This window comes from Prunus avium, chromosome 7 (assembly GCF_965620075.1).
Source record: "Prunus avium chromosome 7, drPruAviu1.hap1.1, whole genome shotgun sequence".
NCBI lineage: Eukaryota > Viridiplantae > Streptophyta > Magnoliopsida > Rosales > Rosaceae > Prunus > Prunus avium.
This window is the reverse complement of record NC_142290.1, coordinates 20554199-20625530: the sequence shown is the minus strand read 5'-3', so window position 1 is coordinate 20625530 and position 71332 is coordinate 20554199. Positions and strand designations below refer to the sequence as shown.

At 37.8% G+C, this 71332-nt stretch overlaps 7 protein-coding genes and 1 pseudogene across 8 annotated transcripts; all 8 read right to left on the bottom strand.

Moving 5' to 3' along the window:
* Positions 1 to 1340: 1340 nt before the first annotated feature.
* On the bottom strand, positions 1341 to 4187 carry LOC110744522 (receptor-like protein EIX2). Its single transcript, XM_021944513.2, has one exon. It carries the CDS (start codon positions 4149 to 4151, stop codon positions 1464 to 1466), a length of 2688 nt encoding a protein of 895 aa, XP_021800205.2. The 5' UTR covers positions 4152 to 4187; the 3' UTR covers positions 1341 to 1463.
* Positions 4188 to 5998: 1811 nt separating this feature from the next.
* On the bottom strand, positions 5999 to 11368 carry LOC110744521 (microtubule-associated protein 70-2-like). The gene is made up of 9 exons (XM_088244234.1): positions 11230 to 11368; positions 10817 to 10902; positions 9291 to 9356; positions 9021 to 9191; positions 8528 to 8698; positions 8253 to 8408; positions 8005 to 8151; positions 7300 to 7371; positions 5999 to 7192 (listed from the first exon to the last, which is right to left on the bottom strand). Exons 1-9 carry the CDS (start codon positions 11285 to 11287, stop codon positions 6683 to 6685), a joined length of 1437 nt encoding a protein of 478 aa, XP_088100360.1. The 5' UTR covers positions 11288 to 11368; the 3' UTR covers positions 5999 to 6682.
* Positions 11369 to 14851: 3483 nt separating this feature from the next.
* Positions 14852 to 17578, bottom strand: LOC110744524 (receptor-like protein EIX2). 2 transcript variants are annotated; one of them, XM_021944517.2, is made up of 2 exons: positions 15995 to 17578; positions 14852 to 15526 (listed from the first exon to the last, which is right to left on the bottom strand). In XM_021944517.2, the coding sequence occupies exons 1-2, from the start codon at positions 17409 to 17411 to the stop codon at positions 15033 to 15035; spliced, it is 1911 nt and encodes a 636-aa protein (XP_021800209.2). In that variant the 5' UTR covers positions 17412 to 17578; the 3' UTR covers positions 14852 to 15032. The 2 variants fall into 2 exon arrangements, with proteins under 2 accessions (XP_021800209.2, XP_021800207.2); XM_021944515.2 differs by having other exon boundaries at positions 14852 to 17577.
* A 1174-nt stretch (positions 17579 to 18752) lies between these two features.
* On the bottom strand, positions 18753 to 20303 carry LOC110745458 (microtubule-associated protein 70-1-like). The gene is made up of 4 exons (XM_088244231.1): positions 20194 to 20303; positions 19553 to 20086; positions 19276 to 19463; positions 18753 to 19023 (listed from the first exon to the last, which is right to left on the bottom strand). The coding sequence occupies exons 1-4, from the start codon at positions 20257 to 20259 to the stop codon at positions 19002 to 19004; spliced, it is 810 nt and encodes a 269-aa protein (XP_088100357.1). The 5' UTR covers positions 20260 to 20303; the 3' UTR covers positions 18753 to 19001.
* An 18792-nt stretch (positions 20304 to 39095) lies between these two features.
* Positions 39096 to 48265, bottom strand: LOC110764193 (receptor-like protein EIX2; annotated as a pseudogene).
* A 3241-nt stretch (positions 48266 to 51506) lies between these two features.
* On the bottom strand, positions 51507 to 54412 carry LOC110764189 (receptor-like protein EIX2). The gene has a single exon (XM_021967102.2). It carries the CDS (start codon positions 54313 to 54315, stop codon positions 51625 to 51627), a length of 2691 nt encoding a protein of 896 aa, XP_021822794.2. The 5' UTR covers positions 54316 to 54412; the 3' UTR covers positions 51507 to 51624.
* A 1879-nt stretch (positions 54413 to 56291) lies between these two features.
* On the bottom strand, positions 56292 to 62064 carry LOC110764195 (microtubule-associated protein 70-1). Its single transcript, XM_088244240.1, is given in 11 exon segments — positions 56292 to 56576; positions 56829 to 57016; positions 57106 to 57639; positions 57747 to 57814; positions 58452 to 58602; positions 58704 to 58859; positions 58979 to 59149; positions 59453 to 59623; positions 59723 to 59788; positions 61240 to 61325; positions 61652 to 62064. Coding segments are annotated over 11 exon segments (1833 nt in total). The 5' UTR covers positions 61872 to 62064; the 3' UTR covers positions 56292 to 56554.
* Positions 62065 to 68480: 6416 nt separating this feature from the next.
* LOC110764196 (uncharacterized) lies at positions 68481 to 70982 on the bottom strand. Its single transcript, XM_021967108.2, has 6 exons — positions 70903 to 70982; positions 70363 to 70425; positions 70185 to 70266; positions 69872 to 69956; positions 69281 to 69433; positions 68481 to 68682 (listed from the first exon to the last, which is right to left on the bottom strand). The coding sequence occupies exons 5-6, from the start codon at positions 69401 to 69403 to the stop codon at positions 68623 to 68625; spliced, it is 183 nt and encodes a 60-aa protein (XP_021822800.1). The 5' UTR covers positions 69404 to 69433; positions 69872 to 69956; positions 70185 to 70266; positions 70363 to 70425; positions 70903 to 70982; the 3' UTR covers positions 68481 to 68622.
* Positions 70983 to 71332: the final 350 nt, after the last annotated feature.

Below are 71332 nucleotides of genomic sequence, written 5' to 3'. Positions count from 1 at the left end.
AAGATCAACTTTGGTTGATGGGTTTGGACCGTAAATTGGTTATTGAATTGTTGATCATGTGTTTAATTAAAACTATTGATTTCGTGTGAACTCACAAAACTAATTACTTTAAATAATCTAATCTACTAAAGAAATTCAAACTATTAATCCAAAAGGGAATTATACTTAAAATCCAGTAATATAGAAGGTTTCAGATTAACATAGAAGACTACCAAATCTCATCAAACAGCATTGCCGTATTTAAAAAATTCCTGCCTAACTCAAATGAAATGCATATACTAAATTGTTTGCCGTATTTAAAATAAGTACAATATATTTTTTGCATGGAAATAGATCGCTCTTTAATTTTGAGAAGTGGAAGGGTATTTTTTTAAGCAAATGTTCTCCAAAATAACTGTTGCATCTAATAGAAGGTGTAAAACATTGTTAGAAAGAAAAAAAAAAACAGACTTTAGAAAGAGTTGGCAAATAAAAGTCTGACAAAATCTGTCTCATTCATATATTCTAGTATATTGATAATTCCACCATTAAGATTCCTTTCTTTGATCATGCAACAACAATCAATCTAGCTACTATCAAAACTTGCTAATAACATCGCTACAGCCAATTCCAAAGCCTAGCATGATTTATTTCCCTCAAACACCACCCTTACGGGGGACAAGGGAGACCATCTGAAACCAGAACACAAACCAAGGATGGAGGTGGCCGATCAGCCCATCTTTGCAAATCCACCGCACCCAAACCAATCCTTGCCACTTCATGAGCAGCTCGATTCAAATTCCCAGGGGTCCAAAACCACTCAACGGACTCAAAGTTGGACTCCATCCTGCGAGTCTGATTGATTAGGGCTAGAATAGTCCAATCTCTGCAGAAGGGGGGATAGGGTTGATCGGAGTAATGCGACCATCATGTGCAGGGGAGAGCCAGCTGTCAGACCAGATACACGTATATATTCTCACCATTTAGGATCTGTATTCGACCTCTATCAATGATTGCCCTTTTTCCTTCCAGAAGACTTGTCCAAACCCATGAAGGTCTGGCTCCACCAACGGCATTAGTGAAATCATCATCCGTAAAATAACGCCCTTTTAGCACTTGGCCCAGAGAGCATTAGTTAAGGTTCATAATTTCCTCCTCTATTTGTTTTTGTGCGGTGAGTGTTATTGGGGCTTTGGGTTGTGAGGTTGCCAAACACTTTGTAAACATCCTAATTTCTTGATAGTGGACGTGTTTGCATATGCTGCTCTAGGACATACCTCAGTTATACTTGTTGTGAGGAACTTCGTTAAATCTTTTACTTTCTGACTCAAATGGATTGAAGCAATTGTTTCGTTAAGGCACAATACACAAAAGTATAAATTCATATTACAATAACCAACTTACAAAATTGTAAAGGACAATACTAAACTTTGCTTTATTTGCTTGCATACATATTCCTTCACATGTGCAGCTTCATCTATGCTCTACGATCTTTTCTGCAGATAAGTACCAATGGCTGAGACAAAATCAAAGACAGCATCTTTCACTTTGTCAAGGAAGTGAAAATAGGCATGTCTCCAAGACCTCTTCATGGCCAAAGTCCCAAAAACTCCCCAGAACCCTGCACAGAAACCTATCACCATGCTGATGATGAATTGTAGCTTTTCAAGTTTACTGTCATCATCCTCTCCTCCATCTCCACTTGGAACTTGAGGTGCTCCTTCATTGTCTTGGCAACCAGTTGGTAATGGACACCCGCTAAGACCTGCATTGCCCTCATAAATTGACGGGTCAACAAAGGTCTTAAACTGGTTACCCGTTGGAATTTTCCCGGACAAGTTATTGTATGACAGGTTCAGATGATTCAAAAATGTTAAAGAAACCATGCTCTGTGGAATTGAACCTGAAAGTTTGTTCATTGATAGATCAAGACTTTCTATCCACCCCAAGTTTCCGATATCTGCTGGGATATTTCCTGTCAAATGATTCATGGACAAATTTAAGGTGCCCAACTTTATTAGGCTTGTTATCCCCACAGGCATCTCTCCTGACAGGTTATTGTCCGAGAGATCAACACTATTAACAAGGTAAAGGATGGAGTCATATACAAGCACTCTTCCTTTTGACACCACCTCCAATCTTCCCAAATAACCGTAGGATTCTGTATCCATGTCTTTGACCTCAAATTTAAAGCCATTCAAATTACCTATGCAATGGGGAATATTTCCGGAAAGATTGTTGTGTGAGAAGTCCAATATATGGAGAGTGGAAAGGCCACATAATTGTAAAGGGATGCTTCCAATAAATGAGTTGGACCTCAAGCTTAAAATCTTTAAAGAGAGCATGCTTTCACCAATGAAAGCTGGAATCGGTCCAAAAAACTTGTTATCACCAAGATCAAGAATCTTTAGGTTAGTGCAGTTTTTCAAGGACGGAACTTCACCTGAAAAGTTGTTGCTGGAGAGGAACAAGACTCTGAGTGAAGTAAAAGAGCCTAAGGATCTTGGGATTGTACCAGAGAGACTGTTGTTTGACATGTCTACAATATACAACGATGGTATATTGTTCCAAAAATGAGGAATCTCACCAAACAAGAGGTTATTTGACATCAACATGAAATGTAATTGGCTTAAATTACCAATGGATAGGGGAATGCTTCCACTCAAAGAGTTCCTAGAAATGTCTAGACGTGTCAAATTGGGCATCACTTGACCAATGTTATGAGGAATTGGCCCGGAAAATAGATTATCTCTAAGATACAGCCATGTAATGTTTGAGGACCAGAGTGGGAGTGGACCTTCAAAGCGGTTTGAAGTAAAATCAACACTGGAATCATAGCTGAATCTTAATGAATTGGGCACCCTGCCGCTTAGTTGATTATGAGCGACATTTAGAATATCAAATTGCAAATCCAACTGACAAAACCAATCTGGTATGGTGTCTGAAATCCTAGCATTATTGAGTACCACCGTGGTCAACTCAGTTTGATTTCTAAGCCATGTAGGAAATTTGGGACCCAGTTGGCATGATCTAATGTCCAAGTATCTTAATTTGAAAGGAGGTATCCAATCAGAACTTATGTTGAAAACCAAGGAAATGTTTGGGGGATCATTTGCAATTGATACTTCTCTCAGGCCTCCAAGTTTCGAGAAATGAGCTTCTGTAATGGCACCTTCCCATGTGTTGTAAGAGATATCTAGCGAAACCAAGGATGAGAGCTCCCCAAGACATTCTGGGATGATCCCACTCAATGAGTTAGCCGTCAATATGAGGTATCTCAAGCTTTTAAGATATCCCAAAGAATCAGGCAGTTTTCCTGTCAGACTGTTATATGCCAAATCCAACATCTGTAGTTCAGTGAGATTGAACAGCCAAGGAGGTATTGTGGATTTGAAATCGTTGTCAGAGAGATCAAGAACCAAAAGGGATGTGAAATTGATAGAAGGAAGAGTGAGAGGAAGGATGGAAAGTCCACAAAGGGGCAAATGCAATTCAACAAGTGAAGGGAGCATATTAACAGTGGGAAGCCAATAGGGTGTAGCCTTGGTAAGGTCCACTCCTTCCAAGTTAAGGTACTTTAAGGAAGAAAGAGTTGCAAGCCACTGAAGGTCAGTCTCAATTGGGTTAGGAAAAAGGAAATTACTAAGATCAAGATAAAGCAACCTTGAGAGGTTTCCAAGAGTGGGGGGAATGACTCCAACAAAATATGCACGAGAGAGATTGAGGTATTTCAGTTTCTCTAGTGATCCAATGAAACTTGGAAGTTGGACACCTTCAAAGTAATTCATGCTCAAATCCAAGTAATCCAAATCTTTCAAAACAAGCAAAGAAGGATTGATCTCACCACCAAATGCATGCTTTATTGATCCGTAACCATCTAACCCATCTGAATAGCGATTGCGAAGATCAAGCATGTTGACACGTCCAGTTATGTTGTTGCAGCCTACACCACTCCATTTGCAGCAATCTTCTCCCACCCAAGACGAAAGCCGGTCGAAAGGATCTGTGAGGCCTTGTTTGAGCTTGAGAAGGGCTTTCCTCTCTATATCTATGCATCTCACATTATGATCATCACTGCAGAAACCGAATTTAATGGTTTCAAGGGATAAAATTCCTGACAGTATAATTAGTGAGACAAGTTGGATGGAAGCACTGGCACTGCTGTGACCCATGATTCTTATGCAATGGGATGATCAGTAGGACTAAAGATATGAGTCTGCAAGAAAAGAGTATAGAGATGCCCTCTATATATAAGAGTAAATGAGAATTCAGATGGTTGAGCTTTTGTACCCTTCGTATTGTTCAAAATTATGCGTCATCATAGACATGTTACCAAGAATGAAAAATTTCCATAATCCGGTCCCTACCTACAAGTCTGATAAAGATAAAATACTGACAATGACAGTACTACTACGATTATGCATGCAAAGACTTCCAAGTCAAGTTGTGGGGTAAATAGTTCAACCCACTTAAGCCAGATAATGACTTTGAAGTTTAAGAAGTCAAGTTGAGTTGTGGGGTAAATAGTTCAACCCACTTAACTTAAGCCAGATAATGACTTTGAGGTTTAAGAAGTCAAGTTGAGTTGTGGGGTAAATAGTAAATAGTTCAACGCACTTAACTTAAGCTAGATAATGACTTTGAAGTTTAAGAAGTCAAGTTGAGTTGTGGGGTAAATAGTAAATAGTTCAACGCACTTAACTTAAGCTAGATAATGACTTTGAAGTTTAAGAAGTCAAGTTGAATTGTGGGGTAAATAGTTCAACCCACTTAAGCCAGATAATGACTTTGAAGTTTAAAGTAGCAATTTCAGTCCATAAAAATATGGAGTACAAGTCAGACAAATAATATCCCAAAGAATACTTACGTCACATATTTTTCAAATAAACTATTAGAGGTAGTCATAGAGGAGATAGAGGACTTATTTACACTAACACCCCTTTAGATTTTCGGTTTTTTCACAAAACTCCTTGAGGTTTTAGAAATTACACGAACACCCCTTGAGGTTTTAAATTTTTTCCACAAAACTCATTTTCATTTATTTTTCATCTAAAATTTGATGATTTTATTCAAAAAAATTCTCCAAATGACAGTTGTCCTTTGAGATTAGATTGCATATACTTCATTGAGAGCATCCACAATGGACTCCATAAACCATATCATTAGACAAATTTTAGGGAGGAATTGGAAAATACAACTCCAAACATGCTCCATATCCACCTCCTAAAATAGCGAGACCTCTAAAAGCCCCTAAATCTAAGGAGAGAAAAAGGACTTCTAGTGGCTCTCTATAATTTCATGCTGCTTTATTTAATGAGTATTTCAAACTTTTAATTAATGCTAACTATTTTTTATATTATTTTTTAATAGATATGGACCAATTAAAAAAGAATGATAACATTTATGACCCCCTAAACTAGAGAGCATGATTGGAGTTTAAATTTTATAGAGAACTCCTAAGATAACTTTTATATGTTTTTAGCTAAAATTTAACTGAAAAATAGAGAGCATGATTGTGGATGCTCTAAGGTTAATTTTGTCATTTGCATAAATTGTTTTTCAATAAAATCATTAATTTTTGGACAAACAATCAACGAAAAGGGTTTTGTGAAAACAAACTGAAACCTCAGGGGTATTCATGTAATTTTTGAGACCTGAGAGGATTTTGTGAAAACACAAGAAACCTCAGAAGGTATTAGTGTAAATAACTCGTCATAGATATGAAACAAGAGGTCCTGCTATATATATATATTAAAAAACTCTCAAATCCTACGAATTTCATGAGGACATTATCAAAAATGAAAATTGTTTATAATTTACAAATCAAGCAGTATGCATAAGCCAATGGTGTTTATTTAATATTATAAGATCACAATATACCACATGCACTAATCTCTACCACCCTTCTCTCTTCTCTCTCTCTCTCTCTCCAACAACAACCCACCACCCTATCAACCTCCAACCCGAGACCAATCCCTGGACAACCTGGATGAGTCCATTGAGTTTAATTGTCGGACCAGATTAGTAGTGGCCCTCGATAGTCCGGTGTACACCACTTAAAACATAAGAATACCAACTGATCTGACTAAATATTTGCTAAAAGCAAATGAGAGACACCATCAGATTAATTCAAATAAAAGACTGTTGAATTATAAATTCCTGCTGGTTTAAGTTTTATTTTACAGGTGTAATATTTTGGTTGGATGAGTCTTATATGACTCAGATTTAAGACAAGTGTACAGCTTACATCGCTGGATCAATTGTAAGGCTGAGATCACATTCTCATCATTGTAAAAGGGATAGTTTCAGTTAGAAATGAATGCACTGTGCACTGCCATGTCTTGTGCATAGCAACGAATTTGAGCATTACTGAGTTGCCATTCTTTCTCTGCATTTTTCTGTTTTTCCTTCGTTTCATCTGTTTTGTGTGAGCTGATGCATTGTGTGTGCAAGTTCTGATTGAAATCTCAACAAAGACTTCAAATTTTGTTTTCGATGACGTACGGTATATGCTTTGAACGATGAGGAAGAATATTTCATACAAGGGTTAGATAGCAAATCCTAGTAAGGCAGCTTATCTCTAGGAAATTATATCAAGAGACTGGGACAAAAGGAAAGCATGAGTTAACCACAATGTGTCTGTGTCAGCTGCATGTGGGATGCTTGACTTGTGAGGAATTTAGGTACGTGGAAATGAATGGGGTCAGGTCATGTAAAGGGAAAGCCAAGTAAATTTCAAAGATACGACCTCTTTCTGTAACATATCATACAGCACTCCAGAAACATAATCTTCATGCTCTGTCCTGGATTGTTCAGCCAAAGATCCATTTGCCCTCTCCTCATGTCTACCAATTGTCTCATCCATCTGAGTCTGATCACTGGCACCGTTTGTGTTATCTTTCCCAGTTGCATCTGGGACTAGCTTATCTCTGTCTAGCAATCTACTACCACCATCAAACGATCTAGATGAACTCTTGGCTTGTTTCAATATTGCAGTAGCAGTGTTGGAACGGTTGAAACCAGATTGTAAATTCGATTTTGTCCTAGATAGATAGCCATTAGAGGACGCTCTAGAGAAGTTCTCAGCTCCACCAAGAGACTGACGCCTTGAAGGCCCATTGCTGATGATTCTTGCATCTGAGGATGGGCGGGATTTTCCATTCGATGCTTTAAACTTTTCCTCCAAAACCTTGAATCTTAGTTGGTATTTTTCCTAAGAAATCAATTAATGCTCAACTGTTAAGAAGAGGCTTAAACACATAATAGGAAACAGTTACCCTTACTTGTCAGAGCAGACTAAATTCAAAACAGTTAGCATACCTTTAATTGTGCTTCTGCCTTTGCAGTACGCTCAGCTACTGCCAGTTTGTCTCGAAGTTGTTGCATTTCTCCCTACAAAAATCATGTCAAATATTTCATTTTAAATCTCAAATAAAATTAACTGTTCCTTTCCTGCTCTGTTTTCACTTCCACCGCCGCTTCTTAAGGCAAAATAAACCATCTTAGAACAACAGCACGCACAAGCGCGCGCACATCCCATTTTCTAGCAACTACTCAAAAGCATTATATGTGGTCTATGCAATAAAGAACCATTTTCCAGATGGGATATCTGTTTTAAGGTCCTGGATACAGGGTAGTCTGTATCACTATCCTATATGCATCTTGATAGTAGGCCAACAATAATCATTGCAGGTCACCTATGGTACTAGATCATAATTCCATATGTTAAACCTCTTGGGTTAACATAGATGATCATTAAATACTTTTAGAACGATTTAAAGTAGAAAAAAAAAAAACCAATTCATGCTTTCTTTTTGGGCTGACGAGGCATCTGGTCCACATTTTAATTGATAATAACTAGGTCCATGTAGTTGCCTTATCCAGCATGAAGCGCCTAAGCCCCATTCAATTGCCAACCTCTTGTGTTAAGGATGCAACTAGAGACAATGAAACGAAATGACTATTTGTACAAATTAAAGGAATTGCATGCAGAAATGATGAGGTGGCATTGAAGTTGTAACATGCCTGAAAAAATCTCCTTTCTTCAAGCCATTGTTTTACGGGCATCACTTTGTCACTGGAATCTTTCCACTCATTTGCAACAACAGTGGCAACCCTATTTGCAGAGACCTTTGCACGAGCCACCTCCCGTTCCAACAGTTTTTTCTCCTCCTACGCAAGCTTGAAGGTTAGAGGCAGTTTGCATTTGTGACAGACTCAGAACAACTATGAAGTGATTTGCAAGAACTGGAGTTCCAAGAAATGTTTATTACATTCATCTCCGGCACTTTACGCTGGTAATCACGCACAGCATTGGCAGCAGCTCCACCGGCTAAAACAGCCTCCTCAAGCTCGCGAACGGTTTGTGTTAGCTTCTCAACCTCAGCTACTTTTTGCCGGTGGATTTTGTCAAGAATTTTGTTCTCCTCCTGATAATCCACTAGTACATGTTACAAAAAATAGTGTCTAATGCTAGTACAAAACCCACGGTACATTCCCTCAATCACACACATTGCCTGCAGCAGGAAAACTCAGAGAACATACATACCTGGCATATTTCAATCTGTTTCATCAGCTCTTGATTTTTGTTTTGCAGATCGTCAACCAAGGATGCTTTTACCATAGCAATCTGAACAGTTCTCTCGGCCTCAACTAGAGCAGCCTCCTTGGATTTAGTAAGCCGATCAAGTGCTCTGTTGTCGTCCTGCAACTTTGCTACCTAAAAACCCAAGACATGAAAAGGTATAAAAAATAAAAAATAAAAATAAAAAATTTAACTCGTTATGTTTCTTTTCATGTGCATGAATCAATAGACCCACAAAGACAGTAAGAATACGGAAACCCAACACATTATGAACATTCTAAACCTCACATGTATAAACCAATATGGAAACCAAACTAGACGGTGGAAATTGACACAGAAAATTACTACATCAAAAGTTTTACAACAATCCTATCTGTCTTTAAGAATGTTGAATAAAAGAGTAGATGAAAAGAAAATACAAATTGAGGTCATGGTATTGCAGAAGGAAAGTATATACCTCCTGCCTAGCAAGCTTAAGCTCTGCTTCCAGTGGAGCGATGATGGCTTCAATGGGGGGCATTTCATCATCTTTTTGTGCAGCATGAACTCTTCTAAGTGTGGCTTCCGCTGCAAATTGTGCAGCCAAAGCTGCTTTTTTCTCATCATTTATTTTCTTAATCTCAAGATTCTGCAAATCATAGTGTACTCATTATATTGCAAACAGAAATGCATTTGTTGGTTACAGAAGATAGTACAATGAGGGATCAAAGGAAAATACAACTAGTACCTTGCTTTCCAGAAGGGCTTCAGTTGCTTTCAGCTTTTCATCCACCCTGTTTAGTTCATCTGTCAACTGGAATCATTAACCAACAGAAAAATAATCAGATAGTCCCATTTCTGATTGAACATAAAGTTTCTCCTTTGTAATAAAGAGCAATACATTGATAAATAAAATTTAACATGGTTCTTAAAATCTTGATAATTTTGTAATAAACCTATAATTATCTCACTCAGAAGAAGACATCAATAAAAAATCGAACAGAACAAAACTGAGAATAACAATATGGCTATAATTGTGTGGTAAAGGAGATATTTTCTTAGTTTTTTTAATAAAATAATATCTCCTCCAAGTTGCAGGGATTTTTCAAAATTTGCTACTCACTGTCAGTAAAAAAAAAATGTATAACCTATTACATTTCAAGTTCTATTTTTTTTAGGGTAAAGGTTAAAAGAGTCCAATTGGAAATTTTGCTTATAAAACTTTGCTTAAAACTGACACAGCTTTAACACAGTAGCTAAGACTCTTGTAATCATTTAGGTTTCAAGTCTTTCATTGGAAAGTGGCATTATAAAATCTTCACCATGTCTATGTCCCAAAAGGCTGTTTGTTAAGTGAAGCTGCTGGATATAATAGTTAAGATTTTAAAGCAACAAAATATTAATCCATCACAATAGAAGAAAATGATTATATAAAAAATAATAATAATACGGACTAAAACATTAGAAGCTCAAAACATCCATTCACAACGTGGCAATTGAATAAGTAGGGTTATCTTGATAAATTTTAGATAAATAAATGTTATAATAGAATAAAACCATTAATCCAAAAGGCAATAATACTTAAAACCCAGTAACCACTAGGTAATATAGCAGACTGAAGGTTTCAGCTTTTAAGTATAAATAGACTGAATATTAACATAGAAGACTATCAAATCTCATCTTGGTTGTACAGAAGGTCCACTTACAGACATTTTTTTATAGATATCAAACAGCATTGCACTCCTCAGTATGTAGACTCACAATCAGTCAAAAAAAAAATTTCCTGCCTAACTCAAATTAAATGCATATACTAAATTGTTTGCAGTATTTAAAATAAGTATATAATTTTTGCATGGAAATAGATTGCTCTTTAATTTTAAGAAGTGGAAGGGTATTTTTTTAAGCAAATGTTCTCCAAAATAACTGTTGCATCTAATAGAAGGTGTAAAACATTGTTAGACAGAAAAAAAAAACAACTTTAGAAAGAGTTGGCAAATAAAAGTCTGACAAAATCTGTCTCATTCATATATTCTAGTATATTGCTAATTCCACCATTAAAAAAAACAATTAAAATTCCTTTCTTTGATCATGCAACAACAATCAATGACCATAATCACAACTTCACAAGCCTATCTAGACTTGCTAATAACATACAACAAAATAACAAAATTTGACAACATCGCGCTACGCGAATTGTTATAAGAAAATAAAAATCAATCCAATTGCTAATGCAAATAGAAGCACAACTTCGGCTTTATAAGCAAAATAGAGTACCTCTTCCACTGCCTTCTCTTTAAGGCGCTCTGAATTCCTCAAAGACTTGATTTCCCCAACAGCATCTCCCAATTCCCTATCTTTATCTGTTATTTCATTTCATAAATTTAAAAACGTATATATCAGTCAAATTTGACCTTATCAATTATAAAGTACACGAAATATAATTATAAATAAGAAATTTCATTTTAGGAAAAAGAAAAAAATCAAAGCTCTAACAAATATGAAATATCGTTTCTTTCCTTAGTAAGAAAATGCGGCTCTGAATTTAGAAGAAATTGGTTTCCAGAAAATACGACGAATTCGTCAATTTGATGAAATAAGAATATCATCTCTCCTATGTACAAAGAAAATGTGAGCTCCAAATTTTGCAGGGAAAATGGAGAGCGGAGAAGGCCGAAAAAGAGAGAGACCTCGGAGATCGTTCTCGAGGCGGTTGAGCTCAACTCGGACTGGATCGGAGCCGTGCATTAGGGTGATGATGTCATCGCCGTTACTCGTGGTCGACGCCGAGGCAGTTACTCTTTTTTTTTTTTTTTTTTTTTGTTGTAATCATGGATTTCATTCAAAAGCACAACAAAGGTGTGCAACAGAGGAATTACTAAGTTGCAAAAGCAAAAGAGAGGAATACGAGAAAGAAGAAGAAGAGGAGGGAAAGTGAGGGTGAAGAGAAGAGTGTGATAGAAAGCGTAAGGCCATGAAGCGAAGATATGGAGGAAAAGGAGGTCTCAGAAGAAGAAGCGCCATAGGATTTGGTTCTCTATGTTTTACTTTCTCTGTCTTTTAGACCTTCTTCTTTTAAAAATAAAAAATAAAAACTTGTAAATTCTGTTTGAGTAAAGCGATAAAACCCTTTTCGCCATAAACCTCGTTTCCCTCCTCTTCCTCCTAAAACCCTACACCTCTCGCCATATAACAAAAAAAGGGTTAATTACTGTAGACGTCCTTGAACTATGGCCCCAGTTGCAATTGAGTCCGTGAACTAATTTTTGAGGCAATGAAATCCTTTAATTAGACAATCAATTGCAATTAGGTCCTACCGTAACAGAATTCATCGAGATTGACCATGTGAGTGTCACGTGCTCTTGTTATTCGAGGTATCTTTAACTTTTCGTCGTTTTGAACGAAACAAATCCAATTTAGCGCTGAAGAAAGGAGGAAAGCACGTGAACTATCCCTACTAAGGCAGCCATTGGAGTTGCATACAGTGAGCTATCCCTTATACGACAGCCATTGGAGTTAAATTTACTGCAGCAATGATTGAGTGAGTGAGAAATTTTCTGTGTAAGCTTCGAAATTTGGGGTTGATCGAGGGTACAGTTAAAGGTTAGGGTTTCATTTTGGGGATAGTTGGGTTTTTCGTCCTTTTGGCTGATAGTGATGGAAGAGTTTGACTTCCGTTGGGGTGGTGTTGCTCCTAAATACAATAAGTGATTCTACCTGTTTGTATACGTACCAGTTGGTTTTGTTTTCATATGTGTGGTCCATAGCTTTTAAAGATACCTTACACGCTTTGCTTTATACTGTTCTTGACTACAACACTTAGGGTTTTTTTTATCCCTTCTTGCCTTCTATCTATGCCTCACACCAAATGGACTGAAGTTATTCCATAACAATTAAAAAACTGAACGAACTGTGTACTGTATATTTTGGTTTTGGTGCAGAACATTGAATTAAAACATGATTTTGTCTGATTTTATGATTCCAAAACAGGTGTGTGTGTTTTAGCATTGTTTTGACCCTTGTTTACTGTGCAGGTAACCATGAAAACTGTAGTTTAGAACTTCACCATGGGGGTGTGTTGGAAAGTGGGGAGTATAAAAATGGAAAAGTTTGTTACTTGGATAATGTTGTAGAGGATTTTCTGTCATTGGTGACTTAAGAAAGGTAGGGAAAGGGCTTGGTTACAATGTTCCCATAATTACTAATAATAATAAAAATTAGTTTTCTGAATCTAGAAACACTGCGTGGGTACTCAGTCACAATATTGTGGTCCCTACATCTAAAGTGCAGTTCTCTTAAAGTACTCTTGCAATTGGTATACACTGCACTAAGGATACAGGCAATCACCATTTCATACCAATTAAGATATATATAACTTTTTTCCATACCTACAAATCCTCTCAAACCCACTTCCCGGAATTGGCTCCGAAACTGGGGCCTCCCCCCAAACCCTACAATCTTTGGGTGGCAGGAAACTTTAGCAAATAGCTAGAGAGGTATCTTGAGGAATCAAACCCCAGACCACGTGGTTGCAAACCACAGCCCTGACCACTGACTAAACTCTCATTGGTCAATGAAAATGTGTAGACCGACCAGAGGATCCCAGACATGTGAACAAATGCCTAAACCGAAATATGTTAATGCTATGGGAGCATGTACAATTGCAGGGGTAACGATTCTTATAGTGCTGTTTGGGGATTTGATAAGCTAATTCCTGTAGATGTCTATTTGCCGGGCTGTCCACCTAAACCGGAGGGGTTCGGTGAAATAGACATGTCTGTGAAGACATGGACTGCCAGCACCTGGACCGAAAGACCACATGAATCTTCACTGTTCTTCGGGATTGGCTTTGGCGATTTAAGAAAACATATACTAATTACAAAAACTGTTTTTTTAATAGGTACACTTTCTCTTTGTAGTATTCTACCTCTTGCTTGTTTTTGGTAGGTATTTTCATTATCTGCTCCAAAATGTTTACCGCGTTACAGAATTTACGTAGCATGCATAACATTCAATGAACAATTTACAGACTCTAGACATATCGACTAAACATATGATAAATATAAGTATGAAAGGCATGGTAGGGTATAAAGGCACATCAAACTACATGTGAACATTAGAATATCTTGACAAGCCTTATAAGAAATCACGACTCTGTGTTCTTACTCTAATATATACAAAAAAGGATTTGTGAAGCTTTTGACTAAAAGGCATAGAAGATGTAGCATACCCCACGACCATTGTCAGCGATGCTCACAGAACCATCTGCAAGTAAAACAACCTCCATCTTTGAAGCAAATCCGGCTTGAGCCTCATCCACAGCATTATCTAATATTTCATAGACCTAAAAGAGCATGATTATAAACTTCTTTATTGACTCAGATGAATCTAGCAAAAGCACATTATTAAAAATGGAAAGATAAAAGTGAGGAAAAACAATACCAAATGGTGAAGACCACGAGGTCCTGTGCTTCCAATACCTGAACATGTTAGACGTTATAGCATCAAGCCAAAACTAAGTCGGAGTGACAGCTTACAAGACCCACTCAACAATTTCCAACAAACATAAACACCTTAATAAACTTACTTATCTGTTTTAAAATGAGGGGCAAAATATGAAAGGGAAAAGCACCTGGGTTGTGGGTTGAACAAGAGGGAGGGAGGGACGAGCAAGAGAGGAAGACGAGAAAGAAGAAGAAGAGGAGGGGAAGTGAGGGTGAAGAGAAGAGTGTGAGAGAAAGCGTAAGGCCATGAAGTGAAGATATGGAGGAGAAGGAGGTCTCAGAAGAAGAAGCGCCATAGGATTTGGTTTTCACTCTGTTTTACTTTCTTTGTCTTTTAGGGGAGCAGATCCTCTCCATGTCCCCTCGCTGAAACGTGTCAACTAAAATAACAAGAAGTTAACTTTATTAACTTTTTATTTGACAATTTTAAAAATTAAAAACTGCCCAATATTGAGCGAGCCAGCGAGCGTCTTCGTCCTCTCTGAGCGAGCGTCATCTCCTCTTTCTAACTTTAGTTACTCGATGTCACGTATTTTGAATAGCTACTCGGTGTCATGTCATTTTCTTAACTTTAGTTACTCGGTTTCACGTCTTTTGTTCTTTGTGCTGTGAGTTTATTAGGCGTATTTGGCGATTTGGGCTGTGAGGTTGCCAAACACTTTGTAAACATCCCAATTTGTTGATAGTGTATGTGTTTGCACATGCTGCTCTTGGAACATACCCAGTTATACCCAATTTGTTAAATCTTTTATTTTCTTGTTTTTACATTTATTTTCTATTATTATCTTTGGGTTAGCAGCACCTGCTTCAGTAGAAATTTATCGATTTCGAAATGTATTGATGCAATTATTTTCTTAAGGCTTGGTGCTTCTAGCACAACACATACAAGTATAAATGCATATAACAACCAACTTAGAAAATTGTAAAGGACAATACTGCTTTATTTGCTTGCATACATATGCCTTCACATGTGCAACTTCTTCTGTACTCTACGATCTTTTCTGCAGATAAGTACCAATGGCTGAGAAAAAATCAAGGACAGCATCTTTCACTTTGTCAAGGAAGTGAAAATAGGCATGCCTCCAAGACCTCTTCATGGCCAAAGTCCCAAAAACTCCCCAAAACCCTGCACAGAAACCTATCACCATGCTGATGACGAACGGTAGCTTTTCAAGTTTACTGTCATCATCATCCTCTCCTCCATCTCCACTTGGAACTTGAGGTGTTTCTTCATTGTCTTGGCAACCAATTGGTAATGGACACCCGCTAAGACCAGCATTACCCGTATAAATTGACGGGTCAACAAAGGTCTGAAACTGGTTACCCGTTGGGATTTTCCCGGACAAGTTATTGTATGACATATTCAAATGATTCAAAAATGTTAAAGAAACCATGCTCTGTGGAATTGAACCTGAAAGTTTGTTCAATGATAGATCAAGAGTTTCTATCAACTCCAGGTTTCCGATATTTGCTGGGATAATTCCTGTCAAATGATTCATGGACAAATTTAAGATGCGCAACTTTATAAGGCTTGTTAGGCCCATAGGTATCTCTCCTGACAATTTATTGTCCGATAGATCAATGCTAGTAACAAGGGCAAGGATGGAGTGATAATCATATACAAACACTCTTCCTTTTGACACTAACTCAAAACTTTTAATGCAACCAAGGGAATAATAGTCAGTGTTCTCATATTTCAAGTGACTCAAATTACCTAAGCAGTGGGGAATATTTCCGGAAAGATTATTGTGTGAGAAGTCCAATAAACGGAGAGCGGAAAGGCCACATAATTTTAAAGGGATGCTTTCCGTAAATGAGTTGGACCTCAAGCTTAAAATCTTTAAAGAGAGCATGCTTTCACCAATGAAAGCTAGAATCGGTCCAAAAAACTTGTTATCACCAAGATCAAGAATTCTCAGGTTAGTGCAGTTTTTCAAGGAAGGAACTTCACCTGAAAAGTTGTTGCTAGAGAGGATCAAGAACTTGAGTGAAGTAAGAGAGCCTAAGGATCTTGGGATTGTACCAGAGAGACTATTGCTTGACAAGTCTATACAACCCAATGATGGCATATTGTTCCAAAAATGAGGAATCTCACCAGAGAGACTGTTGTTTGACAAGTTTATACAAACCAATGATGGCATATTGTTCCAAAAATAAGGAATCTCACCAGACAAGAGGTTATTTGAGATCAATATGAATTGTAATTGGCTTAAATTACCCAAGAACAGGGGAATGCTTCCACTCAAAGAGTTCGTAGAAATGTCTAGATATTTCAAATTGGGCATCACTTGACCAATGTTATGAGGAATTGGCCCTGAAAATAGATTATCTCTAAGATACAGCAAGGAAATGTTTGAGGACCAAAGTGGGAGTGGGCCTTCAAAGCGGTTTGAAGTCAAATCAACATGGGAATCATAGCTGAATCTTAAATTTCCAATCGATTTTGGGATTGAACCCTGAAATGAGTTATACGACAAGTTGAGGAATCTCAAGCTTTTAAGATGTCCCAAAGAATCAGGCAGTTTTCCTGTAAGACTGTTAACTGAGAAATCCAACTTCTCTAGTTTAGTGAGATTAAACAACCAAGGAGGTATCGTGGAGGTGAATTCATTGCCAGAGAGATCAAGAACTGAAAGGGATGTGAAATTGATGGAAGGAAGAGTGAGAGGAAGCATGGGAAGACTACAATGGGGCAAATACAATTCAACTAGTGAAGGGAGCATATTAACAGCGGGAAGCCAATAGGATGTAGTCTTAGTAAGGTTCACTCCTCCCAAGTTAAGGTACTTTAAGGAAGAAAGAGTTGCAAGCCACTGAAGGTCAGTCTCAAGAGTTCCAGAACTCTTAAGATCAAGATAAAGCAACCTTGAGAGGTTTCCAAGATTGGGGGGAATGACTCCAACAAAATATGTACGAGAGAGATTGAGGTATTTCAGTTTCTCTAGTGATCCAATGAAACTTGGAAATTGGACACCTCCAAACAAATTCAAGCTCAAATCCAAGTATTCCAAATCTTTCAAAACAAGCAAAGAAGGGTTGATCTCACCATCAAATCCATGCTCTGTTGGTTCGTAATAATCAAACCAATCACGATTGTGAAGATTGAGCCTGTTGACACGTCCAGTTATGTTGTTGCAGCCTACACCACTCCATTTGCAGCAATCTTCTCCCACCCAAGACGAAAGCCGTCCGGAAGGATCCGTGAGGCCTTGTTTGAGCTTGAGAAGGGCTTTCCTCTCTATATCTATGCATCCCACATTATGATCATCACTGCAGAAACCGAGTTTAATGGTTTCAAGGGATAAAATTCCTGACAGTATAATTAGTGAGACAAGTTGGATGGAAGCACTAACACTGCTGTGACCCATGATTCTTATGCAATGGGATGATCTGTAGGACTAAATATATGAGTCTGCAAGATTAAAATGAGAATTCAGATGGTTGAGCTTTTGTACGCGTCGTCGCGGACACGCTATCTTGTATATAGGATCTCTGGTTCCATATCTATGAAACGACTTCCAAGTCTTTGATGAAGATAAAATACTGACACTGGTACGATCTTGATTTGTGGTGTAAATAGTTCAACCCCACAGCACTTAAGCCAGATAATGACTTTGAAGTCTAAAGTAGCAATTTCAGTCAATGGGATATTTAAGACCACAAATAGGGAGTACAAGTCGGACAAATAATATTAAAAAAAATACTTGCGTCGCATATTTTTCAAATAATCTATTTGATGTAGTCATAGAAGAGTTATTTACATAAACATCGTCTAAGGTTTTTAGTTTTTTCATAAAACACCTTGAGGTTTTAAAAATTACACGAACATCCCCTGAGGTTTTTAATTGTTTTTACAAAACTCCATTTCATTGATTTTTCATCCAAAAAGTGATGATTTTATAAAAAAAAAAAATCTCCGAATGACAACTGATCTAACTAAATATTTGATACAAGTATATGAAATCATATATGAGACTTCCAGATACGTTTTTTATGACGGTATTATTACTTTGAACGATGAGGGAAGAAATTTTCATACAAGGGTTGGATAGCAAATTGTCAAAAATTGGCAACAAATTGTGGACTTTAGCAGCAGCCGTTGTTGACTTTGTTGGCTCAAATTGCACCTACGTGTGTCGATGGTTTCTTCATGATGGCCTTTTGTCTACCACATGCACTAATCTCTCTCTCTCTCTCTCTCTCTCCCCAACAACCCACCACCCTATCAACCTCCACACCCAGCCATTTTCCCCAAACCAATACATGGACAACCTTGATGAGTCCATAGAGTCTAATTCTACTCACAATTTTAGACTTAGATTGTTAAGTTGGTAACAATATATATTGGTGTTGGACTAGATTACTTGTGGCCCTTGATAGTCTATTGTACACCACTTCAAACATAAGCAGGTATTAAACACCAACTGATCTGACTAAATATTTGCTACAGCAAGTAAATGAATTCATATATAAAAGACTTCAAATTTTGTTTGTGATGACGATCTTATTACCTGGAACGATGAGGAAGAATATTTCATACAAGGGTTGGATAGCAAATCCTTGTGAGGCAGCTTATCTCTACCAAATTATGAAGACTGGGAACAAAAGGAAGCATGAGTAACTCTAGCCTTTGTCTGCACAAAATCTTTTTGCCATCAACCCAGTAAACCCATTTTTGGAAAAGGCTAATTAATAGCCTAAAAGCTGTATTGAATTAACGTGAACTTCCTTACCAATATACATTTATGGTATACAGAGTTTTAACATGTCTGCAGCTCCTTGAAAAGCATCTAAGAAACCTCAAGTCAGTTCTTTACAAATTGCCTACCTGGACAAGACAACTTAAATAGATGGAGACGAGCGAAAACTCATGACAAAACCATACAATTTTATTGATTGTAGATCCGAAGAATCGGTGTGGCACCCTTGATGTGGCCATTGTGTCACGGCCGTGTCAATCACCTAGACTTGTGTGCATTCCTGAAAGAAAGAAGAAAACTTTGTTCAGATTGATCAATGGTCTTCTACTCGAAGTAGCTCAAAAACTATCAATCAACTTTCAGCATTTGATATCACACCATGTGATGACCAAAAAAGGAGAAAAAAGGATATCGCGCCATGCATTTTTGTTTGTTTTATATAATCAAGAACTTTGCAAGAACAAGAATGATGGCCTGTTCCACAACTAGTGCATCAGTTTTAGGCCATTCAAGATTATACACAACTATTTACCTAGAAGAAAGTGTATGAGAGCTATTTACAACCCCTCCGGGAGCACTTGAGCGCCGTGCCCTCTGATCAGGCTCCTTGGTGACACGCATAGCAGAGACTTCTTTTTCCATTGCAGCTACTTCTCTCCGCATCTTTTTGGCCTCAACCTCCATTGCTTTGTTAAGTGTATCCACCTTCTTTGCCAACATCTATTTGATTCCACACAAGAAACAAGTTAAGAGCAAAACAAAAGTGGAGAGAGATTGCAAAATTAATGAGATAGGTCCTACTAGCTAACCTCAATTGCATCATCCTTGTCCTTGAGGGTTTGATCTTTCTCATGGCAACCTTTCCTCAAAGATACGACCTCTTTCTGTAACATATCACACAGCACTCCAGAAACATAATCTTCATGCTCTGTCCTGGATTGTTCAACCAAAGATCCATTTGCCCTCTCCTCATGTCTACCAATTGTCTCATCCATCTGAGTCTGATCACTGGCACTGTTTGTGTTATCTTTCCCAGTTGCATCTGGGACTAGCTTATCTCTGTCTAGCAATCTACTACCACCATCAAACGATCTAGATGAACTCTTGGTTTGTTTCAATATTGCAGTAGCAGTGTTGGAACGGTTGAAACCAGATTGTAAATTTGATTTTGTCCTAGATAGATAGCCATTAGAGGACGCTATAGAGAAGTTCTCAGCTCCACCAAGAGACTGAGACCTTGAAGGCCCATTGCTGATGATTCTTGCATCTGAGGATGGGCGGGATTTTCCATTCGATGCTTTAAACTTTTCCTCCAAAACCTTGAATCTTAGTTGGTATTTTTCCTAAGAAATCAATTAATGCTCAACTGTTAAGAAGAGGCTTAAACACATAATAGGAAACAGTTACCCTTACTTGTCAGAGCAGACTAAATTCAAAACAGTTAGCCTACCTTTAATTGTGCTTCTGCCTTTGCAGTACGCTCAGCTACTGCCAGTTTGTCTCGAAGTTGTTGCATTTCTCCCTACAAAAATCATGTCAAATATTTCATTTTAAATCTCAAATAAAATTAACTATTCCTTTCCTGATCTGTTTTCAGTTCCACCGCCGCTTCTTAAGGCAAAATAAACCATCTTAGAACGACGGCACGCACACACGCGCGCACATCCCGTTTTCTAGCAACTACTCAAAAGCACTGTCTGTCTTAAGAATGTTGAATAAAAGAATAGATGAAAATACAAATTGAGGTCATAGTATTGCAGAAGGAAAGTATATACCTCCTGCCTTGCAAGCTTAAGCTCTGCTTCCAGCATGAACTCTTCGAAGTGTAGCTTGCGCTGCAAATTGTGCAGCATGAACTCTTCGAAGTGTGGCTTCCGCTCCAAAGCTGCTTTTTTTCTCATCATTTATTTTCTTAATCTCAAGATTCTGCAAATCATAGTATACAAATTATATTGCAAACAGAAATGCATTTGTTGGTTACAGAACTAGTAACCACTGGGTAATATAGCAGACTGAAGGTTTCAGCTTTTAAGTATAAAATATTAACATATAAGACTATCAAATCTCATATTGGTTGTACAGAAGTTCCACTTACAGACATTTTCTTATAGATATCAAACAGCTTGCACATTTTCTCAGTATGTAGACTCACAATCAGTCACAAAAAAAAAATCCTGCCTAACTCAAATGAAATGCATATACTAAATTGTTTGCAGTATTTAAAATAAGTACAATATATTTTTTGCATGGAAATAGATTGCTCTTTAATTTTAAGCAAATTGTTATAAGAAAATAAAAATCAACGCAATTGCTAATGCAAATAGAAGCACAACTTCGGCTTTATAAGCAAAATAGAGTACCTCTTCCACCGCCTTCTCTTTAAGGCGCTCTGAATTCCTCACAGACTTGATTTCCCCAACAGCATCTCCCAATTCCCCATCTTTATCTGTTATTTCATTTCATAAATTAAAAAACGTATATATCAGTCAAATTTGACCTTATAATTATAAAGTACACGAACTATAATTATAAGTAAGAAATTTCTTTTTAGGAAAAAGAAAAAATAGTCAAACAATATGGTAGAATATTTTCAGATATATTTCATTCTCCGAAAGGAGGTATTTATAATACAAGGTTACAAACCCTAGTAGGGTTTAACTAGGAAATAAGTGGTATCCTAATTACATAATATCTATACAAAAGGAAATAAATAAAATAATATCCTAATATAACAGGGATATCTCGCTGACACTCCCCCTCAAGTTGGAGCAAAGACGTCACTCATGCCCAACTTGTCAAGCGAGTTGAGAAAGATACTTGTAGAAACAGCTTTAGTAAGAATATCAGCTAACTGATACTCAGAACGGATGAAGGGGAAGGACACAATCTCCCCATCCAACTTTTCTTTAATGAAATTTCAATCAACCTCCACATGCTTTGTACGGTCATGTTGTACAGGGTTATGAGCAATTGCAATCGCAACCGTATTGTCACAATATAAATCCATGGGTTTCTTAGGCCCAAAACCAAGGTCTCTCAACAATCTCCTCAACCATAAGAACTCAGATACACCATGGGCCATTCCCCAATACTCGGCCTCAGCACTAGATCGAGACACCACCTTTTGTTTCTTGCTCCTCCACGTAACAAGATTGCCACCAACAAACATAAAATACCCAGATGTCGAACGCCTATCTGTAGCTGAACCTGCCCAATCAGCATCTGTGTACCCTTATCTGTATGACCATACTTGGAAAAATTAACCCCTTGCCAAGAGTGCCTTTGAGGTATCTCAAAATACGTGTCACGGCACCCATATGGTCTTCACTAGGTGAGTGCATAAATGTTGCATTCCTAAGAGGACACAAATTAATGTGCAAACAACCAATTAAAAATACCCGCAAGTGCACGAATCTATTGAAGTATAGATTATGTAAGTACGGGGTCGATCCCACGAAGAACTTGTCGGCTTCCTATAAGTTCTAATTTGAGTACGTAAAGAATACTAATTTAACACACCACAAATGCACAAATGCAAATTGGAAACTAAAAATGAGTAAAGAAATGTAAAAGAAATGAAACAACACAAGAAAACTAAAGAAAAACACAAACAGCACTTTTTATCACCCTTTTATCACCTATGAACAGTGCTAAAGCGACCGGTCGTGAGGCAGAAGAGACCGGTCGTTTTTGGGCAGAGTCGAAACTCAAATTTTGACGTGAAAAGCGACCGGTCGTCAGGTAAAAGCGACCGGTCGTTTTTGGGCAGATTCGTTTTCTCTGTTTTTCAGTTTCGACCTCTGTTCAGTGTTTTGCCTATAACTTTCCAACCGTACGTCCAAAATTCACGTTCTTTATACGGTTGGATTCAGCACAGAAAATGCAAGAACAAAACGCGGACCAAAAGTCCAAAACAGTTACGAAAATAAACAGAATTCAGTAAACAAGACACACAATGTAACAAACACACAACTCACACACACATTGGGGGGGGGGTTTTGGTTTGGTTCAAGTGACCTAATTCTATTGCATGAAAGTAAATGGACTTTGAATTTAAATGAGAATGGCAGAGATGAATTATCAGAATGTGAAAGTACCAAGTAACAAACACTAGGGTTTCGGAATCCACCCTAAACAATTCTACCCATGTTCATGAATACTCAAATGATGAACTCTAAACATGTTGATGAAAATGTTCGCAATCAAGACCATGGGTCGTGGCTCAAGATGCATTGATCCTCTCTAATATACGTAAAGTGCATGGTTCGTGCTACAATACTTGTGCCCTCCCCATAACCGAACCTAGGTATGGTTCGTACTTCGATTCAATTACAAGGAGAACCCATTAAGTTCAAAGAGAATATGAACATCACAAGAATCCTAATAGCATGGTGTTTACATTAGGTATTCAAGAAACCAATTCACATGGATGATTCTTACTTCATCCATTTATTGCTTAGGATAACATGAAGATACACATAATCCCAACAATCTCAAGAAGCATGCTTTCAAAGATGGCCAACCAAGGAAAAACACACATCAAGGATAGATTAATTTGGTGAATTGGAATTCATCAACAATATCTAGAAATTCATACACTCAAGCATCAAAACAATAAGGTAATCATGTTTAGGGCTTCAACCCAAGCCCTAGCTATGGAGTTTAGTTGCTCATACTTATTCCAAATACAAATTCAAAATAAAATTAGAAAGAGTTTACAGATTTTGAGAAAATGATGAAAGCTTCACGGTCATCAATGGTGGAAGCTTTCTTCTCCACTTTGCTTGGCTGCACCTTGGCTTCTCCTAGCTCCAAGCTCTCCAAAATCTGCTCTCAATGTGTAGAATGATAGAATGAATTGGCTACCCACGTTCAAAACCTCTCCCACTTCAGATTGCAATTAACTTTCCATTGCCCATCAATTTCCAGCTCACAAATATAATATAAAACTCATACTTTAGTTAAAGCCTTTGCCCTTGTCCCCTTTGCCATGATGAAGCCTTGACTTCACAAAGATGCCAAAAGCTTCAGAAAATATCTCATTTGCAAAGGTAATTCCTTGTTACCAAGAGTTATGGTAACAAGAAATTAAGATGACACAAAGGAGGTAAAAGCTGGCCAAATCCGGATTTCCAGAGATGTGGTAACATGCTGGATTGGTTGGATAGGCAATACTTGTCCAATGGAGCTCAAATTTGGATATGTTGTAGTTAACATCCATTGGAACAAGTCTCATGAAGATCATGACCTCATCCGAGCACCAGAGCATGTTGATCCCAGGCCAAGAAGTTGACCTACGAAAATGAACAAAAACAGAATTTATGACTAATAATGCACTTTTAGCTCATTTTCATCCCAACCAAGGTAAAACCTATTAAAACACAAAAAAGAAGTAAAAAGCTATAAAATGTCAAGAACTAACTCAAAATAGTGGGTGAATAACATGAAAAATCATGTGTAAAAATGAACCGAACAAACTTCCCAAACTTATCTTTTGCTAGTCCTCGAGCAAAACAGAAACTAAAACAAGACTCGAAACAAAACTTTCCGAACACTTTCCAAAGAGAGAGTGACTTATGCAACTGACTCAAAAGTTTTCACAAGAAAAACTCGGTTTAGACATCATTCACAAGGCAGCAAAGTTCAGAACACAACATGCTCAAGTGTAGTAGTGTGATAGCCAAATGGAACTCATTCTCCAATTTCAGTTTTCACACAACTTCAAAAATCATACCAAGCACAAATGTAACTTCAAATCTCACCAAAGTTGTCCTCTCACAAATGAATCACTCGGAAGAGGGTTACAATGCATCACTCAATAATAAATATGAGAATAGAGTTAAACCATACGGGACTTAACTCACAATTAGCAAGATGAAAAACATGCATGAATATGATCTCAAGAAGGATGCTAAACACTTAAAAGAAGAATGTGTGCAAATCAACCACATGACATTTAGGATCAATTTAGGTCTTTATTATAGGTTGTAATGGGGCTAAGGGTGCAAGGTGAGTACGAAATGAAGGATATGGATACAACAAAGTCCAAGGAACTCACAATGTAAGAGCATATAATCGTTGACTAAAAGACTTTGAAACATCACGCTTGAGATTTTCACTCATTTTTTTTTTATTTTTTTATATATGTGATCAATTAGACCACAAAGCCTTATACCTTCACTAATTATGATTCACACTCTTTCCTTCCATTCGAACAACCAAGAAACATGGAATTGAATTTGAAACCATTGCCATTTAACCACAACTTTTCTCTTTTCTTTCACCCTTGAGTGAAGTACTCTTTTTTTTTTTTTCTTTTTTTTTTTTTTCATTAGAATGTAATAACCCTTCCCAAACTTAGCATGAAAAACACATCTACATTAAAGCTCACGAGTTCCTTAGAAAGGTAAATTCTTGTTTTTCAGGCTAAGGCTAGAAGTAATAATTGGTTACTTGAAAGAAAAGGCATACATATAGGCTCAAGGTGGTTAACAATGGAAAATCATGCATAAGCATGCATAGGGTTAGCTTGAAAGGCACAAACGGTCCAAAGAGGGCCTTAATATCATTTCTCAAATGTCATGTAATCAAATTGCACAATAATGAGTGACTTTTAAGTGCTCAACCAAATCAATGAATAATGAGATCAAACAACAACTCAGATGACAAGAAAAATAAGAATATGTGTATAACACTCATGAATTGAAGCACAAGGCTCAAAGCTCACATTATATGGTTATACAAGTCTAATTCATGCTTGATACAATTCTTTGGATCATGCAAGTCCCTCAACTAGAGAATTATGAAACAAATGGCAAGTGCGAAGAGGGTTTCAAACATATCATGCTAGAACGATGCCATTTAGTGAATAACAATTTTTTTTTTTTTTTTAAACATTCATTTTCAATCAAGTCATTTAAACATTCATCACAATCTCATCATATATGTCCGGAAAGTGACTTGAAAACAAAAAGACTCAAAACTGAAAAGAAAACAGAACAAAATAAGGCAAGAATTTAAGCGAAACGAAAAAGACTTGCTATCCCTTCCCAAACTTAGAAATAAACATTGTCCTCAATGTTAAAGAATTTAGGCATCAACAACGTTATAACAAGAATTAAAAGGAATAAAGCAAGTAAATACAAGAACAAACAAGAAATACAATTACAACACAGTTGCAAAAACAAAAACAAAAACGAAACCAAACAGAAACAAATAAAACAGTAAGCCCTAACAACAGTCTTACACATGCAGAAATCCAACCCAATGAAACGCACAAACCAAATGAAAGCCCAACCCAAACGAAAGCCCAAAAGTGAAGAAAGTAAATAAAACAAAGAAACCAAGTCAGAAGCACAAAGAGCGAGGACTCAGAAAAATAGAAAAAGTGGGCCCTGATGTCTCGGCACCTGTGAGTCACGGGATACAAAGTCAGAGACGTGTCGACAAGCAGAGGTCCCTCTCACGTCCCAAAGCCAGAATTATTGGCTTCATAGGAAGGCGTGACGACTTTCGTTTCTCAAAAGCGCTGAAAGGCGGAACTATAATTAAAGGGGTTGGGGACCAGGTGAGGTGACCTAAGGGGATAGGCCGTAAGGGCCGCGCAAAACGCAGAAGCGCAGTGGCTAGGGTTACGTAAAAAACTAACTCTATAAAAGAAGAAGAGAAAGAGTTGGGGAAAAACACACAAACGTAGAAACACACAAAAGAGAAAAGAAAGACAAAAGAAAAGAAAGTTCAAATGGCCTCTTCCTATCCATTCTCGTTGGATCTCAACCTAGCTCCACCGACTCAGACTCGGGGCCAAGCAGTGGCACCAGTGTGGATGCCCTACTTTGCCTCTGCACGGGGGCACGTGACAGTGAATGACTCGATACTGCTGGACAACGATGTTGCCCTTGGAGTTGCTAGAAATCTAGTAACTCCCAAGGATATACGGGTGCTGGGATCAAGGGATGACAACCGGGTCGTGAGCGATGCTCTGGCACTAAGCGTGCAAAGCTCGGCAACAGTCGCAAGTGTGGGTCATCGCCTAATTGCGAAGTCCCATGAGGTAGAGGTGCTGAGAGGTCAGTTGGCGGCGGAGCGAAGTATGGTGGAAGAATGCCAGAGTATTATTAAAAGCTTAAAAAGGGAAAGGGCAAGGATAGTGGAGGTGAATCGACACCAGCTGGAGGCGTTGCGGGAAGAGAACAAAAATCTCTCAAAGATGGTAAGTGTTTACGCCCATGACATGAGAAAGCAGCTGGAGGACCTGGACCAACCGGGTAAACGCAAGAAAACAGATCGCGAGAGTAGGTACGCTCAAGCTAAGAGTGCGATCTTTGGGAGCTCGAGTGATGAGCCCCAAGAGGCTGTGCGTGAAGCCCCGGAAGAGGATAGCCATAGAGCTAAACTCAAAGGTCCAATGGTCGAGACACCGAGCACTGTGAAAGAATGATTTCTAATGTATTAGTGGTGTGCCTGGTTGTCTTTGCCCTTTCCGTGTATTTTTTTATTTTTATTTTATTTTATTTTATTTTTAAATTTTAAATTTCTCGTTTCCGGAAATAAAAAGAAAAGAAAGTTGCAAAAGACAAAGAAGAAAAACAAAACGCACTTCCCCAAACCGGAATAAAAGGAATGCGACAAACGAAAAAAACACAAATCACATTCCCCAACTGAAATAAAACAAAAACGACAAACTGAAAAGAAATCAAAACATAATGCACCAGAAAACAGGGAGGAAAAGAAAGCGAAGCGAAAGTAGAAATGCTTCCCCTTTTAACCGGACGCAACCGCAAATTGCGCAGGAAATGCAAAGTGGTGTCGGCTCCCTTATGAGCATATGGCTATTTAAACCACTTCTCGGTTGAAAGAAGGAGCATCCTGCATTTCAACCTGCAAACTCAAGAAAAACCATCAAAAAGCTCAGACAGAAAAATCAATGGCATCCCCAGATATGCTTGTTGATGACCTTAACCTTGAGTTGTCCCTTGCACCACCAAATGCCCAGACACGGGCTCCTCCAAACCCTATCTTCCCAAATTCCTCATACCACCATGGCTCAGCCTCAAACTTCTCTGAGGTGGTGCCGCGAAGGGCAGTAATGCCGGAGGGCATGACTGTCAGCAGACTTACAGTTGCAGATCATCTGCATGTGGCGCAGAGGTCTGACCAGATGGCAGTGGACGAGTCCCACAATCTAACCGTGCTCAACGCGGTCTCGGCCACAAATTTGGGTATGCGCCTACTGGCGAGAACACGAGAGTGCGGGGCACTGAGTGAGGAGGTGGCGGCCCTGAAAGCTCTGGTGGCGGACCTGCAGAAGCGGCTCTACAGTGCCAACCAGCATGTAGAGATGCTGCAAAAAAGGAATGAAGATCATGTAGAGCTGCTGCAGATCCTACAAGCAAGAACAGACAGAGGCAATTAGCAGAAGCCTCTAGTGGCGCAAAATGCAACAAAGAACATGTGATTAGGAATTTAATGTACGCATTTCATTATTGTGTTTGTAATCACATGTTATGAAATAGAATAAGCATTCACGCCCAATTCTGATTGTGCATTAATGAATTGAAAACACTTCCCAAACTTATATGAAACACTGTTTATAACTGATGGAGATTTAAGATTAAACAATGCCATATAGAAAAATTGGGATGAACAAAAAGAAAATAAACAACCACAAACTACAATAAAGAAGAAAAACAAAGAAAAACAAGTTAGAAACACAAACAAGTAAAGGAAAGCAAAAGTAAGAAAAACAAAGAGAAACAACAAGAAAATCCTAATTACCTTGGTTGGAAAATTGTAACCCTAACTCAAAAGAATAAAAAAAAATTAAAATAAAATAAAAGCAAGTTTGGGTCTAGAGAAACTCCACTTTGAAGCGATTAGGACGACAACAAACTTCTTCTATTCACCTTGGGTTGCCTCCCAAGAAGCGCTAAGTTTAAAGTCTTTTGCCGGACTTCCAACATACTGTGGTCACTTGGGAGGTTTTGGCTCAATCGCCTCCTTGTGCCGAACATGAAGTTTCTTCAAATCTCTTTGCCATCTAATCAACCCATTTCGTATTCTTTTCTTTTTATGCGCATGAGTAGATTTCAAAAGCAATTTTAAGCGCTCTTCAATACGTGGATTAGATGGAGGAGGCACATATTCAGGATTAGGTAGCCTTTTCACTTGAGTAGAAAGGATGGCATTGAACATGTGATTGGTGCTTGGAACATGGATGTTCAGCTTGTCTTCCTCTAGTACTTCAAAAACAGAATAAGGCATTAGATTAATTGAAGCACCTAAATCAATTAAAGATTTCTCAAACAATTTATCACCAATTACACATGGAATTGTGAAACTTCCTGGATCTTCCAACTTGGGAGGAAGCTTCCTTTGCAAAACAATAGAAACCTCTTCCGTTAGTGCAACTGTTTCATCATCTTTGAAGTTCCTCTTGTTGGTATAAAGATCCTCCAAGAGAGGAATGTTGACTTGCACCTTCCTACAAGTTTCCAATATGTCCTTGGCATGTTGAATTTTTTTGGAACTCATAAGCCTGTGAGGAAAAGGAGCACGTAAGATTTCTTCATCAGTAGGTTCACGACTTACCTTCTCCTTTCTTGCCCTTCTTGCAAGTTCATGCTTTGGGATCCATTCGGATGAAGAAGCTGCTTGTTTATCTTTCTCTTTGTTGCTTTCATCCTTTTCTTTAGGCTCAGTCACTTGTTCAACCTGCATGTCATCAACATTGTGAATCAAATTTTTAGAACCATCAATTTCACCAATTACCTTACCAGTTCTCAAGATAACTGCTTGAACATGCTCATGCCCGGTTGGTATCACTGTTTGGTTAGGCATCATCCCAACTTCCCTTTGACTCAAAGCTATAGCAATTTGCCCCACTTGATTTTCTAGATTGGCAATGGCCTTATTCATTTTCTGCATGTGGGTATCATTCCTCTGCATGTGAGTGTCATTCCTCTGCATGATGAAATTATCTGTGTTTCTAACCATTGAAGCAACAATTTCTTCCAAAGTCGGTCCTTGAGGTTGTTGGTAAGATTGTGGTGGAGTGTAATGTTGAGGTTGACCATAAGGTGGACAAGTATTATGTTGGCCTTGATATGGTTGATATGACCCTTGTTGAAAATTTGGATTGTCGGTCCACCAGAAGTTTGAATGATTTCTCCACTCCGGATTGTATGTTTGTCGGAAATATTCATTCATAGGCAACTCATTATGAAATGAGCCAAAAACATTTGCTTCCTCCATCACAAATTTATTGGAGTATTCTTACATAGTAAGTTCCACAATTTCAGTTGCGGCTGCCATTGGAGATGGTGGAGATGACTCCTCGGATGTTCCTGTAAGAAAACGAAACAAAAACAAATCAAGATAAAATAAAACAACAATCAATAAACAAAAATAAAACTAAGTACTCTAAACATACTCAAACAAAACAGATAAGCAACCGTGCCAGTTCCCCGGCAACGGCGCCAAAAATTGTTGCATTCCTAAGAGGACACAAATTAATGTGCAAACAACCAATTAAAAATACCCGCAAGTGCACGAATCTATTGAAGTATAGATTATGTAAGTACGGGGTCGATCCCACGAAGAACTTGTCGGCTTCCTATAAGTTCTAATTTGAGTACGTAAAGAATACTAATTTAACACACCACAAATGCACAAATGCAAATTGGAAACTAAAAATGAGTAAAGAAATGTAAAAGAAATGAAACAACACAAGAAAACTAAAGAAAAACACAAACAGCACTTTTTATCACCCTTTTATCACCTATGAACAGTGCTAAAGCGACCGGTCGTGAGGCAGAAGAGACCGGTCGTTTTTGGGCAGAGTCGAAACTCAAATTTTGACGTGAAAAGCGACCGGTCGTCAGGTAAAAGCGACCGGTCGTTTTTGGGCAGATTCGTTTTCTCTGTTTTTCAGTTTCGACCTCTGTTCAGTGTTTTGCCTATCACTTTCCAACCGTACGTCCAAAATTCACGTTCTTTATACGGTTGGATTCAGCACAGAAAATGCAAGAACACAACGCGGACCAAAAGTCCAAAACAGTTACGAAAATAAACAGAATTCAGTAAACAAGACACACAATGTAACAAACACACAACTCACACACACATTGGGGGGGGGGGTTTTGGTTTGGTTCAAGTGACCTAATTCTATTGCATGAAAGTAAATGGACTTTGAATTTAAATGAGAATGGCAGAGATGAATTATCAAAATGTGAAAGTACCAAGTAACAAACACTAGGGTTTCGGAATCCACCCTAAACAATTCTACCCATGTTCATGAATACTCAAATGATGAACTCTAAACATGTTGATGAAAATGTTCGCAATCAAGACCATGGGTCGTGGCTCAAGATGCATTGATCCTCTCTAATATACGTAAAGTGCATGGTTCGTGCTACAATACTTGTGCCCTCCCCATAACCGAACCTAGGTATGGTTCGTACTTCGATTCAATTACAAGGAGAACCCATTAAGTTCAAAGAGAATATGAACATCACAAGAATCCTAATAGCATGGTGTTTACATTAGGTATTCAAGAAACCAATTCACATGGATGATTCTTACTTCATCCATTTATTGCTTAGGATAACATGAAGATACACATAATCCCAACAATCTCAAGAAGCATGCTTTCAAAGATGGCCAACCAAGGAAAAACACACATCAAGGATAGATTAATTTGGTGAATTGGAATTCATCAACAATATCTAGAAATTCATACACTCAAGCATCAAAACAATAAGGTAATCATGTTTAGGGCTTCAACCCAAGCCCTAGCTATGGAGTTTAGTTGCTCATACTTATTCCAAATACAAATTCAAAATAAAATTAGAAAGAGTTTACAGATTTTGAGAAAATGATGAAAGCTTCAAGGTCATCAATGGTGGAAGCTTTCTTCTCCACTTTGCTTGGCTGCACCTTGGCTTCTCCTAGCTCCAAGCTCTCCAAAATCTGCTCTCAATGTATAGAATGATAGAATGAATTGGCTACCCACGTTCAAAACCTCTCCCACTTCAGATTGCAATTAACTTTCCATTGCCCATCAATTTCCAGCTCACAAATATAATATAAAACTCATACTTTAGTTAAAGCCTTTGCCCTTGTCCCCTTTGCCATGATGAAGCCTTGACTTCACAAAGATGCCAAAAGCTTCAGAAAATATCTCATTTGCAAAGGTAATTCCTTGTTACCAAGAGTTATGGTAACAAGAAATTAAGATGACACAAAGGAGGTAAAAGCTGGCCAAATCCGGATTTCCAGAGCTGTGGTAACATGCTGGATTGGTTGGATAGGCAATACTTGTCCAATGGAGCTCAAATTTGGATATGTTGTAGTTAACATCCATTGGAACAAGTCTCATGAAGATCATGACCTCATCCGAGCACCAGAGCATGTTGATCCCAGGCCAAGAAGTTGACCTACGAAAATGAACAAAAACAGAATTTATGACTAATAATGCACTTTTAGCTCATTTTCATCCCAACCAAGGTAAAACCTATTAAAACACAAAAAAGAAGTAAAAAGCTATAAAATGTCAAGAACTAACTCAAAATAGTGGGTGAATAACATGAAAAATCATGTGTAAAAATGAACCGAACAATAAACTAACTCACTACACTTACTGCATATGCAATGTCAGGACATGTATGAGCCAAATAAATTAATTTTCCCACAAGCCGTTGATAGCGCTCCGTATCAGTAGGAGCTTGATCAAGATACAACCCCAACTTGTGATTCTGTTCACTAGGGTTTACAATCCAACATTCCGGTTTCTGCAAGTAAGTCCAAAACATACTTTCTTTGGGACAAAAAAATATCATGCTTAGATCTAGCAACTTCAATTCCAAGAAAGTATTTCAAGTCACCTAATGAATTCCAAGAAAGTATTTCAAGTCACCTAATGAATTCATCTCAAACTCAAACGCAAGATATTTCTGAAGACTCTGTATTTCTACCTGATCATCTCCAGTTACAATCATATCATCAACATAAATTATTAAAGCTGTCAATTTACCTTTGCGACGTTTCAGAAACAAAGTATGATCCGAGTTACTTTGTAGATACCCAGACTTCCTCATAGATGCAGCAAACCTCCCGAACCAAGCTCTTGGAGACTGCTTTAATCCATACAAGGATTTCCGTAGCTTGCACACCACACCCTCCTTAGAGGTCACAGGGATACCTGGCGGAAGATCCATGTATATTTCTTCCATGAGGTTGTTGAGGCCCAAAAATCCAGGGCTAGGCCCAAAAAATATTCCTGGCCCAGGGTGATACATTATTGAGAAAAAAAAACCCGGTTAAAGCACACGAAAGTTCGTCATATGCGCTTACACACATATCACACCAAGCAAATAAGCAACACGTCATTCTACAAGCTTAAATGGGCCCAAGCCAAGCAAATGCCCTGGGCTTGCTGAGAAGGTTGTGGTATGGATGGTTATGAGCACTCACAAGGCCCATTGAGGGTTCAAGGGATGGAAAGTTTTGGGCCTGCTTGAGAGCCCTAAAACTCAAGCCCATCTCTTGGGCCCAAGCACATGGGTAAGCATGAGAGAGAGAAAAGTGATCCAATGCCTTAGGAAAATATCTCATAGTCTGCTGCCACACTTAGACAATCTCACGTTAGTTAAAACACCCAAAATAAAGCAAATCGGCTACTTCCAGCAGCTTGACAAAAACATGCAGGCCGCTAGAAAGAAAGTACCAATAACCCGATACTTGTGAACAAAGCCCAGCCCAGATCCTTGTTAAAAACCTAGCATCGTATTCCACCCTTGTCAAAGCTCCAGAACCAAGTCAAACAGAGGTCATCGTAAAAACCAACGGAAATCCATAGGACAGGAGGAATACCCATTGGACAAACGACTCCATCCACTCTCCTTTTCCTCTGCGAGCTCTAATGGGGAAACCAAGGAGAAAAGTGGGTGGCGCCTCAACCACATGAAGAGGTCCAGTTGCGTAGAAATCTTGGAACCCCAAAGGATTTGTTACCCATGTGCTCTGGTTAAAGAAATTTCACCAAAAGGGAGTGAATGGAAAGAAGCAAAGGAAAAGTGGGAATGGAGGATCGATAGAATTAGGGTTCTAAGAGCCTATAAAAGGGAGCTTTCTCTACCTAGCAAAACAACCACATTCAGAGAGCAAGATTCATCTCTCATCCCTGAAACCTCTGCAATTTCGAGCCCCATTCCTCTATCTCTTCCCATTTTCTCTTCTGGTAAATCATCCAGAGCACGATCAAGCTTTGTCAAGCGGCTGAGAATTTACTCAAGACACCCCATTCTCTATTTCCATCTCTACCTCTCTTCCTTAGTCAAAAATCTCTTCAGATCTCTCTCCCCCTTGCCCTGAATATTTGTTTCCATAAGAAATTCAAGCTTTTGTCTCTCTCTCAGATTGCTAAACTTGTGAAGGCTTAGCTCCCATGCCACAAGCTCCTCAAGCCAAGCCAATCCATTGCTAATCTGTCACGTTTATTTGGTTGATTAGTAAAAGAATCCAAGGTGTTTTCTAAGGTTGTCACTACTCCTTTCAAAACTCTCTTGGAGCCCTGTCTTTGAACTCAGAAACAGGGGCAATCTCCTCCGTTCATCCTTTACAGCAGCCCAAGCCCATTCGTCTGGCTGCTGGAAGAAAAAGACCCCCACAGAGGTCACCAGGGAGGAATGCATTTTTGACATCAAATTGTAACAGCGGCCAATCATGGTTAGCAGCTAAGGACAAGAGTACATGCACAGTATTGAGCATTTCTACTGGAGCAAAAGTCTCCGTGAAATTTACTCCATAGGTCTGAGTATACCATTTTGCTACCAATCTTGCCTTATAACGGTCAATAGACCCATCAGCCTTGTGCTTCAAAGTAAACACTCATCTGCACCCAACTGCCTTTTTTCCTTTTAGTAGAGGAACGAACTCCCAAGTGGCATTCTTGTTCAAGGCTTCCATCTCAATATGCATTGCATCTACCCAATTTTGATCAGATAGAGCATCCTGCAACTTAGTTGGCACACATACACTAGATAATTGACACAAATATGATGCATATGACTTAGATAAACGATGAGTTGACATATAATGGTTAATGTGATATTTGGACTTGGCATGTATATCAGTAGAATATTGTACTTTAGGTTTCCCACGGGTAGTGCGTGGAGGCAAAGAATAAGTAGACACATCACTAGAAAGTACCTCATTATCACGAGTTGATTGGGGCAGTGGCAGGGCAAAGGGGGGTCTTGTATCAATTTCATCTGTACGAGAGTTGCTAGTATCACTGTTACGTCCTTCTGATGAAGACTCGAAAAATCTAAATTTTCACCCAGCGATCGGTCGTCGCACTCCCGGCGACCGGTTGCTTCACTTGCATCGTCATTGTTGTCGCTCGTCGAGACAGGCGACCGGTCGCTCACTTCCTGGTGACCGGTCGGTTCCAGGCAGGTTTGTTGGCAACCGGTCGCTTCTTCCAGACGACCGGTCGCTTCCTGTTCGCCAAAAATCCCTTCCAGGCAGATTCGTTGGCGACCGGTCGCTTCTTCTAGGCGACTGGTCGCTTCCTGTGACTCGGAAATTCCATCCAGGCAGATTCTTTGGCGACCGGTCGCTTCTTCCAGGCAACCGGTCGCTTCCTGTGACTCAAAAAATCCTTCCTCATTTTCCGCTCCGAGACTCTTCAATTCACTCCCCCTCTCCCCTTGAATTGAAGAGGAGGGAGAAACGTAATATGAAACTTCTTCATGAAAGGTGACATCCAAAGTAACATGTACCTTCTGAGTAGGTGGGTGATAGCACTTATAACCCTTATGAGTAGTAGAATAGACAATGAAGACGCAACTGAGAGCACAAGGATCAAGTTTACTCCGTTGATGGGAGTAGACATGAACATAAGCAACACACCCAAACACCTTCAGAGGTAACTTAGAGACCAAAACCGGAGGAGTATGGGCATACAACACATCAAGCGGAGTCTTGAAATCAAGAACCCGACTAGGAGGACGGTTAATCAAGTAGGCTGGGACCAAGACACCATGTCCCCAAAAATGATGGGGAACAGACATATCCAACATAAGAGAGCGAGCAACTTCAAGTAACTGACGATTATTCCTTTCAGACACGCCATTCTGTTGAGGAGTGAATGGAGTGATAGTTTGGTGAATGATACCGTGATCACAAAAGAACTGGGTCAAAGTATGATTCACATATTCACCGCCATTATCAGTCCGGAATACTTTAACATGGGCATGAAACTGAGTAGACACCATGGCACAAAAATCAGGGAGAATAGAGGCAACATCATGTTTATTCTTCATTAAATACACCCAAGTTAAGCGAATGTAGTCATCAATAAAAGTAACAAACCAACGGAAACCATGAGAAGTCACACGAGCAGGACCCCATACATCAGAATGTAATAACTCAAAAGGCAGAGCAGCTTTATTATTACTTAAGGGAAAAACAGTACGGTGGCTCTTGGCCATTACACAAGTGACACATTTGAAGCTAGACTCATCACACGAACTAAATAACGAAGGAAACAAATTTCTAAGATAACCAAATGACGGATGCCCTAAGCGACGATGCCATAGCCAAAGTTGTTGCTTGTCTTTGACACTGCCACCCGGAACTTTATTAGCGACACAACCAAGAACTGCTTCAGCCGGCAACTGTAAGTAATACAACCCCCCTATCCGTTTACCATGCCCAATCTTCTCGTGAGTCCTGAGATCCTGGAAAAAATAATGGGTAGAATAGAAAGTAGCAGACGCGTTAAGTGTATCAAGCAAACGCCCAACAGATAACAAATTGCAATGAATATTGGGAACCAAGAGTGCATGAGACAGAGGTAAACAATGAGTGAGGTGGATGGTACCTTCACCGGTAACTAGAGAAGGTAAACCATTAGCACTAGTAATATAGGGGTCACGAGGGTTATGCGACAACTCATCAAACATATTATCATTATAAGTCATATGATCAGAAGCACCATTGTCAATTATCCAAGTAGTAGAACCCATACCTGGCATAGTATCGAAAGCACACAAATTTGCAGACGGAGCCGGAGGACGAGCCTCATCTTAAGTCATCGTGCAGGTGGCCTTAGGGCCGTACATACGAGCTTTGTAGTCAGCAAACCAATCAGGATAACCATGCTCCTTAAAACACTTCTCAGAATAATGATCCCCATTACAATGGCGACATTTAGGCGGACCTTCAAGAGAGCTAGGGGTAGAGCCAGAAGGACGAGACCCAGCAGAAGATCCAAATTTCCTGGAAGGGAAGCGACCGGTCGCATCGTGCTGGGCGACCGGTCGTTGACGAGTTGGGTCAACTTTGAGAGCCAGCGATCCTCCTCCAAGCATAGCGGACTGACGGATGTCTTCCTCCATGACCATGACATAGGCTTCGAGAGGGGGGGGGGGGGGAACAGGACTAAAAGCAAGAATACGGCTACGGACAACATCATACGGTGGATCAAGCCCACCAAGAAAATCATAAACTCGATCGGCTTCAATTTCTTTTAGACGACGAGCCCCATCAATAGAACAACTAAACTCATGCGGACGCAGACAATCAATCTCTTGCCAAATAGCATGGAGTTTTTCATAAAACAGTTTCACAGATTCACCATTCTGACCTATAAGTATGGACTGTCGTCGGAGTTGAAACAAATGAGAACTATTCTGAGTCACAGTATAGGTCTTCCGAGCAGCCTCCCATATATCAAAGGCAGTATCACCATGTTCAAACAAGGCACAAACTGGTTTAGTCATGGAATTGAGAAGCCATGACTGCACCAGACAATTATCTTCTTCCCATTCAACATAGGCAGCGGAATCTAGAGACGGAGCAGGCTTCTTCCCATTGATCCAACTTGCCATACGACGACTAGTAATCGTAATACGCGCACCACGAGACCAAGAGGCATAATTGGAGCCATCCAATTTGTCAGACGTAATCGAGGTAGAGTAATCACGCGAGGGACGTGCCTCCTTCGGTGTAGACGCACTAGTACCAATCACAACCTTGGAATCATCACCCATGATAGCAGCGGAAACAAACACAACACGAAGCAGATACGACAAACACAGCACGGGCACGGGCACAAGAACCCTAAAAGAAAGTAGGGCATACAGTAGAACACGGGTGGGCACAACACACACAGGTCACCAGAAACCTGGCTCTAATACCAAGTCAAACAATATGGTAGAATATTTTCAGATATATTTCATTCTCCGAAAGGAGGTATTTATAATACAAGGTTACAAACCCTAGTAGGGTTTAACTAGGAAATAAGTGGTATCCTAATTACATAATATATACACAAAAGGAAATCAATAAAATAATATCCTAATATATAATAGGGATATCTCGCTAACAAAAATCAAAGCTCTAACAAATATGAATATCATTTCTTTCCTTAGTAAGAAAATGCGACTTTGACTTTAGAAGAAATTGGTTTCCAGAAAATACGACGAATTGGTCAATTTGATGAAATAAAATCACTCAAATTCAAACAAATAAAAAGTTATTTTTTGAACAAGAATACTGATAGAGTAGCCTTAATTCCTTAGTTGCCACATTTTCCAGGAAACCAAACATAAAATAAGCAGAAAACAACTCAAAACAAAACAAAATTTAAATTATTTGTAAACTTTGACAACTTTAGAAAATATTGAAAAACTTATAGACACTAACTCTAAAATTATTTTATCGTTCCCTTTCAAAAAAAAAAAACTCTAAGATTATAAGGACTAAAAATCCACATTTTCTTAACTTCAGTTACCTTTTTTTTGTTGTCGTAATCATGGATTTCATTCAAAATTCCGAGGGGACTTGTATTCGACCTCTATCAATGACTACCCTTTTTCCTTCCAGAAGACCTGTCCAAACCCATGAAGGTCTCGCTCCACCAACGGCATTAGTGAAATCAACATCAGGAAAATAACGCCCTTTTAGCACTCGGGCCCAGAGAGCATTAGTTAAGGTTCATAATTTCCTCCTCTATTTGTTTTTGTGCGGTCAGTGTTATTGGGTGTATTTGGGGCTTTGGGTTGTGAGGTTGCCAAACATTTTGTAAACATCCTAATTTGTTGATAGTGGATGTGTTTGCACAGGCTTTGGACATACCTCAATTATACTTGTTGTGAGGAACTTCGTTAAATCTTTTATTTTCTGACTCAAATGGATTGAAGCAATTGTTTCGTTAAGGCACAATACACAAAAGTATAAATTCATATTACAATAACCAACTTACAAAATTGTAAAGGACAATACTAAACTTTGCTTTATTTGCTTGCATACATATGCCTTCACATGTGCAGCTTCTTCTATGCTCTACGATCTTTTCTGCAGATAAGTACCAATGGCTAAGACAAAATCAAGGACAGCATCTTTCACTTTGTCAAGGAAGTGAAAATAGGCATATCTCCAAGACCTCTTCATGGCCAAAGTCCCAAAAACTCCCCAGAACCCTGCACAGAAACCTATCACCATGTTGATGATGAACTGTAGCTTTTCAAGTTTACTGTCATCATCCTTTCCTCCATCTCCACTTGGAACTTGAGGTGCTTCTTCATTGTCTTGGCAACCAGTTGGTAATGGACACCTGCTAAGACCTGCATTGCCCTCATAAATGTCTTAAACTGGTTACCTGTTGGAATTTTCCCGAACAAGCTATTGTACGATAGATTCAGATGATTCAAAAATGTTAAAGAAACCATGCTCTGTGGAATTGAACCTGAAAGATAGATCACACTAATAGATCAAGAGTTTCTATCCATCCCAAGTTTCTGATATTTGCTGGGATATTTCACTACTACAAAAAACACTTTGCACGACGAAATAAGTTTGCTATGAAATATTGGTCGCGCAAAACTATTCTTCGTCGCGCAGAGATACTTTGCGCGACGAAAGTTAACTACTTTGCGCAACGAATTCTAACGTCGCTCAAAGCTACTTTGAGTGACGAACCTTTACTACTTGGCGCGACGAACCTTCACAACTTTGCGCGACGAATCTTAACTACTTTGCGCGATGAACCTTCACTTCTTTGCGCGACGAAGCTTAACTGCTTTGCGCAACGAACTTAACTACTTTGCGCGACGAATGCTAACGTCGTGCAAATATTTGCGCAACGAAATATTCAAATTTTTTTTTTTTTTTTTTAAATTTTTTAATTGTCGCGAAAGGTTTTGACATTTTGTTTTATTATTTCTCTTATATCAATTTAATTATATTAATTTTTTCAAATTTTTACTTTTTAAATTTAATTTAATTGTATCATTTTATTTTTTTTAATTACTTTAATTTAAATTGACATATTCAAAACAAAATTACATATAAAAAATAGTGGTCAAATTATCCAATATATATAATATTCAAAATGTACACATAAATTAACAAAGTACAATAGTAAAATCCTAATACAAGCCTATTGTGGTAGTAGTGGCGAAGGATATGTTTCGATAGTGTCCTAATCCTCAACTTTAGCCGTCAAAGTCTCGACGATTCCCTACAAAAACACAAATATGGTCAAATAACAAAAAAATAACATAAAATAATAACAAAAAATTGGCATAATCTCCCCTAAAATTGTTATACCCCAAATCCTACCCAAACTCCAATCCTCACCCTATACTCAACCCCAAACCCGGCACAAACTCAAAACTAACTCCAAAAACATATATTAATGAAAAAAATTTAAAATTTGGAGAGAATATACCTTTTGCAAGAATTTGAGTGAGTGAGAATGAGAGGGAGAAGTGAGTGTGAGAGAATTAGAGAAGATAGTGAGAGAGAAATGAGAGAGTGATTGAGAGTGAGTGAGAGTGAGAGATAGTGAAGAGAGAGATGAGAGATTAAGTGAGAGGAGTGACTGTGAGAGAAAGGGTCGGATTTGGGGAGAGGGAAAGAGAGAGGCGAGGTAAGAGTAGAAAACATTGAGAAAATGGTGGAGGAGTTATTTTGGTTTTAAAAACCGTATCACTTTGCGCGACGAAATATTATATTGGTCGTGCAAAGTCTTAAAAAAATTTTAAAACAAATTCCCGTTTTTGGTGCCCGCCCAAATTTTTAGGGTTTTGCACGACGAATTGTTGGTCGTGCAACGTTTGGCGCGACGAAAATATTCCCGCGTCCCATTTTTGGTACCCGCCCAAATTTTTAGAGTATACTTTGCGCGACGAAAGACTAAATATTGGTCGCGCAAAGTCTTAAAAAAAATTAAAAAAACTTTCCCATTTTTGGCACGCGCCCAAATTTTTAGAGCATACTTTGCGCGACGAAATATTATATTGGTCGCGCAAGGTCTTAACAAAAAAATTCCCATTTTTTGTGCCCGCCCAAATTTTTAGAGTTTTACGCGACCAAAAAAATCCCGCGTCCTATTTTTGGTACTCGCCCAAATTTTTAGAGTATTGCACGACAAATTGTTGGTCACGCAAAGTTTTGAGAGACGAAAAATTGGTTCGTAGCGCAATATTTATAAAAATAATTGTTATGAATAATTAAAACTAAAATAATTTTATTTTACGATTGAAAATATTAAAAAATAAAGAAATAATTTAGTTTAACAATATAAAATATAAAAATAAGTAAATAAGGGTTAGGCAACAAAATATTGATATTCCTTGGGCAAAGTTTTCAAAAAATAATAAAAACTTATGAAAACAACTATATCTTAAAATTTATAATGTATAATTAAATAAAAAAATAATTGGTTTGCCCGACGCATGTTTACATTATGACGTCGTGCTATTGGTTTTTGCACAACGACCCCGTTGTTATATTTTTTATTAAAAAAATTATTATTATAAAGTTTACTGAAAATGTGACTTTACTCCCTTCAAATTGAAATTTTTTTTTTTTTTACATAACTTTTCAACGATCCAACCATCAAACTTGTTTGTATATACTTCGAGATCGTATACCCCAAAAATCGCAAAAAACAAACATTCAGAGATCTAGTAATAAGACAAAACTTTTCAACGATTACAAATGAAAAATCACGATTTAACGGTTATTTTAACTCTGATTTTGATGATTTTTTATAGCTACACTCCTTGACCCTATATGAATACAATGACTGAATTTGATCTTCAATTTAAAATATTTACACTAGTGGATACCACTCAATGTTACGTCATATTTAACAAAAGTATAAATAAACTCTTAATTGTTAGTGAATATATTGTTTTGATGGCATACGCATTCTACAAAACTAGTTTCAACGATCCAACCGTAAAACTTGTTTGTTTATACTTCGAGATCATATACGCCAAAAATCAGAAAAAATAAACATTCAGAGATCAAGTAATGGGACAAAACATTTCGACGGTTATAAACGAAAAATCACGATTTAACGGTTATTTCAACTCTGATTTTGATGATTTTTTGCAGCTACACTCCTTGACCCTATATGAATACAATGACTGAATTTGATCTTCAATTTAAAAGATTTACACTAGTGGATACTACAAAATCTTATGTTATATTTAATAAAAGTATAAATAAACTCTTAATTGTTAGTGAATATATTGTTTTGATGGCATACGCATTCTACGAAACTAGTTTCAACGATCCAACCGTCAAACTTGTTTGTTTATACTTTGAGATCATATACGCCAAAAATCGGAAAAAATAAACATTTAGAGATCAAGTAATATGACAAAACATTTCGACGGTTATAAACGAAAAATCACGATTTAACGGTTATTTCAACTCTGATTTTGATGATTTTTTACAGCTACACTCCTTGACCCTATATGAATACAATGACTGAATTTGATCTTCAATTTAAAATATTTACACTAGTGGATACCACAAAATCTTATGTTATATTTAACAAAAGTATAAATAAACTCTTAATTGTTAGTGAATATATTGTTTTGATGGCATACGCATTCTACGAAACTAATTTCAACGATCCAACCATCAAACTTGTTTGTTTATACTTCCAGATCATATACGCCAAAAATCGGAAAAAATAAACATTCAGAGATCAAGTAATGGGACAAAACATTTCGACGGTTATAAATGAAAAATCATGATTTAACGGTTATTTCAATTTCGATTTTGAGGATTTTTTACAGCTACACTCCTTGACCCTATATGAATACATTGAACTAATTCGATCATCAATTTAAAATATATATTTTCTAACAAAAACCCAATCTGAACTACAATAATATATTTTTCTAACAAAAATATGATCCGAACTAAATTAATAAATTTAAAGCTACTTAATAAATATATATATTCCGTTTAATTTCTTAAGTGTTATGCATACAAAATATATAAAAAAAACAAAAATAAATTGGTTTAGGCGACGAAATATTTGGATTACGTCATGCAAAGATTTTAAAAAATAATTTTTTTATTTTATTTATCTTTGTAAAGACTTTGCGCGACGAACAACACTTGGTAGCTCAATACTTTGTGCAACGAAATTTAATAATTGGCCGCGCAAAGTCATGCAAAGATTTTAAAAAATAATTTTTTTTTTTTTTTGTAAAGACTTTGTGCGACGAACCACACTTATTTATTTTTGTAAAGACTTTGTGCGACTAACAACACTTGGTAGCACAATACTTTGTGCAATGACATTTAGTAATTGGTCACGCAAAGTGATGCAAAGATTTTTAAAAATATATATATATTTTTTTTGGTTGTAAAGACTTTGCGCGACGAACCACACTTGGTAGCGCAATACTTTGTGCAACGAAGTTTACTAATTGGTTGTGCAAAGTCATGCAAAGATTTTAAAAAATAATTTTTTATTTTTATTTATTTTTGTAAAGACTTTGAGCGACGAAATATATGTCGTCGCACAAGACTTTGTGCAACGAAGTTTATTTTTGTTGCTTTTCGTCGCGCAAAACAACTCTAAGCGACGATGTTTTGTCATCGCGCAAAGTGACTTTGTGCGACGATGTGTGTTTCGTTGCGCAAAATTTAGTCGCGTAAGACTTTTAGAGACGAAGTTTTGGCTTTCTTCGCTCAAAGTGACTTTGAGCGACGCTCAAACGTTTGTCGTGCGAGGGGTTTTTTTTTTACTAGTGTTTCCTGTCAAACGATTCATGGACAAATTTAAGGTGCCCAACTTTATTAGGCTTGTTAGCCCCACAGACATCTCTCCTAACAAGTTATTGTTTGAGAGATCAACGCTATTAACAAGGTAAAGGATGGAGTCATATTCAAGCACTCTTCCTTTTGACACTACCTTCACTTTTCCCTTGTAACTGTAGGATATTGTATCATTTTCTGTGACCTCAGAATTAAAGCCACTCAAATTACCTATGCAGTGGGGAATATTTCCAGAAAGATTGTTGTGTGTGAAGTCCAGTATATGGAGAGTGGAAAGGCCATATAATTGTAAAGGGATGCTTCCAGTAAATGAGTTGGACCTTGTTGCATTCCTAAAAGGACACAAATTAATGTGCAAACAACCAATTAAAAATACCCGCAAGTGCACGAATCTATCGAAGTATAGATTATGTAAGTACGGGGTCGATCCCACGAAGAACTTGTCGGTTTCCTATAAGTTCTAGTTTGAGTACGTAAAGAACACTTAATTGACACACCACAAATACGCAAATGCAAAATGGAAACTAAAAATAAGTAAAGAAGTGCAAAAGAAATGAAACAACACAAGAAAACTAAAGAAAAACACAAACAGCATTTTCTATCGCCATTTGATCACCTGTTTATCACCTGTGAACAGTGACATGAACAGTGTCGTGAATAGTGAACAGTGCGACCGGTCGTGTGAACAGTGACGACCGGTCGTTAGAAGCAGAGTCGAAATTTCAATAAACGTGTGATGAGCGACCGGTCGCGTGAACAGTGACGACCGGTCGCTTTCGGCAGATTTGTTTTCTCTGTTTTTCAGTTTCGACCTCTGTCCAGTTTTTGACCTATAACTTTCCAACCGTATGTCCAAAATTCAAGTTCTTTATACGGTTGGATTCAGCACAGAAAATGCAAGAACACAGCGCGGACCAAAAGTCCAAAACAATTACAGAAACAAATAAAATTCAGTAACAAAGACACAAAACGTGTCAAACACGCAACTCACACACACATTTTGGGGGGGGGTTTTGATTTGTTTCAAGTGACCTATTTCTATTGCATGAATGTAAATGAACTCTAAATTTAACAAGAATGGCAGAGATGAATTATCAAGATGTGAAATTAAAATGTAACACACACTAGGGTTTCGGAATCCACCCTAAACAATTCTACCAAAGTTCATGAATACTCAAGTGATGAACTCTAAACGTGTTGATGAAGATGTTCGCAATCAAGACCATGGGTCGTGGCTCAAGATGCATTGATTCTCTCTAATATACGTAAAGTGCATGGTTCGTGCTACAATACTTGTGCTCTCCTCATAACCGAACCTAGGTATGGTTCGTACTTCGATTCGATTACAAGGAAAACCCATTAAGTTCAAAGAGAATATGAACATCACAAGAATCCTAATAGCATGGTGTTTACATTAGGTATTCAAGAAACCAATTCACATGGATGGTTCTTACTCCATCCATCTATTGCTTAGGAAAACATGAAGATACACATAATCCCAACAATCTCAAGAGGCATGCTTTCAAAGATGGCCAACCAAGGAAAAACACACATCAAGGATAGATTAATTTGGTGAATTGGAATTCATCAACAATATTTAGAAATTCATACACTCAAGCATCAAAACAATAAGGTAATCATGTTTAGGGCTTCAACCTAAGCCCTAGCTATGGAGTTTAGTTGCTCATACTTATTCCAAATACAAACTCAAAATAAAATTAGAAAGAGTTTACAGATTTTCAGAAAATGATGAAAGCTTCAAGATCATCAATGGTGGAAGTCTTCTTCTCCACTTTTCTTGGCTGCACCTTGGCTTTTTCTTAGCTCCAACTCTCCCCAAAATCTGCTCTCCTCTGTGTAGACTGATGGAATAGCCTGTCTCTCCCGTTGCAAAGCTCCCCCAAATCAGATTGCCCTTTGACTTCTTCTCCCTCTCTCCTCCTTTTCAGCTTTTACCTTTTAATATAAAACTACCACCTTTGATAAAGCCTTAGCCCATTGTCCCCTTGCCATCATGAAGCTTTGTCCTCACAAAGATGCCAATTGCTTCAGAAATTATCTCAAAGCTAAGGTAACTTCTTGTTACCAAGAGTTATGGTAACAAGAAAATCAAAATAACACAAAGGAGGTAAAAGCTGGCCAAGTTCGGATTTTCAGAGCTGTGGTAACATGCTGGATTGGTTGGATGGGCAATACTTGTCCAATGGAGCTCAAATTTGGATATGTTGTAGTTAACATCCATTGGAACAAGTCTCGTGAAGATCATGACCTCATCCGAGCACCGGAGCATGTTGATCCCAGGTCAAGAAGTTGACCTACGAAAATGAACAAAAACAGAAATTATAACAAATAGTGCACTTTTAGCTCATTTTCATTCCAACCAAGGTAAAATCTAAGAAAACACAAAAAGGAAGTAAAAAGCTATAAAATGTCAAGAACTAACTCAAAATAGTGGGTGAATAACATGAAAAATCATGTGTAAAAATGAACCGAACAGACCTCAAGCTTAAAATTGATAAAGAGAGCATGCTTTCTCTGATGGAAGCTGGAATCGGTCCAGAAAACTTGTTATCACCAAGATCAAGAATCTTCATCTCAGTGCAGTTTTTCAAGGAAGGAACTTCACCTGAAAAGTTGTTGCTAGAGAGGGTCAAGAATCTGAGTGAAGTAAGAGAGCCTAAGGATCTTGGGATTGTACCAGAGAGGCTGTTGTTTGACATGTCTAAAAAATACAATGATGGTATATTGTTCCGAAAATGAGGAATCTCACCAGACAAGTTATTATCAAAGATAAGCATGACTTCTAATTGGATTAAATTACCAAAGGACAGGGGAATGCTTCCACTCATAGAGTTCCTAGAAATGTCTGGATATGTCAAATTGGGCATCACTTGACCAATGTTATGAGGAATTGGCCCTGAAAATAAACTGTCTCTAAGACACAGCAAGGTAATGTTTGAGGACCAGAGTGGGAGAGAGGGCCCTCAAAGCGGTTTGAACTCAAATCAACAATGGAAGAATAGCTGAATCTTAATGAATTGGGGACCCTGCCACTTAGTCGATTATAAGTAACATCTAGATTAGATAATTGCAAATCCAACTGCCAAAACCAATTTGGTATGGTGTCTAAAATCGTAGCATTATTGAGTACTACTGTGGTCAGCTCAGTCTGATTTCTGAGACATGAAGGAAATTTGGGACCCAGTTGGCATGATCTAATGTACAAGAATCTTAATTTGAAAGGAGGTATCCAATCAGAACTTATGTTGAAAACTATGGAATTGATTGGGGAACCAATTGATACATCTCTCAGGCCTCCAAGTTTTGCAAAATGAGCTTCTGTAATGGCACCTTCCCATGTGTTGCGAGAGATATGAAGTGAAACCAACGATGAGACCTCCCCAAGACTTTCTGGGATGATCCCACTCATTTGATTCCATCCAAACTCCCCCAAAGATGTTAAGTTTACAATCGATTTTGGGATTGAACCCTGAAATGAGTTCCACAACAAGTTGAGGTGTCTCAAGCTTTTAAGATATCCCAAAGAATCAGGCAGTTTTCCTGTTAGTCTGTTAAATGCCAAATCCAACATCTCTAATTCAGTGAGATTAAACAACCAAGGAGGTAGTGTGCAGTTGAAATAGTTGCCAGAGAGATCAAGAACCAAAAGGGATGTGAAATTGATAGAAGGAAGAGTGAGAGGAAGGATGGAAAGTCCACAAGCGGGCAAATGCAATTCAACAAGTGAAGGGAGCATATTAACAGTGGGAAGCCAATAGGATGTAGTCTTGGCAAGGTTCACTCCTTCCAAGTTAAGGTACTTTAAGGAAGAAAGAGTTGCAAGCCACTGAAGGTCATTCTCAATTGGTTCAACAATGTTATTACCAAGATCAAGATAAAGCAACCCTGAGAGGTTTCCAAGATTGGGGGGAGATATGCACCAGAGAGATTGAGGTATTTCAGTTTCTCTAGTGATCCAATGAAACTTGGAAGTTGAACACCTCCAAAGTTATTCATGCTCAAATCCAAGTGAACCAAATCTTTCAAAACAAGCAAAGAAGGGTTGATCTCACCACTAAATGCATGCTTTGTTGCTCCGTCACCAACCCACCCATCTGAATAGCGATTGCGAAGATCGAGCCTGTTGACACGTCCAGCAATGTTGTTACAGCCTACACCACTCCATTTGCAGCAAACTTCTCCCACCCAAGACGAAAGCTGACCGGAAGGATCTATGAGGCCTAGTTTAAGCTTGAGAAGGGCTTTCCTCTCTCTATATCTATGCATCCCACATTATGATCATCACTGCCAAAACCGAATTTAATGGTTTCAAGGGATAAAATTCCTAACAGTATTATTAGTGAGATGAGTTGGATGGAAGCACTAGCACTACTGTGACCAGAGTGGGAGTGGGCCCTCATAAAGGTTTGAACTCAAATCAAAAGGGGAATAATGGCTGAATCTTAATGAATTGGGCACCCTGCCTCTTAGTTGATTATAAGCAACATCTATAATATCTAATTGCAAATCCAACTGCAAAAACCAATTTGGTATGGTGCCTGAAATCCTAGCATTATTGAGTACCACCATGGTCAACTCAGTCTGATTTCTAAGCCATGTAGGAAATTTGGGACCCAGTTGCCACGATATAATGTCCAAGTATCTTAATTTGAAAGGAGGTATCCAATCAGAACTTATGTTGAAAACCAAGGAGATGTTTGGGGAATCGTTTCCAATTGATACTCTTCTCAGGCCTCCAAGTTTCACAAAATGAGCTTCTGTAATGGCACCTTCCCATGTGTTGCCAGAGATATCAAGTGAAACTAGCGATAAGAGCTCCCCAAGACTTTTTGGGATAATCCCACTCATTTGATTCAATCTAAGTTTAAACTCCTCCAAAGATGTTAAATTTCGAATCGATTTTGGGATTGAACCCTGAAGTGAGTTATCTGACAAGTCAAGGTATCTCAAGCTTTTAAGATATCCCAAAGAATCAGGCAGTTTTCCTGTCAGACTGTTAGATAAGAAATCCAACATCTCTATAGTTTAGTGAGATTGAACAACCAAGGAGGTATCGTGGAGTTGAATTCATTGCCATAGCGATCAAGAACTAAAAGGGATGTGAATTTGATGGAAGGAAGAGTGAGAGGAAGCATGGGAAGACTACAAGAGGGCAAATACAATTCAACTAGTGAAGGGAGCATATTAACAGTGGGAAGCCAATAGGATGTAGTCTTAGTAAGGTTCACTCCTCCCAAGTTAAGGTATTTTAAGGAAGAAAGAGTTGTAAGCCACTGAAGGTCAGTCTCAAGAGTTTCATGACTCTTAAGATCAAGATAAAGCAACATTGAGAGATTTCCAAGATTAGGGAGAATGACTCCAACAAAATATAAACCAGAGAGATTGAGGTATTTCAGTTTCTCTAGTGATCCAATGAAACTTGGAAGTTGGACACCTCCAAAGTTATTCATGCTCAAATCCAAGTATTCCAAATCTTTCAAAACAAGCAAAGAAGGGTTGATCTCACCATCAAATGCATTCTCTTCGTACCCATCACGATTGCCAAGATCGAGCCTGTTGACACGTCCAGTTATGTTGTTGCAGCCTACACCACTCCATTTGCAGCAATCTTCTCCCACCCAAGACGAAAGCTGTCCGGACGGATCCGTGAGGCCTTGTGTGACCTTGAGAAGGGCTTTCCTCTCTATATCTATGCATCCCACATTATGATCATCACTGCAGAAACCGAGTTTAATGGTTTCAAGGGATAAAATTCATGACAGTATAATTAGTGAGACAAGTTGGATGGAAGTACTAGCACTGCTGTGACCCATGATTCTTATGCAATGGGATGATCTGTAGGACTAAATATATGAGTCTGCAAGATTAAAATGAGAATTCAGATGGTTGAGCTTTTGTACGCGTCGTCGCGAACACGCTATCTTGTATATAGGATCTCTGGTTCCATATCTATGAAACGACTTCCAAGTCTTTCATAAAGATAAAATACTGACACTGCTACAATCTTGACTTGTGGGGTAAATAGTTCAACCCCATCAACACTTAAGCCATATAATGACTTTGAAGTCTAAAGTAGCAATTTCAGTCAATGGGATATTTGAGACCACAAATATGGAGTATGAATACTTGCGTCGCATATTTTTCAAATAAACTATTTGACGTAGTCATAGAAGAGTTATTTACATAAATTTTTACACCTTGAGGTTTTCAAAATTATACAAACATCCCCTGAGGTTTTAAATTGTTTTTACAAAACTCCGTTTCATTAATTTTTCATCCAAAAAGTGATGATTTTATCCACAAAAAAAAAAATTCTCCGAATGACAACTGATCTAACTAAATATTTGCTACAAGTAAATGAAATCATATAAAAGACTTCCAGATACGTTTTTGATGACTGGTAAAGGATGGGCTCTTTTGAGGAAATAGAAAAATTACTAAAAAAGTTCAGTGAAGATCAACTTTGGTTGATGGGTTTGGACCGTAAATTGGTTATGGAATTGTTCATCATGTGTTTAATTAAAACTATTGATTTCGTGTGAACTCACAAAACTAATTACTTTAAATAATCTAATCTACTAAAGAAATTCAAACTATTAATCCAAAAGGCAATAATACTTAAAATCCAGTAATATAGAAGGTTTCAGTTTTTAAGTATAAATAGACTGAAGATTAACATAGAAGACTATATATCAAATCTTATCTTGGTTGTACAAAAGTTCCACTTACAGACTTTGTTTTTTTTATAGACTCACAATCAGTATTTAAAATAAGTACAATATATTTTTTTGACCATATCATACTATCTATCTACTGTCAAAACTTGCTAATAACATACTACAAAGTACCAAAATTTGACAACATCGCTACAGCCAATTCCAAAGCGTAGCATGATTTATTTCCCTCAAACACCACCCAGGTCCCTTACGGGGGGACAAGGGAGACCATCTGAAACCAGAACACAAACCAAGGATGGAGGTGGCCTATCAGCCCATCTTTGCAAATCCACCGCACCCAAACCAATCCTTGCCACTTCATGAGCAGCACGATTCAAATTCCCAGGGGTCCAAAACCACTCAACTGACTCAAAGTTGGATTCCATCCTGCGAGTCTGATTGATTAGGGCTAGAATAGTCCAATCTCTGCAGAAGGGGGGATAGGGTTGATCGGAGTAATACGACCATCATCTGCAGGGGAGGGCCAGCTGTCAGATCAGATACAAGTATATATTCTCACCATTTAGGATCTGTATTCGACCTCTATCAATGATTGCCCTTTTTCCTTCCAGAAGACTTGTCCAAACCCATGAAGGTCTGGCTCCACCAACGGCATACGGCATTAGTGAAATCATCATCCGGAAAATAACGCCCTTTTAGCACTTGGGCCCAGAGAGCATTAGTTAAGGTTCATAATTTCCTCCTCTTTTTGTTTTTGTGCGGTGAGTGTTATTGGGTGTATTTGGGGCTTTGGGTTGTGAGGTTGCCAAATACTTTGTAAACATCCTAATTTGTTGATAGTGGACGTGTTTGCATATGCTGCTCTAGGACATACCTCAGTTATATTTGTTGTGAGGAACTTCGTTAAATCTTTTTATTTTCTGACTCAAATGGATTGAAGCAATTGTTTCGTTAAGGCACAATACACAAAAGTATAAATTCATATTACAATAACCAACTTACAAAATTGTAAAGGACAATACTAAACTTTGCTTTATTTGCTTGCATACATATTCCTTCACATGTGCAGCTTCTTCTATGCTCTACGATCTTTTCTGCAGATAAGTACCAATGGCTGAGACAAAATCAAGGACAGCATCTTTCACTTTGTCAAGGAAGTGAAAATAGGCATGTCTCCAAGACCTCTTCATGGCCAAAGTCCCAAAAACTCCCCAGAACCCTGCACAGAAACCTATCACCATGCTAATGATGAACTGTAGCTTTTCAAGTTTACTGTCATCATCCTCTCCTCCATCTCCACTTGGAACTTGAGGTGCTCCTTCATTGTCTTGGCAACCAGTTGGTAATGGACACCCGCTAAGACCGGGGTTGCCCTCATAAATTGACAGGTCAACAAAGGTCTTAAATTGGTTACCCGTTGGAATTTTCCCGGACAAGTTATTGTATGACAGGTTCAGATGATTCAAAAATGTTAAAGAAACCATGCTTTGTGGAATTGAACCTGAAAGTTTGTTCATTGATAGATCAAGACTTTCTATCCACCCCAAGTTTCCGATATCTGCTGGGATATTTCCTGTCAAATAATTCATGGACAAATTTAAGGTGCCCAACTTTATTAGGCTTGTTATCCCCATAGGCATCTCTCCTGACAAGTTATTGTCCGAGAGATCAACGCTATTAACAAGGTAAAGGATGGAGTCATATACAAGCACTCTTCCTTTTGACACCACCTCCAATCTTCCCAAATAACCGTAGGATTCTGTATCCATGTCTTTGACCTCAAATTTAAAGCCATTCAAATTACCTATGCAGTGGGGAATATTTCCGGAAAGATTGTTGTGTGAGAAGTCCAATATATGGAGAGTGGAAAGGCCACATAATTGTAAAGGGATGCTTCCAGTAAATGAGTTGGACCTCAAGCATAAAATCTTTAAAGAGAGCATGCTTTCACCAATGAAAGCTGGAATCGGTCCAAAAAACTTGTTATCACCAAGATCAAGAATCTTCAGGTTAGTGCAGTTTTTCAAGGAAGGAACTTCACCTGAAAAGTTGTTGCTGGAGAGGAACAAGACTCTGAGTGAAGTAAAAGAGCCTAAGGATCTTGGGATTGTACCAGAGAGACTGTTGTTTGACATGTCTACAATAAACAATGATGGTATATTGTTCCAAAAATGAGGAATCTCACCAAACAAGAGGTTATTTGACATCAACATGAAATGTAATTGGCTTAAATTACCAATGGACAGGGGAATGCTTCCACTCAAAGAGTTCCTAGAAATGTCTAGACGTGTCAAATTGGGCATCACTTGACCAATGTTATGAGGAATTGGCCCTGAAAATAGATTATCTCTAAGATACAGCCATGTAATGTTTGAGGACCATAGTGGGAGTGGACCTTCAAAGCGGTTTGAAGTCAAATCAACACTGGAATCATAGCTGAATCTTAATGAATTGGGCACCCTGCCGCTTAGTTGATTATGAGCGACATTTAGATTATCAAATTGCAAATCCAACTGCCAAAACCAATCTGGTATGGTGTCTGAAATCCTAGCATTATTGAGTACCACCGTGGTCAACTCAGTCTGATTTCTAAGCCATGTAGGAAATTTGGGACCCAGTTGGCATGATCTAATGTCCAAGTATCTTAATTTGAAAGGAGGTATCCAATCAGAACTTATGTTGAAAACCAAGGAAATGTTTGGGGCATCATTTGCAATAATTGATACTTCTCTCAGGCCTCCAAGTTTCGAGAAATGAGCTTTTGTAATGGCACCTTCCCATGTGTTGTAAGAGATATCTAGTGAAACCAAGGATGAGAGCTCCCCAAGACATTCTGGGATGATCCCACTCAATGAATTAGCCGCCAATATGAGGTATCTCAAGCTTTTAAGATATCCCAAAGAATCAGGAAGTTTTCCTGTCAGACTGTTATATGCCAAATCCAACATCTGTAGTTCAGTGAGATTGAACAACCAAGGAGGTATTGTGGATTTGAAATCGTTGTTAGAGAGATCAAGAACCAAAAGAGATGTGAAATTGATAGAAGGAAGAGTGAGAGGAAGGATGGAAAGTCCACAAAGGGGCAAATGCAATTCAACAAGTGAAGGGAGCATATTAACAGTGGGAAGCCAATAGGATGTAGCCTTGGTAAGGTCCACTCCTTCCAAGTTAAGGTACTTTAAGGAAGAAAGAGTTGCAAGCCACTGAAGGTCAGTCTCAATTGGGTTAGGAAAAAGGAAATTACTAAGATCAAGATAAAGCAACCTTGAGAGGTTTCCAAGAGTGGGGGGAATGACTCCAACAAAAGATGTACGAGAGAGATTGAGGTATTTCAGTTTCTCTAGTGATCCAATGAAACTTGGAAGTTGGACACCTTCAAAGTTATTCATGCTCAAATCCAAGTGAACCAAATCTTTCAAAACAAGCAAAGAAGGATTGATCTCACCACCAAATGCATGCTTTATTGATCCGTAACCATCTAACCCATCTGAATAGCGATTGCGAAGATCGAGCATGTTGACACGTCCAGTTATGTTGTTGCAGCCTACACCACTCCATTTGCAGCAATCTTCTCCCACCCAAGACGAAAGCCGATCGAAAGGATCTGTGAGGCCTTGTTTGAGCTTGAGAAGGGCTTTCCTCTCTATATCTATGCATCTCACATTATGATCATCACTGCAGAAACCGAATTTAATGGTTTCAAGGGATAAAATTCCTAACAGTATTATTAGTGAGACGAGTTGGATGGAAGCACTAGCACTGCTGTGACCCATGATTCTTAAGCAATGGGATGATCTGTAGGACTAAAGATATGAGTCTGCAAGATTAAAGAGTATAGAGATGCCCTGTATATAGGAGTAAATGAGAATTCAGATGGTTGAGCTTTTGTACACTTCGATTGTTCAAAATTATGCGTGGTCCCTACCTACACAAATTGTGTGAACATCGATTAAACGACTTCCAAGTCTCTGATAAAGATAATATACTGACAATGATACTGCTACAATCATACATGCGAAGACTTCCAAGTCAAGTTGAGTTGTGGGGTAAATAGTTCAACCACATCAGCACCTAAGCTATTAGAAGTTTAAAGTAGCAATTTCAGTCAATGGGATATTTAAGACCACAAATATGGAGTACAAGTCAGACAAATAATATCCAAAACAATACTTGCGTCGCATATTTTTCAAATAAACTATTAGAGGTAGTCAAGAGTTATTTATACTAACACCCCTTGAGGTTTTTGACTTTTTCACAAAACTCCTTGTGGTTTTAGAAATTACATGAACACCCCCTGAGGTTTTAAATTGTTTTCACAAAGCTCATTTTCATTTATTTTTCATCTAAAAATTGATGATTTTATACACACAAAAAAAAAAATCCTCCAAATGACAGTTGTCCTTCATATACTTTATTGAGAGCATTCACAATGGGCTCCCTAAACCACCTCTTTAGACAAATTTTAGAGAGGAATTGGAAAAATACAACTCCAACCATGCTCCCTATCCACCTCCTAAAATAAGGAGACCTATAGAAGCTCCTAAATCTGAGGAGAGAGAAAGGACTCCTAGTGGCTCCCTATAATTTAATGATGCTTTATTTAATGAGTATTTCAAACCTTTAATTAATTTTAACTATTTTTTATATTATTTTTTTTAATAGAGATTGATCAATTAAAAAAGAGTTATAGCATTTATGACCTCCTAAACTACAGAGCATGATTGGAGTTTAAATTTTATAGAGATCTCCTAAAGTAACTTTTATATGTTTTTAGCTAAAACTTAACTAAAAAATAGAGAGCATGATTGTGTATGCTCTAAGGTTAATTTTGTCATTTGCATAAAAAAAAAATTCAATAAAATCATCAATTTTTGGACAAACAATCAACGAAAAGAGTTTTGTGAAAACAAACTGAAACCTCAGGGAGTGTTCATGTAATATTTGAGACTTGAAGGGATTTTGTGAAAACACAAGAAACCTCATAAGGTATTAGTGTAAATATCTCGTCATAGATATGAAACAAGAGGTCCTGCCATATATGTATGTTTTTAAAAACTCTCAAATCCTACGAATTTCATATGACGACATTATCAAAAATGAAACTTGTTTATAATTTACAAATCAAGCAGTATGCATGGTGTTTATGTAATATTATAAGATCACAATCCACTACATGCGCTAATCTCTACCACCCTTCTTCTCTCTTCTCTCTCTCTCCAACAACAACCCACCACCTTATCAACCTCCAACCCGAGCCAATTTCCCCAGACCAATACCTGGACAACCTGGATGAGTCCATTGAGTCTAATTCTACTCACAATATTAGACCAAAATTGTTAAGTTGTGATAAATATTGGTGTCAGACCAGATTAGTAGTAGTCCTCGGTAGTCCGTTGTACACCACTTAAAACATAAGAATACCAACTGATCTGACTAAATATTTGTTAAAAGTAAATGAGAGACACCATCAGATTAATTCAAATTAAGGACTTCAAATTTTGTTTTCGATGACGGTATATTCTTTGAACGATGAGGAAGAATATTTCATACAATGGTTAAATAGCAAATCCTTGTAAGGCAGCTTAACTCTTCCGCACAAAACCTTTTATGCCATCAACCCAGTAAACCATTTTTGGAAAAGGCTAATTAATAGCCTAAAAGCTGTATTGAATTAACGTGAACTTCCTTACCAATATACATTTATGGTATACAGAGTTTTATCATGTCTGCAGTTTCCTTGAAAAGCATCTAACAAGCCACATCTCTTTCATAACTTTCATGCCACCCTCGGTGGTATATTTCCGGGAAATATTAGTACAAAAGAAATATACAAGGCAGGGTGACCTGAGAAACCTCAAGTCAGTTCTTTACAAATTGCCTACCTGGACAAGACAACTTAAATAGATGGAGACGAGCGAAAACTCATGACAAAACCATACAATTATATTGATTGCGGACCCGAAGAATCAGTGGGGCGCCCTTGATGTGGCCATTGTGTCATGGCCATGTCAATCACCTAGACTTGTGGGCATTCCTGAAAGAAAGAAGAAAACTTTGTTCAGATTTATCAATGGTCTTCTACTCGAAGTAGCTCAAAAGTTATCAATCAACTTTCAGCATTTGATATCACACCATGTGATGACCAAAAAAGGAGAAAAAAGGATATCGCGCCATGCATTTTTGTTTATTTTATATAATCAAGAACTTAGCAGGAACAAGAATGACGGCCTGTTCCACAACTAGTGCATCAGTTTCAGGCCATTAAAGATTATACACAACTATTTACCTAGAAGAAAGTGTATGAGAGCTATTTACAACCCCTCGGGGAGCACTTGAGCGCCGTGCCCTCTGATCAGGCTCCTTGGTGACACGCATAGCAGAGACTTCTTTTTCCATGGCAGCTACTTCTCTCCGCATCTTTTTGGCCTCAACCTCCATTGCTTTGTTAAGTGTATCCACCTTCTTTGCCAACATCTATTTGATTCCACACAAGAAACAAGTTAAGAGCAAAACAAAAGTGGAGAGAGGTTGCAAAATTAATGAGATAGGTCCTACTAGCTAACCTCAATTGCATAATCCTTGTCCTTGAGGGTTTGATCTTTCTCATGGCAACCTTTCCTCAAAGATACGACCTCTTTCTGTAACATATCATACAGCACTCCAGAAACATAATCTTCATGCTCTGTTCTGGATTGTTCAGCCAAAGATCCATTTGCCCTCTCCTCATGTCTACCAATTGTCTCATCCATCTGAGTCTGATCACTGGCACTGTGTGTGTTATCTTTCCCAGTTGCATCTGGGACTAGCTTATCTCTGTCTAGCAATCTACTACCACCATCAAACGATCTAGATGAACTCTTGGCTTGTTTCAATATTGCAGTAGCAGTGTTGGAACGGTTGAAACCAGATTGTAAATTCGATTTTGTCCTAGATAGATAGCCATTAGAGGACGCTCTAGAGAAGTTCTCAGCTCCACCAAGAGACTGACGCCTTGAAGGCCCATTGCTGATGATTCTTGCATCTGAGGATGGGCGGGATTTTCCATTCGATGCTTTAAACTTTTCCTCCAAAACCTTGAATCTTAGTTGGTATTTTTCCTAAGAAATCAATTAATGCTCAACTGTTAAGAAGAGACTTAAACACATACTAGGAAACAGTTACCCTTACTTGTCAGAGCAGACTAAATTCAAAACAGTTAGCATACCTTTAATTGTGCTTCTGCCTTTGCAGTACGCTCAGCTACTGCCAGTTTGTCTCGAAGTTGTTGCATTTCTCCCTACAAAAATCATGTCAAATATTTCATTTTCAATCTCAAACAAAATTAACTGTTCCTTTCCTGATCTGTTTTCACTTCCACCGCCGCTTCTTAAGGCAAAATAAACCATCTTAGAACAACGGCACGCACACCCGCGCGCACATCCCGTTTTCCAGCAACTACTCAAAAGCATTATATGTGGTCTATGCAATAAAGAACCATTTTCCAGATGGGATATCTGTTTTAAGGTCCTGGATACAGGGTAGTCTGTATCACTATCCTACATGCATCTTGACAGTAGGCCAACAATAATCATTGCAGGTCACCTATGGTACTAGATCATAATTCCATATGTTAAACCTCTTGGGTTAACATAGATGATCATTAAATTTTAGAACAATTTAAAGTAGAAAAAAAATATCCAATTCATGCTTTCTTTTTGGGCTGACAAGGCATCTGGTCGACATTTTAATTGATAATAACTAGGTCCATGCAGTTGCCTTATCCAGCATGAAGCGCCTAAGCCCCATAAAATTGCCATAATGCCAACCTCTTGGGTTAAGGATGCAACTAGAGACAATGAAACGAAATGACTATTTGTACAAATTAAAGGAATTGCATGCAGAAATGATGAGGTGGCATTGAAGTTGTAACATGCCTGAAAAAATCTCCTTTCTTCAAGCCATTGTTTTACAGGCATCACTTTGTCACTGGAATCTTTCCACTCATTTGCAACAACAGTGGCAACCCTATTTGCAGAGACCTTCGCACGAGCCACCTCCCGTTCCAACAGTTTTTTCTCCTCCTACGCAAGCTTGAAGGTTAGAGGCAGTTTGCATTTGTGACAGACTCAGAACAACTACGAAGTGATTTGCAAGAACTGGAGTTCCAAGAAATGTTTATTACATTCATCTCCTGCACTTTACGCTGGTAATCACGCACAGCATTGGCAGCAGCTCCACCGGCTAAAACAGCCTCCTCAAGCTCACGAACGGTTTGTGTTAGCTTCTCAACCTCAGCTACCTTTTGCCGGTGCATTTTGTCAAGAATTTTGTTCTCCTCCTGATAATCCACAAGTACATGTTACAAAAAATAGTGTCTAATGCTAGTACAAAACCCACGGTACATTCCCTCAATCACACACATTGCCTGCAGCAGGAAAACTCAGAGAACATACATACCTGGCATATTTCAATCTGTTTCATCAGCTCTTGATTTTTGTTTTGCAGATCGTCAACCAAGGATGCTTTTACCATAGCAATCTGAACAGTTCTCTCGGCCTCAACTAGAGCAGCCTCCTTGGATTTAGTAAGCCGATCAAGTGCTCTGTTGTCGTCCTGCAACTTTGCTACCTAAAAAACCAAGACATCAAAAGGTATAAAAAAAATAATAATAACTCATTATTTTTCTTTTCATGTGCATGAATCAATAGACCCACAAAGACAGTAAGAATACGGAAACCCAATACATTATGAACATTCTAAACCTCACATGTATAAACCAATATGGAAACCAAACTAGACGGTGGAAATTGACACAGAAAATTACTACATCAAAAGTTTTACAACAATCCTATCTGTCTTTAAGAATGTTCAATAAAAGAATAGATGAAAATAAAAATTGAGGTCATAGTATTGCAGAAGGAAAGTATATACCTCCTGCCTAGCAAGCTTAAGCTCTGCTTCCAGTGGAGCGATGATGGCTTCAATGGGGGGCATTTCATCATCTTTTTGTGCAGCATGAACTCTTCGAAGTGTGGCTTCCGCTGCAAATTGTGCAGCCAAAGCTGCTTTTTTCTCATCATTTATTTTCTTAATCTCAAGATTCTGCAAATCATAGTGTACTCATTATATTGCAAACAGAAATGCATTTGTTGGTTACAGAAGATAGTACAATGAGGGATCAAAGGAAAATACAACTAGTACCTTGCTTTCCAGAAGGGCTTCAGTTGCTTTCAGCTTTTCATCCACCCTGTTTAGTTCATCTGTCAACTGGAATCATTAACCAACAGAAAAATATTCAGATAGTCCCATTTCTGATTGAACATAAAGTTTCTCCTTTGTAATAAAGAGCAATACATTGATAAATAAAATTTAACATGGTTCTTAAAATCTTGATAATCTTGTAATAAACCTATAATTATCTCACTCAGAAGAAGACATCAATAAAAAATCGAACAGAACAAAACTGAGAATAACAATATGGCTATAATCGTGTGGTAAAGGAGATATTTTCTTAGTTTTTTTAATAAAATAATATCTCCTCCAAGTTGCAGGGATTTTTCAAAATTTGCTACTCACTGTCAGTAAAAAAAAATGTATAACCTATTACATTTCAAGTTCTTTTTTTTGGAGGGTAAAGGTTAAAAGAGTCCAATTGGAAATTTTGCTTTTAAAACTTTGCTTAAAACTGACACAGCTTTAACACAATCGCTAAGACTCTTGTAATCATTTAGGTTTCAAGTCTTTCATTGGAAAGAGGCATTATAAAATCTTCACCATGTCTATAAGTGAAGCTGCTGGATATAATAGTTAAAATATTTTAAAGCAATAAAATGTTAATCCATCACAATAGAAGAAAATGATTATATAAAAAAAAAATTAAGGACTAAAACATTAGAAGCTCAAAACATCCATTCACAACATGGCAATTGAATAAGTAGGGTTATCTTGATAAATTTTAGATAAATAAATGTTAGAATAGAATAAAACCATTAATCCAAAAGGCAATAATACTTAAAACCCAGTAACCACTAGGTAATATAGCAGACTGAAGGTTTCAGCTTTTAAGTATAAATAGACTGAATATTAACATAGAAGACTATCAAATCTCATCTTGGTTGTACAGAAGTTCCACTTACAGACATTTTTTTATAGATATCAAACAGCATTCCACACCTCAGTATGTAGACTCACAATCAGTAAATAAATAAGAAATTCCTGCCTAACTCAAATGAAATGCATATACTAAATTGTTTGCAGTATTTAAAATAAGTACAATATATTTTTTGCATGGAAATAGATTGCTCTTTAATTTTAAGAAGTGGAAGGGTATTTTTTTAAGCAAATGTTCTCCAAAATAACTGTTGCATCGAATAGAAGGTGTAAAACATTGTTAGATAGAAAAAAAAACAACTTTAGAAAGAGTTGGCAAATAAAAGTCTGACAAAATCTGTCTCATTCATATATTCTAGTATATTGCTAATTCCACCATTAAAAAAAACAATAAAATTCCTTTCTTTGATCATGCAACAACAATCAATGACCATAATCACAACTTCACAAGCCTATCTAGCTACTATCAAAACTTGCTAATAACATACTACAAAGTACCAAAATTTGACAACATCGCGCTACGCAAATTGTTATAAGAAAATAAAAATCAATCCAATTGCTAATGCAAATGGAAGCACAACTTCGGCTTTATAAGCAAAATAGAGTACCTCTTCCACCGCCTTCTCTTTAAGGCGCTCTGAATTCCTCAAAGACTTGATTTCCCCAACAGCATCTCCCAATTCCCTATCTTTATCTGTTATTTCATTTCATAAATTAAAAAACGTATCTATCAGTCAAATTTGACCTTATAAATTATAAAGCACACGAAATATAATTATAAATAAGAAATTTCTTTTTAGGAAAAAGAAAAAATCAAAGCTCTAACAAATATGAAATATCGTTTCTTTCCTTAGCAAGAAAATGCGGCTCTGAATTTAGAAGAAATTGGTTTCCAGAAAATACGACGAATTGGTCAATTTGATGAAATAAGAATATCATTTCTCCCTATACAAAGAAAATGTGAGCTCCAAATTTTGCCGGGAAAATGGGGAGCGGAGAAGGAAAGAAGAAGAGAGAGACCTCGAAGATCGTTCTCGAGGCGGTTGAGCTCAACTCGGACGGGATCGGAGCCGTGCATTAGGGTGATGATGTCATCGACTTCGGAGCCGGCTCGAGATATTCCGGCGGAGGAGCTGGTTTTCCTGCGAGACCTGAACGACGCCGAGGCCGTGAGCCAAGCCGGCTTCGTCGGCGGCTGCTCGTGTTCGCCGTTGCTAATGTGAGCGTTAGCGCTGGCCATTGGAGGAGCTGGGGAGAAAGATCCGCTGCTGCCGTGCTCATACAACACGCCCCTGAGCCCTAAAATACAAGAACAGAGAGCTTCACACAGAGAGAGTCTATAATTTACTCTGTTCTCAGTGCCAGTGAGTGTGAGTTTTGTCTTATTTTGTTTTATTTATTTATTTATTCTTTGTTTAAGGGAAGGGATTAAGAATCTAAGATGGGGTTTAGGCGGGGTTTAAATGCAAGAGAGATAATTGAAACGACGACGTAGGATGGAGGATGGCGGCAGTTATACTGTGTGGTGCTGTGTACGCTTTGTTAGCTGCATCCGTATTTGGTTGGCGTATATCTATCAAAGGAAGGGGGTAAAGTCTAAATTGCTAAACCTGACAACACTCAATTCTTTGTCGTCAAATGAATTTAAATTTGTTTTTTTGCTCAAGACAAATTTCAGTTCGTGTCTTCAAATGAATTTTCTTGATAAAAGTCAACATATAAAATATTTTTCCTATGGTTTAATTGAATGATTTGTATGCTTATATGTTATTGCAGAATTTATTACAATGTACTTTTTTTGGTTGTGGAATTTTCGTTCCAATGTTTGAAAGCATTTCTAAAATTGATTCTTCTTTCGTCGCAAGAGGTTTAATTCAAGTGATTAAGAGCAGTTACTTATGCATATGAAATTTTGTTCGAAATCTTTCTTCATCCAAAATATCACTTATATAAAAGAAAATAATGAATCAATTATAAGGCACAATGTCACCGATCAACTATGCTAAGGAATTTTCGCATGAGCATAGTCTTATTGAATGTTTATAAAATATAATGTGATGTCATAATTTATTTAAGCCAAAAATAGAATTCAAAAAGTGTGGCTTATATCAATACTCTTATGATTCGAAAATATGTTTGATACCAATACAAAATTGTTTTCAAATTCAAGAATTATGAAATGTGTTTGCTATGAGGCCAAGCATCACAACTCCGCTCAAGGCGCGAGATCTATGACTTCAAGGCAAGGTAAGGCAAGGCAAGACAAGGTGTAGGGCTTAGGAGTTAAATTCTATACAATGTTATGGTTCGAGGTTTAGGACTTGGGCTCCATTTGGTTCACATAACGGATTTGAGGGGAAATCACTTCCCATGTCATTTCCCAAGGGATGAGAAATGGAATATTCTTTTCTCACGTTTGGTAATACTGGGAAAGTAATCGAAAGATATCACATTATTTCGTTTCCTATATTTGTTTTGAGTAGGAATGGAAAACAAAGTTTGTATAAATTTTTAATTATACCCATGTTAAATCAAATAAAAAAATAAATGCATTTAATTATATATTGTAATTCTAAATTGTTAATGGGGACAAAATGGTCATGAAAAATGTGCATTTAATGTTGACTCATTTTCCCAAACTTTCTCATGAGAAGGGAAAACAAAACCCAAGTTGGAAGGAGGGCTTCACTGTCCCCCTTACTTTTGTTGGCCACAGCAAATCTCACGGCCTACTACTCCGGGCAGAGGGAATCCGGGTCAACACGGGTCGTCCTTCTTTGGTGTGGTGCGGTTGTGCGCGGGCGTGCCAGCACGGTCTACCGTGCATTCGAGGATGATGTGAATGGATGAATTGCGCGCCTGTTTGAGTCTGACTTCCAATCAGAGCGACTTTGGCCGAGAAAGGAACTGATCTCGGCCGTCAGGTTCACAGCTTGAGCTACAAGGCCGTTAATGATGGTGTTAATGGTGGATTTTTGGGTGATGCTCCGGCACATCGTTGGATTGCAACGGTCGTATGATATGTGGGATGAATGGAAAAGTAACAAGGATGGTACCCCGGTGCCTTGAAAAATCAAGGGTCGAATGATATATTAATGAACGGATTTTCCTACAATATGCCACTACTCCTAGGAAAGCAAGTAAAGGTATTGAAAGTGCATTACAGGAAGATAAATGACAGGAAAATATAATTTGCTCCGTTGGAGGCTGGTGTTTGGTGTTGACCCTTCTAAATGTAGTTGGAGCTTGATATTTATAGAAGAGGCTCTGGGAGGAAAGTGAGGCTGATATCTGCATGACGTGTCGATCAGAGATAGTGGGCAGTCTGGACAACATTTGGGAATGTGAAGTATGGTGGTGTGACCCCCATAAATCTCGGTCGCCGCCCTGATCGTCGATTCTGTGTCTCGGGCCTTGGAGGAGCATTTAATGTGCTGGTCTGATGGTTGGTGACTTAGTCTTACAAGTCATAGATTTCGCACCTAATCGTCCTGATTTTACTCACCATACACTGACTCCAATCACTTCCCTTCTTCCCTTATGCATTAAATGCAAGGACGGAAATTCTTCTGCGGATCACGGGTCCTCTACTGCAGTCAGGAGCATTACCTCATTAAATGAAGCGTGGGACCTCAATGACACGTGGCCACGCCCCTTGACTTTTCCACTTTGGCCGTGTATTTGAGGGGTTACTATTTTCTTCGTTCAAGCTCACCGTGGCCGCGATGATTTCGTCTTCATAGATCTCCCTTACTCTACGAGGAAAAGCGAATGACAACCTTTTGGGCAAGCGCCCTGGCCGAGAGGTTGTTCCCTCGGTCGGCCTTACAGGCTGAGATTTTTAGGCACAAACAACTTTCTCATGTGCTAGGCAATCATTTCTCATGCCTGGACTTACCAAACATATGAAAGCAATTGATTTCTCATCCCCAAGCTTCCTTTTCCATTAACCAAACGGGGCCTTAGGGTCTTAATTCTATGTTATCATAACATCGTTACGAGTCTAGGTTTCTAATCCAAGTTTCAAGTTTAGGTTTGAGATTGACCGAAAGACTGAAGTTCAATGCTTAGACGGTTAGGGTTTGGAGTACGACTTTACAATATGAAGTTATGAATCTAGAGTCCGAAGCTTGGAATTCAGCATTTTAGGTCAAAGATTAGGAGTTCCCTTTTTCTAAATTAAGGGAAATAACTATTGTTTCTCTCTTCTTCCTCTTTTTTCAAAAGTAATAGAGAAATCTTATTTCCATATTTGGTTGAGTTTTATTGCTTAATTAGGAAAACATTTTGTTGGATTCAATAAGCTTAATTTAATCCCGTATATGTCAGTGCAAAAGAAGTACACACCGGGGACTAAATTGTACTTATCATATGTGGACCAAGTAATGGAATCTGATGTCTCATATATATGCACTCTCACTAACAAGCTCCACTGAAATTGGTTGTATTGCCATTGAAGTTCAGCCTGCTCTTCTTGTTGGAAAAATAAGGAGACTTAATTGCTCTATTTACAAAAAAATTCAGAAAATAATTCATGTAAATAAATACCAAATTAAAATACATAAAATAAGGAGAAGAGAGAAGATAGATGAGGTAAAATTACTAAAATGCCATGTCACGTCAGCACACTTAACAGTTTTGTGAATGAAAATGGACAAAAGTGGTAAATTGAGAAATTTTCAGCAATTTTTAGAGATTCAGGGGGTTAAGTGAGAAAATTTCAATTTCAAGGGGTAAAGTGAGACCGAGCTTCCATTCGAAGGGGTGAAACAGTAATTAAGCCATAAATTAAAGTGGTCTATCAAACAACAATTTGATTTCACTGTGCTTGAGAGGGAAGAAGCCAACGTACATCATGTTAGTTTATTAGGGTCATCAAAATTTCTGGATGAGAAAGGGAAATGCTAACCAAGTTGACAACTAACTAAACTAGAATATGGAAATTGTGAATTGACAACACAAAGAAAAAGAAAGGGAGAATAAGTTGCCTTTACTTCTCCATTTGGAAACAAAAATGGACACATGAATGAACGATGATTTGTGGCTTTCTACCAATCCTACTTTCATGTAGATAGAGATTTACTCAAAATTTGCACAAGTAGTAGTTTTCATGGGTTGCAAGCATTTTTTTTGTCCCAAATATATGCATATATGTGTCCAATAATATATACATATACACACAATCCATTTTATTGAGGCGGTTTTGAAATCCACTATGAATTTTACTTCAATAATCTTCATTCAAATATCATCTTTGCAAATAATTAGACAAATTAAAAATCATTAAGATATCTTGTTGTGATCAACAAAATCTATCAACACTGTGTTCAATAAAACACTAACAATGACAACCATTTAATTGAGTGGTTAAATAGTTTTGAATTTTGTGACTTTTTACAAGGATAATCTTTGAAGAAACACTTAAAAAATATACTGTACATAATACAATGCAAAGTAGAACTTATAAGGGTGCCCCTTAAATAAAGTTACCCGAAAAATCTCTTAAGTGAAGCTCTCCATCTATGTGTCTGTTGTATATATATCCTTTAATCATTTTTTTATATGATGATTTTTAAAAATAGGAAGACAAATCCAATCAAAGAGTTTTGAAAGCAAACCCAAATGCGTGCATATGATGAAGATGTGTGATCAAACATGTGAATTTAGAAGGAACGTTGAGTTGGGGAAACACAAGAGTATAAGCATTAAGCAATGATTTGTCAAAAGCAGGAAGGAAGGAAGGAAGGAAGGAAATGAGGGGAGTGGATTGATGCTGATAGAGAAAGCAAAGCAATATTGTAAAAGGGCACAAAGTGGGACAAGAGCACATGCCATGGGAAGTGAGAAAGCGTAGAGAAGAGAAGCACTTCACAATTTTGACAAAGCGTGAATTGAATTCTTTCTTTCCTTCCTTCCTTCCTTCCTTCCTTCCTTGTAGCTTGTGGCTCTCTATATATCTAAATATTATTTGTTTATTCATTTAGGTATATATTGGTATCTATCTATCTAATCTCATTCCTCACAATGATTTGTCACTCATTAAGACATGATACCTCGATCTCTGACACTTGGCTCATCTGTACGATTTCTGAGTTGGGTCAAATCAAGTTTGATTCCACTTGTAGCGTATACATCCAAGAGAAATGTTAAGGAGAATCATCATGACTTCCAATTATTGATGTATTGTGTGTTTATTATGTATCAACGGTTGAAGAGTAGTAGAATCGCTCACACAGATATTTTCGACTATTGATAGATTGTGGATTTCATATGCATTAATAGTTGATAGTCACACGTGTACGCGAAAACAACTGTTCTAAAACATGTAATGGGTAGGCTATGAGTTATGACATATGAAATACAAATCCTTAGAATATTTTGGTGCTTTTAGTATCATTGTTGTATAAATCCTTAGGTTTAATAATCATTGGACGTGCAAGGGGCTTATAGCTCGTGTTGTTAAGAATATTTACCCATGCATCCGAGATCCTAGGTTTGATTTCCCCCTTCTCCAATATCGATTGTATAAAAGATAAAAATTATCATTGGGCATATGTATACTTGGAGGATGTGCTGCCACCGTTACCAAAACAAAGAGGCAGTTTATGACTGAAACAAACAATAAATTGGAAATCTGTAAACAGTACATGGTTTATATGTTACACTAATAAGAGCTCCCTATTATGGGAGATAAAGACATTAATTTAGGAAAGAGGGTGGTTGGCAGTTTGATCAAGTACTTTATCCGCTGTATGTTCTTGAACATTACCGTTCATTATGAGACTTCTGAAACTTTGCTTGTATTGTATATTTAACAACGAAGAAAAGGAAAACACTTTGCTTGCATAGAAAATTTAAGACCTATCACTTGCAAGGACCCAATATTGTTGTGGCATTAGTGAAAGCCCAAAACTCGTGGCCTATAGTTAAAACCCCAATACCTGGAGACCATGCTCAGTCGGGAGCTTTTATAATGTGGGGCTATGTTGAGAGATTATAATGAGGGGGTTCAACCCAACAATCCAATAATAACTCAGCACTTGATTACACGGCTATTAAGGACCCTCTCATTGTAACCCCCAACTATAAGCCCTCATTATATCCCCCACAACAAACTGCTACCCTCAACCTCAATGCTAAAGTTGTAGATTCCAAAATCAATCACCAGTAGACCTTTCTTAACCAGCCTTAGAAACTTCATCATAGACCTTTCAATGATGTAGAAATAAATGTAAAACGATAATGTTAAACAAATGGATTTATTTAACTTCCATGATTTTCAAATCATCTAGCAAGTTCTCCAAATCTAAGGGAGAAAATATTTCTCCACTAAGATAGTAAGTATAGAACCAAGCCAACCAAGAGAAAGCAAGCTTACATGAAGTGTTGATGGGAAATTTGTTTGATTGGGGGAGACATGATATTAATGCAATAGTGGGAGAAAAAAAATATCCTCTTCATGATGATGCTATAATGAAATGTACATGGTAGTGCAAGAATCATGAAATAAATAAAAGTGTTATTACTCAACTCTTATTTAATGAGTATTTTTGTATTTCTAGAAGTTTTTTAGAGTTATATTTGAAACCTATAAACAAGGCACTTCCTTGCAAAGCAAACCAGATTGGATGAACGAAATATTGAAGTCTTATTGAAGGCTTGGTGCCTTGATTGTCTCCTCCTTTACTTTATCTCTTTTCTCCTCCCTATTCTTCTCTACTTAATCATAGGCAACACCCCACCTTGTGTTGTCCTGCATCACATGAACTGTAATCTCCTCTAAATCTTTGAGGTTTTATTTTAAACATATTTTATAATTAGATTATGCAATATATGGAGAGAACATCCATAAGCAGGCATGCAAAAGCTTCATATACCTTCTTATCCTTTATTTGCTAAAATCTTACAATAAATCATATAGCTGAGACTACATTAAATATTAGAAAAAGCTTAAAACCTGTAACTCAAGAGGTTTGACCTCATTAATAATTCTATTTTGATTCAGGACCATTTGATAAAGTTGCTTCACGTTCCTGACGACGTCGTTCTCTCTGCAAAGAAACATAAATACCAGATGTAGGGATGCACAAAACGAATCTAAAAGACCAACCAACTGACTCGTTCCAGTCCAATCCAATCAAAGTTGTTTGGATTGGCCATTTTTAAGTATCAAATAATGTTCGACATTAAAGAACTGATCGCATTGGATTGGAGGTATTACAGTTTTTTATTTTAGAAACTGAATAACAGAAGAAATCAAATTCAGTAACAATATGTCTGATTTTACATTTCCAAGTTTTCAAATTCATTCCACCGAAGCCACTATTACCAGAAAGTTTATGCAACAAAATTATCCATAAGACCAACATACAATCAACACAACAAAAATGATGTTTAGGTTTGACAACTTTGACCTCACCGATACAAAACCGGGAAGAACAAGATTTAAGTTGGTAAGTGAGTGAATATAATAACATCATGTGGAAGCAAGCATAGGTATACAAGTAAAGAGTTGGTCAAGCTTAGTTTTAAGATGCATCCTGCAAGTGTGTGGCCAACCTAACGAAAGTTCTCTAATAAGTTTAATACCATATATATTTTTTTTCTCTGGAATATCATTTGCTTAACAAATAGTGACAGAAAACATACCCTTCTTTCCCAGTATGGAAGGAAGCAGACGAAATCATAGACTGGAGTAATGGTTGAAACTAGAACAATATTCAGCCCAGTAAACACCAAGAGTGCAGTCATAGGTCGAGTTCTATTTGGCATTTTCTTTATTGTCAAGACTCCTTTTCAGCTCTGTAATCAAGACCATAACAGTTCAGAAACTTTTTCCAGAAAGCAACACACACATGCACACAATGATGAGAAAGTAGAAAAATTCATGCCACAAGTTGCCCCATAGTCATATGCTACAAATTACAATGCAGTGGATAGACTTTATAGTTCCGAGTTTCAAATGGAGGTCGTAACAATGGAAAAAAAAAACTTATAATACAGACCCATTTGAGTGAGCAATAGGCACAAGAAAAGGAGAAAAGACAAAGAGGTTCTCACAGAGGCATTTCATCAAACAGTTAGTAGGCTAATGTGCATTTTACTGCCAATGAAATACAATCAAAGACAATCACTCAATCACTAAAACACGAAATTAAAATTAAAAATTTGATTATCAATTTAAAAAAAGAAACTGAGAAGGGAGAAAATGTAGGCTTGGAGTTGAAGCTTGGAAAGTACCTGAGCAATGGAGCAAGAAAAGGGCCACGAGAGAGAAGTACAATCTCTGACAATCCAATTATTTACTGACAATCCTATTATTTATCTGCAAAACAGAACATCAATATTAGTATGTGTACTTATCATAACCACTAAACTGACTACTTAACTGATCTTAAACTAATAACCAAAAACAGAGAAACCAAAGCAACTAAATAATGAAATACAAATCTCATATAACAAGATCAGTCACATGAAAGTATATGTGAAAGGGATACACGAGCACAATTGGATATTTTACTCTAATCTCTTAACAGGATTAAAATTTACTTACATGAGGCTTAATAGAGATTGACAATGGGCCAGTAATCAGATGTACGCTGAGATGATTTCACCAAGTGCAAACCTGTCTCCTCCTGAAATTGTTTTTTTCACATTGACAGAAGGAATCAGGTTATTACCCATATCAGATCCATGTCTAACAATCTAATACAAGGGATAAGGAGGAAGACCTCCAGTTTCACGCTTTGAACTCTGAACTCGCTGTGAAGGACGCTCGCTCTGAGGGAGAAAATCTGAGAGAGGCTTGCTCTCTTAGAAACTTATTAAAAAAAAGCAACACATGTACGCATATAGTAGAAAAATTCATGCAACGAGTTTCCAATAGTCATATGCTACAAATTACCACGCAGTGGATAGAAGCAGCTCAAACATGCCTAGTTGGGCCTTTATAGTTGAGCTTCAAATGGAGGTCGTAACAATGTAGAAAAAAAAAAACCCTCCTATAATACAGACGGCACAAGAAAAAGAGAAAAAACAGAGATTCTCCCAGAGGCATTTCATCAAACAGTTAGTAGGCTCATATGGATTTTACTACCAACGAAATACAAGATTGCAACCCACCACTCGATCACTAAAACACGAAATTAGAAGTTAAAATTTGATTGTTTTATTATGTTAAATGATGAAAATGGAAGAGAATATTGATTCACTTCGAAAAAGAAACTGAGAAGGGAGAAAATGTAGGCTTGGAGTTGAAGCTTGGGAATTACCTGCGCAAACGCAATGGAGAGCAAGAAGAGCCACACGAGAGGAGAGGACCTGTGTGTGAGTGCCTATTCATTTTCAGCCCCACCAGGATTGTGTTGTTGGGTCGGGTCGGATCCAATATCTCAAAGACCCACCTTCCAACCCATTTTAAACTTCTAACCCGATAGATGACTCATTTAAAAAAAAAATTGGTTTTTCACAGAGTTACTGAACCATATATGGTTACCCCTCACGAACATCCATTATTAGGCTATCTCCAACCATGTTAGGGCTAAATTCAAATTTCTCCCCTCCAAAATACAATTATTCATGCTTTTCAAGACTCAAATTTTTTTTAGAAATTTAGTGAAATACCCTATACTACACATAAAACTATAAATATACCCTAAACTATTTAGGGTATATAAACACACCCAAAAATCGACAGCTGTC

Bases quoted from the DNA above. Each gene is read 5' to 3' on its own strand.
- LOC110745458 (XM_088244231.1), bottom strand. From the start codon at position 20,259: ATGCAACAACTTCGAGACAAACTGGCAGTAGCTGAGCGTACTGCAAAG. The intron at 20,087-20,193 runs GTAGGCTAACTG...TTGATTTCTTAG, and splicing joins AGGCAGAAGCACAATTAAAG to GAAAAATACCAACTAAGATT. The intron at 19,464-19,552 runs GTTAGCTAGTAG...GGAATCAAATAG, and splicing joins ACAAGGATGATGCAATTGAG to ATGTTGGCAAAGAAGGTGGA.
- LOC110744522 (XM_021944513.2), bottom strand. From the start codon at position 4,151: ATGGGTCACAGCAGTGCCAGTGCTTCCATCCAACTTGTCTCACTAATT.
- LOC110764196 (XM_021967108.2), bottom strand. From the start codon at position 69,403: ATGCCAAATAGAACTCGACCTATGACTGCACTCTTGGTGTTTACTGGG. The intron at 68,683-69,280 runs GTATGTTTTCTG...GTTTCTTTGCAG, and splicing joins TTCCATACTGGGAAAGAAGG to AGAGAACGACGTCGTCAGGA.
- LOC110764189 (XM_021967102.2), bottom strand. From the start codon at position 54,315: ATGGGTCACAGCAGTGCTAGTGCTTCCATCCAACTCGTCTCACTAATA.
- LOC110744521 (XM_088244234.1), bottom strand. From the start codon at position 11,287: ATGCACGGCTCCGATCCAGTCCGAGTTGAGCTCAACCGCCTCGAGAAC. The intron at 10,903-11,229 runs GTCTCTCTCTTT...ATGAAATAACAG, and splicing joins CCTCGAGAACGATCTCCGAG to ATAAAGATAGGGAATTGGGA. The intron at 8,699-9,020 runs GTATATACTTTC...TTGGGTTTTTAG, and splicing joins TTAAGCTTGCTAGGCAGGAG to GTAGCAAAGTTGCAGGACGA.
- LOC110744524 (XM_021944515.2), bottom strand. From the start codon at position 17,411: ATGGGTCACAGCAGTGTTAGTGCTTCCATCCAACTTGTCTCACTAATT.